We start from the raw sequence: 71,564 nt of genomic DNA on the forward strand, positions 1-71,564 counted from the left end.
ACTGGGGACTGAGTAGTTGAACATATTGGACTGGCTGTACCACTATACCACTGGGGCCTGAGCAGTAGGACATTTTGGACTGGCTGTACCACTATACCACTGGGAACTGAGCAGTAGGACATCTTGGACTGACTGTACCACCGGGGACTGAGCAGTAGGACATATTGGATTGACTGTACAACTATACCACTGAGGACTGAGCAGTTGAACATCTTGGACTGGCTGTACCACTATACCACTGGGGACTGAGCAGTTGAACAACTTGGACTGGCTGTACCACTATACCACCGTGGACTGAGCAGTAGGACATATTGGACTGACTGTACCACTACACCACCGGGGACTGAGCAGTAGGACATATTGGACTGACTGTACCACTACACCACCGGAGACTGAGCAGTAGGACATATTGGACTGACTGTACCACTATACCACCGGGGACCGAGCAGTAGGACATATAGGACTTGGACTGACTGTACCACTACACCACCGGGGACTGAGCAGTAGAACATATTGGACTGACTGTACCACTATACCACCGGGAACTGAGCAGTAGGACATCTTGGACTGACTGTATCACTATATAACTGGGGACTGAGTAGTTGAACATATTGGACTGGCTGTACCACTATACCACTGGGGACTGAGCAGTAGGACATTTTGGACTGGCTGTACCACTATACCACTGGGAACTGAGCAGTAGGACATCTTGGACTGACTGTACCACCGGGGACTGAGCAGTAGGACATATTGGATTGACTGTACAACTATACCACTGAGGACTGAGCAGTTGAACATCTTGGACTGGCTGTACCACTATACCACTGGGGACTGAGCAGTTGAACATCTTGGACTGGCTGTACCACTATACCACCGGGGACTGAGCAATAGGACATATTGGACTGACTGTACCACTATATCACCAGGGACTGAGCAGTTGAACATCTTGGACTGACTGTACCACTGGGGACTGAGCAGTTGAACATCTTGGACTGGCTGTACCACTATACCACTGAGGACTGAGCAGTAGGACATATTGGACTGACTGTACCACTACACCACCGGGGACTGAGCAGTAGGACATATTCGACTGACTGTACCACTATACCACCGGGGACTGAGCAGTAGGACATATTGGACTGACTGTACCACTATATCACCGGGGACTGAGCAGTAGGACATATTGGACTGACTGTACCACTATACCACCAAGGAATGAGCAGTAGGACATATTGTACTGACTGTACCACTACACCACCGGGGTCTGAGCAGTAGGACATATTGGACTGACTGTATCACTATACCACCGGGGACTGAGCAGTAGGACATAATAGACTGACTGTACCACTATACCACCGGGGACCGAGCAGTAGGATATAATAGACTGACTGTACCACTATACCACCGGGGACTGAGCAGTAGGACATATTGGACTGACTGTACCACTACACCACCGGGGACTGAGCAGCAGGACATATTGGACTGACTGTACCACTACACCACCGGGGACTGAGCAGTAGAACATATGGACTGGCTGTACCACTATACCACTAGAGACAGAGCAGTAGGACATATGGACTGACTGTACCACTATACCACCGGGGACTGAGCAGTAGGACATATTGGACTGACTGTACCACTATACCACCGGGGACTGAGCAGCAGGACATATTGGACTGACTGTACCACTATACCACCGGGGACTGAGCAGTAGGACATATTGGACTGACTGTACCACTACACCGGGGACTGAGCAGCAGGACATATTGGACTGACTGTACCACTACACCACCGGGGACTGAGCAGTAGAACATATGGACTGGCTGTACCACTATATCACCGGGGACTGAGCAGTAGGACATAATAGACTGACTGTACCACTATACCACCGGGGACTGAGCAGTAGGACATATTGGACTGACTGTACCACTATACCACCGGGGACTGAGCAGTAGGACATATGGACTGACTGTACCACTACACCACCGGGGACTGAGCAGTAGGACATAATAGACTGACTGTACCACTATACTACCGGGGACTGAGCAGCAGGACATATTGGACTGACTGTACCACTACACCACCGGGGACTGAGCAGTAGAACATATGGACTGGCTGTACCACTTTACCACCAGGGACAGAGCAGTAGGACACATGGACTGACTGTACCACTATATCACCGGGGACTGAGCAGTAGGACATATTGGACTGACTGTACCACCTGGTAGTGAGCTGTAGGACATATTGGATGGACCACATCGGAGAGATGGCACTGGTTGTACCACTATATCACCAGGTATAAAATTGGCATATACCATTGGCGTTGTATATGCCAGTAACTTACATCCCACCTGATGCTTTGTGGACTCGATCTTGTGTATAAAATGCGAGGAGGCAGTGACTATTAAATGATACTTATGACACCATTTTTTTCTGGGCCACTTGCCCACCAGGAGACATTAGCTACCTCTGTTTTTTTACAGACTACTAGTGATGAGCGAATATACTTGTTACTCGAGATTTCTCGAGCACGCTCGGGGGTCCTCCGAGTATTTTTTAGTACTCGGAGTTTTAGTTTTTCTTGCCGCAGCTGAATGATTTACATCTGTTTGCCAGCATAAGTACATGTGGGGGTTGCCTGGTTGCTAGGGAATCCCCACATGTACTTATGCTGGCTAATAGATGTAAATCATTCAGCTGCGGCACTGAAAACTAAATCTCTGAGCACTAAAAAATACTCGGAGGACCCCCGAGCATGCTCGAGAAATCTCGAGTATCGAGTATATTCACTCATCACTACAGACTAGGTGAGAAGCCATGGCCCCAACGCTTCCAATTTCTGGACGTATGGTCCAGTGGGGCTGGGATATCTAAGCCTATTTTATTTGTGATACTGCCTTCTGAGGCAAGGTATCTAAGCTTTGTGGCAGCAGGGACGTGGTTAATAATCCGTTGGTAGCGATTGCTTCATGGCTGTAATTAAAGGGCCGGAGATCTGCTTTACCTGTTAGTCCTGAAAGGTGACACCTAACCAAATACAGAACGCCCACTGAGTCACTGCGCCTCACCGCGCTCCACCTGTCTGCCGGAAGTGCCGCAGGTATGCGAGGAATCCCCTCCGCCACCTGCAGATCAGCCAGGGGCTTCGGTTACTAGGACCACACCGCACCGCCAAGGGTGCAGAACCGCTACCAGGAGGGCGACACGGGCAGCTGATGCTCAGGACCAGCCATGAAATCTGAAGAGGATGAATATAACTTTGTGTTCAAAGGTGAGTCAGTCCGCCCGTCCCTGCACCCAACACCCCTGCTGCCACCCACCACCATAAACGTACCGTGCCTGGTGCCCGAGCAAAGTCCCGCAATCTCACCTTATCATTAGAGCAGTTCCCTTTTCAGAAAAATACGTTCTGGGCATACAGACGGTGCTGGTATCACCTAGACACTATAAGGCGGCTTTATTTATGCATGGCGGTATTATATCGGTGCTAGTTTGCATTTTCTGGCCTTTTCTTTGGTGCTTCACACATGTGGCACTATATGGTGTGATTATTGGAGCTCGGTATAGCACTATTTAGGGACTATATGGCGGTATAATAAAGTATAGCATGCACTATTGTTTGGGAAAAGTGAGGCGATATTTAGGTATTAGGGGCATCCACTTTGACCATGGCATGGCACCATATGGTGACATTATTTCAGCACTATATGGCAGTATTATTTCACTACGCTCTGGTCACAATTATTTTAGCATGGCACAGCACAATTATTTGGTTATTACATGCTGTTGCGGGCCCTGTATTGTCCTAGTGTTTAGATATGTTATGGCGGTATTATATAAGCACTATATGACACTTATTTTACTGTTGTATGTTGCTGCAGCTCTTTTGTTGTTATTTTTATATGCCACTCTTAATTGGTCACTTTATGACAGTATAATTTTTACTGGCACTGTATGGCACTATTATTTGACCAATATTTTTTGCTGTGGGCCCCGTGTATATTTCTGCACTATATAGTGGTAATATTTTGGCACTATTATTTGATCGTTGTACGTTAGGATTATTTTTGCACTGTACGGTGTTAATAGACGCTGTAAAATGCTGTTATTTTGCTGTATGACAACATTATTTCTGCACTATTGTGCACTTTGATATTAGCATTACATGTTGCTGCGGGCCGTGTATGGAACTGTTATGTGACCGCAGTATGTTGCTGCAGCTCCTGTATATCGGTACTATTTCACTGTAAGGTGATATTTACATGTTACTGTATGACGGTATAATTAACGCGTTATATGGCACTATTATTTGACCATTTTCTGTTGCTTCAGGCCTGTATACTAGTGTCATTTGTATACTGTATTTTGTTAATACTTGGATACTGTATGGTACTCTTATTTGGTTACTATATAATAGCAGTATGATTTAAGCTCTCTATGGCACTATTATTTGACCATTTTATTTTGCCGCACACCATGTATTTTTGGATTATTTATGCTCTTTATGTTGGTATTATTTAGATTTTTTATGGTGGCAATACTTAGCACTGTATGGCACTACTTTTTGATCAGTATATATATTGTACTGTATATATGGTTTTAGGCACTGTATGGTGGTAATATTTAGATATATTTTGGTGGTTATATTTAGGCCCAGTCCGTGCTGATATTTAGTAATTCTACGCTGCTACAGGCGCTGTATGTTGACCTTCTTTATGCACTGTAAGGTGTTAATATTTGGATACCGTATGGCAGTATTACTTCAGCACTGTGTGGCGCATTTGTTTCATGTTATATGTTGTTGAGGTATTTTTTTCCACTCTGTATGGTGGTATTATTAATGCATATTTTTGATGACCGTGCCTTCGTCTCTACTCGCATCCAAAGCTAAATCCATAATTGTACCAGTTTCCTATCCCCCCCAGAGGAGTACGTTGGGGGCCCCACGATATCCTATCCCCCCGGAGGAGGACGTTGGGGGCCTCATGATATCCTATCCCCCCCAGAGGAGTACGTTGGGGGCCCCACGATATCCTATCCCCCCGGAGGAGGACGTTGGGGGCCTCATGATACCTCAACAGTCCTGCTGGGACTCTCGAGACCTATGCACCATGTGTACCCATGCCGTTCCTTCCTCTGGTCAGAGGCCTAACCTTTCCTCCCAGCACCATGGTTATCACACGGAGTATTTGCCTACAAACATGACCTGACCCATAAAACATGTCCTGATGATAAAACTCCAGATAAAAGTTTCTGCCGTCTAACGACCTCGTCCTGGAGAATAAAAGGTTGCGTAAAGGTGTGTAGCGCTGACTTGTACTGCTCATCCTGATCCTCCTGGTTCTTGAATGTAATGCTAGAATGTTGGTGAAGACTGACACACGTCTACAGATCCAGATTAAAAACTAGTTAATTTTCATTTATTATGCTGAGACTTGTAGTGCAATATCACAATCTTGTCCTTGTGATCAGCGACTAATAATAGCTAGAAATATCCCGCCATATATCAGAGTAATTGTCTCCATGAGGAGAAGGTGTCACGAGGAATCGTCTGCACGTGATCCATACAAGGTGATGAAAAAGCACCGCAGATAACCATACCACTGAGAAAAAATGCAGCTGTATCTAATCCTGTCGTATGGTACGACCTGCTGTATCTAAACAAATTTACCTGAAAGAAAAAGTTGTTGTTGCCTGATAGCAATCAATCACAGCACAGCTTTCATTTTTAAAGAGCAGAATTTCATATGAAAGCTGCGCTCTGATTGGTTGCTATAGGCATCAACAGTTTTGCTCAATGGCAGCTTCATAATTATCCCTCCATGTGTGCGATTCTGCCTGATAGGCTTAGATACACGTGATAGGCTTAGATACACAGCTCACCAGCCTGGCACACATAATGGGCTTAGATACACCGCTTATCAGACTCTCGCACACTATAAGCTTAGATACATTGTTATGAAAACTTTCATACATGATATTGTGCTGCTACACTACTGTATCTAAGCCTATCATTTGAGTTTGAACCAGTGTGTCTAAGCCTGTGATGTGACCCCAAACATGTAAAGTGGTATATACTGTGAATGTATACGTCTGACAGCCACCATCACACTGTGTGTACGAATCCCAGGCCTTTAATGTGTGATACCGTATATGACGACTCCATGATTGGCCGCATCTGGGCGTTACGGCTTGTGAAGCATGAGGCCGCCACTTTCATGACACATGGGAAATAGTCGGGTGTGTGATACAACAAGTCCCAACATAACTGATGAGTGGGAGAGGGCGAGACACCCTCACATCATCCACACCACACAGGACACCACTGACAGGATTCCCACACACTACTCAGCCGTGCATCTAATCTTCTACTGTGTGATACTGTCTGCTGAGCTGTGTATCTAATCTTATCCTGTGATACTGTCTGCTGAGCCGTGTATCTAATCCTATCCTGTGTGATACTGTCTGCTGAGCTGTGTATCTAATCCTATCCTGTGTGATACTGTCTGCTGAGCCATGTATCTAATCCTATCCTGTGTGATACTGTCTGCTGAGCCGTGTATCTAATCCTATCCTGTGTGATACTGTCTGCTGAGCCATGTATCTAATCCTATCCTGTGTGATACTGTCTGCTGAGCCGTGTATCTAATCCTATCCTGTGTGATACTGTCTGCTGAGCTGTGTATCTAATCCTATCCTGTGTGATACTGTCTGCTGAGCTGTGTATCTAATCTTATCCTGTGATACTGTCTGCTGAGCCGTGTATCTAATCCTATCCTGTGTGATACTGTCTGCTGAGCCGTGTATCTAATCCTATCCTGTGTGATACTGTCTGCTGAGCCATGTATCTAATCCTATCCTGTGTGATACTGTCTGCTGAGCCGTGTATCTAATCCTATCCTGTGTGATACTGTCTGCTGAGCCGTGTATCTAATCCTATCCTGTGTGATACTGACTGCTGAGCCCTGTATCTAATCCTATCCTGTGTGATACTGACTGCTGAGCCCTGTATCTAATCCTATCCTGTGTGATACTGACTGCTGAGCCGTGTATCTAATCCTATCCTGTGTGATACTGTCTGCTGAGCCGTGTATCTAATCCTATCCTGTGTGATACTGTCTGCTGAGCCGTGTGTCTAATCCTATCCTGTGTGATACTGTCTGCTGAGCCGTGTATCTAATCCTATCCAGTGTGATATTGTCTGCTGAGCCGTGTATCTAATCCTATCCTGTGTGATACTGCCTGCTGAGCCGTGTATCTAATCCTATCCTGTGTGATACTGCCTGCTGAGCCGTGTATCTAATCCTATCCTGTGTGATACTGCCTGCTGAGCCGTGTATCTAATCCTATCCTGTGATACTGTCTGCTGAGCCGTGTATCTAATCCTATCCTGTGTGATACTGTCTGCTGAGCCGTGTATCTAATCCTATCCTGTGTGATACTGTCTGCTGAGCCGTGTATCTAATCCTATCCAGTGTGATATTGTCTGCTGAGCCGTGTATCTAATCCTATCCTGTGTGATACTGCCTGCTGAGCCGTGTATCTAATCCTATCCTGTGTGATACTGCCTGCTGAGCCGTGTATCTAATCCTATCCTGTGTGATACTGCCTGCTGAGCCGTGTATCTAATCCTATCCTGTGATACTGTCTGCTGAGCCGTGTATCTAATCCTATCCTGTGTGATACTGTCTGCTGAGCCGTGTATCTAATCCTATTCTGTGTGATACTGTCTGCTGAGCCGTGTATCTAATCCTATCCAGTGTGATATTGTCTGCTGAGCCGTGTATCTAATCCTATCCTGTGTGATACTGCCTGCTGAGCCGTGTATCTAATCCAATCCTGTGTGATACTGCCTGCTGAGCCGTGTATCTAATCCTATCTTGTGTGATACTGCCTGCTGAGCCGTGTTTCTAATCCTATCCTGTGTGATACTGTCTGCTGAGCTGTGTATCTAATCCTATCCTGTGTGATACTGCCTGCTGAGCCGTGTATCTAATCCTATCCTGTGTGATACTGCCTGCTGAGCCGTGTATCTAATCCTATCCTGTGTGATACTGCCTGCTGAGCCGTGTATCTAATCCTATCCTGTGTGATACTGTCTGCTGAGCCGTGTATCTAATCCTATCCTGTGTGATACTGTCTGCTGAGCCGTGTATCTAATCCTATCCTGTGTGATACTGTCTGCTGAGCCGTGTATCTAATCCTATCCTGTGTGATACTGTCTGCTGAGCCGTGTATCTAGTCCTATCCTGTGTGATACTGTCTGCTGAGCCGTGTATCTAATCCTATCCTGTGTGATACTGTCTGCTGAGCCGTGTATCTAATCCTATCCTGTGTGATACTGTCTGCTGAGCCGTGTATCTAATCCTATCCTGTGTGATACTGTCTGCTGAGCCGTGTATCTAATCCTATCCTGTGTGATACTGTCTGCTGAGCCGTGTATCTAATCCTATCCTGTGTGATACTGTCTGCTGAGCCATGTATCTAATCCTATCCTGTGTGATACTGTCTGCTGAGCCGTGTATCTAATCCTATCCTGTGTGATACTGTCTGCTGAGCCGTGTATATAATCCTATCCTGTGTGATACTATCTGCTGAGCCATGTATCTAATCCTATCCTGTGTGATACTGTCTGCTGAGCTGTGTATATAATCCTATCCTGTGTGATACTGTCTGCTGAGCCGTGTATCTAATCCTATCCTGTGTGATACTGTCTGCGGAGCCGTGTATCTAATCCTATCCTGTGTGATACTGGTCTGAGCCGTGTATCAAATCCTATCCTGTGTGATACTCTCTACTGAGCCGTGTATCTAATCCTATCCTGTGTGATACTGTCTGCTGAGCTGTGTATCTAATCCTATCCTGTGTGATACTGTCTGCTGAGCCGTGTATCAAATCCTATTCTGTGTGATACTGTCTACTGAGCCGTGTATCTAATCCTATCCTGTGTGATACTGTCTGCTGAGCTGTGTATCTAATCCTATCCTGTGTGATACTGTCTGCTGAGCTGTGTATCTAATCCTATCCTGTGTGATACTGTCTGCTGAGCCGTGTATCTAATCCTATCCTGTGTAATACTGTCTGCTCAGCTGTGTATCTAATCCTATCCTGTGTGATACTGTCTGCTGAGCCGTGTATCTAATCCTATCCAGTGTGATACCGTCTGCTCAGCTGTGTATCTAATCCTCTCCTGTGTGTCGCCCCCTGCTGGCCTGACCCATCACTTTTTCTCCGCAGTGGTCCTGATTGGAGAGTCCGGGGTGGGTAAGACCAATCTCCTGTCCAGATTCACCAGGAATGAGTTTAACCACGACAGCCGCACCACGATCGGCGTGGAGTTCTCCACCCGGACGCTGACGCTGGACGGTCATCTGGTGAAGGCTCAGATCTGGGACACAGCAGGACTGGAGCGTTATAGAGCCATTACATCTGCGTAAGTTACATAGCCCCTCCCCTCTCTGAGCAAGGAACGCCCCCAATGATGTAAACGCCCATTTTCATGTAAATTTAAAGGGTTTGTTCCACAATCTACTTCTCACCTACCCACTGGTGGGCTCATTTCCTCCTCTTCCAGTTATTACCGGGGGGCTGTTGGGGCTCTCCTGGTGTATGACATCACCAAGCATCAGTCGTACGAAAGTGTGGACCGGTGGCTCAAGGAACTGTATGACCACGCGGACGCCAGTATCCTTGTGATGCTGGTCGGAAACAAGTGTGACCTGGCAAATGAGTCCCGGGAGGTGCCGGTAGAGGAAGCCAAGATGTATGCAGGTAATGTGAACCAATGGGGGGGCTTTTGTGTATGGGTACGGGTGGTCAGGAGAATTACTGTGGGGCGTCTATTTCCAAACTACAAAAACTCTCCTCACTGTCCTGTACCTGCATGGAGGAGCAGGGACCCCAGTACTTCACAAGCTGTCATTACTATGATTACTCAACCCCTAGGACTGCTACACAGACTGTGTGCCAGATATAGGGTGACTCATATATAGTATGATGTCCCTCACAGCCCCCTATGTACAATAAGATGTCTCTCACAGCCCCCTATGTACAGTAGAATGTCCCTCACAGCCCCCTATGTACAGTAGGATGTCCCTCACAGCCCCCTATGTACAGTAGAATGTCCCTCACAGCCCCCTATGTACAGTAGGATGCCCCCCTATGTACAGTAGGATGTCCTCACAGCCCCCTATGTACAGTAGGATGTCCTCACAGCCCCCTATGTACAGTAGGATGTCTCTCACAGCCCCCCTATGTACAGTAGGATGTCTCTCACAGCCCCCTATGTACAGTAGGATGTCTCTCACAGCCCCCTATGTACAGTAGGATGTCCCTCACAGCCCCCCCTATGTACAGTAGGATGTCTTTCACAGCCCCCTATGTACAGTAGGATGTCTCTCACAGCCCCCTATGTACAATAAGATGTCTCTCACAGCCCCCTATGTACAGTAGGATGTCTCTCACAGCCCCCTATGTACAATAAGATGTCTCTCACAGCCCCCTATGTACAGTAGGATGTCTCTCACAGCTCCCTATGTACAGTAGGATCTCTCACAGCCCCCTATGTACAGTAGGATGTCTCTCATAGCCACCTATGTACAGTAGGATGTCTCTCACAGCCCCCTATGTGCAGTAGGATGTCTCTCACAGCCCCTATGTACAGTAGGATGTCTCTCACAGCCCCCTATGTACAGTAGGATGTCTCTCACAGCCCCCTATGTACAGTAGGATGTCTCTCATAGCCCCCTATGTACAGTAGGATGTCTCTCACAGCCCCCTATGTACAGTAGGATGTCCCTCACAGCCCCCCCTATGTACAGCAGGATGTCTTTCACAGCCCCCTATGTATAGTAGGATGTCTCTCACAGCCCCCTATGTACAATAAGATGTCTCTCACAGCCCCCTATGTACAGTAGGATGTCTCTCACAGCCCCCTATGTACAATAAGATGTCTCTCACAGCCCCCTATGTACAGTAGGATGTCTCTCACAGCCCCCTATATACAGTAGTATGTCCCTCACAGCCCCTATGTACAGTAGGATGTCTCTCACAGCCCCCCTATGTACAGTAGGATGCCCCTCACAGCCCCGCTATGTACAATAGGATGCCCCCTCACAGCTCCCCTATGTAGAGTAGGATGCCCCTCACAGCCCCCCTATGTACAGTAGGATGCCCCCTATGTACAGTAGGATGCCCCTCACAGCCCCCCTATGTACAGTAGGATGCCCCTCACAGCCCCCCTATGTACAGTAGGATGCCCCCTATGTACTTCACAAGCTGTCATTACTATGATTACTCAACCCCTACGACTGCTACACAGACTGTGTGCCAGATATAGGGTGACTCATATATAGTATGATGTCCCTCACAGCCCCCTATGTACAATAAGATGTCTCTCACAGCCCCCTATGTACAGTAGAATGTCCCTCACAGCCCCCTATGTACAATAAGATGTCTCTCACAGCCCCCTATGTACAGTAGAATGTCCCTCACAGCCCCCTATGTACAGTAGGATGTCCCTCACAGCTCCCTATGTACAGTAGAATGTCCCTCACAGCCCCCTATGTACAGTAGGATGCCCCCCTATGTACAGTAGGATGTCCTCACAGCCCTCTATGTACAGTAGGATGTCTCTCACAGCCCCCCTATGTACAGTAGGATGTCTCTCACAGCCCCCCTATGTACAGTAGGATGTCTCTCACAGCCCCCTATGTACAGTAGGATGTCTCTCACAGCCCCCTATGTACAGTAGGATGTCCCTCACAGCCCCCCCATGTACAGTAGGATGTCTTTCACAGCCCCCTATGTACAGTAGGATGTCTCTCACAGCCCCCTATGTACAATAAGATGTCTCTCACAGTCCCCTATGTACAGTAGGATGTCTCTCACAGCTCCCTATGTACAGTAGGATCTCTCACAGCCCCCTATGTACAGTAGGATGTCTCTCATAGCCACCTATGTACAGTAGGATGTCTCTCACAGCCCCCTATGTGCAGTAGGATGTCTCTCACAGCCCCTATGTACAGTAGGATGTCTCTCACAGCCCCCTATGTACAGTAGGATGTCTCTCACAGCCCCCTATGTACAGTAGGATGTCTCTCATAGCCCCCTATGTACAGTAGGATGTCTCTCACAGCCCCCTATGTACAGTAGGATGTCCCTCACAGCCCCCCCTATGTACAGTAGGATGTCTTTCACAGCCCCCTATGTATAGTAGGATGTCTCTCACAGCCCCCTATGTACAATAAGATGTCTCTCACAGCCCCCTATGTACAGTAGGATGTCTCTCACAGCCCCCTATGTACAATAAGATGTCTCTCACAGCCCCCTATGTACAGTAGGATGTCTCTCACAGCCCCCCTATATACAGTAGGATGTCCCTCACAGCCCCTATGTACAGTAGGATTTCTCTCACAGCCCCCCTATGTACAGTAGGATGCCCCTCACAGCCCCGCTATGTACAATAGGATGCCCCTCACAGCTCCCCTATGTAGAGTAGGATGCCCCTCACAGCCCTCCTATGTACAGTAGGATGCCCCTCACAGCCCCCCTATGTACAGTAGGATGCCCCTCACAGCCCCCCTATGTACAGTAGGATGCCCCCTATGTATAGTAGGATGCATCTCACAGCCCCCCTATGTACAGTAGGATGCCCCTCACAGCCCCCCTATGTACAGTAGGATGCCCCTCACAGCCCCCCTATGTACAGTAGGATGCCTCTCACAGCCCCCCTATGTACAGTAGGATGCCCCCTATGTATAGTAGGATGCATCTCACAGCCCCCTATGTACAGTAGGATGCCCCTCACAGCCCCCTATGTACAGTAGGATTCCCCTCACAGCCCCCCTATGTACAATAGGAAGCCCCTCACAGCCCCCCTATGTACAGTAGGATGTCCCTCACAGCCCCCTATTTACCATATAGTGTTCCCTTATATATAGTATGATGGCCCCACAACCCTATACCCGGCAGCGCATCTCCATCTCCTCTTCTAACGTCTACAATGAGCCTGCAGAGGCAGTGCGATGCAATGACCTCATTGCGCTTCCTACATGGGTACGCTAGGGTCCCGAAAGCTGCAGGCCTAACAGCGGTTTGCGATTTACAAGACGGACAGTGATAGAGCCTGGAGCCAGAACTCCCCGCTATATCAGATTGAACTGCCGACTTCCTTCACCTGGGTGGTGCTTCCTACTCCTGGGTGGTGCTTCCTTCTCCAGGATGGAGTCTGGATAGAATATTTGCATAAAGTCTAATATACATATAATTAAAGGGTTATCCAGTAAAAAAACAATGCTCAAATGACAAACGATGGTGTCCTATGGCCTCTGCTGATCCCACCACCAGGTTTCCGTCAATGTCCCTCACCCCATCTCTGGTTCTTGTTCCCTATAGGCAGTAATGGCTTGTCATTTATGGAAACGTCAGCGCTTGACTCTACCAACGTTGAACCAGCCTTCGAAACCATCCTTAGGGGTAAGTGTCCCATCCTCCTATTTTACAGGGTCTGAGGACAGTCTAGATATAACTGTACACATTTGACCGTCTTGTCTTCTAGAGATCTACAAGAGGGTCCTGAAGAGCAAAGGAGAAGCGCCCAAAGAAAACATTGTGGTCTTATCTAACGACACTTCCACCACCCAGGGTCAAGATGCCGAAACCAAGAAGGCTTGTTGCAGAAACATCTAGGCATGACCAGTCCATCCCAAATCGTAGGAGAAGCTCCAGAGCCTTCCGGGTCACCTGGAAGGAAGACTGAAGAAGGAGAACTTGCGGAGGTGACTGATCCAGAAACATGGAGGACTGGCCTGATGGACCTTTGTCCAGACTCAGTCCTCACCACCTAAGAGCTGCAAGAACTTTGTAAAGTTTGATCTTTGGTCACAAGTTTGGTTTTGATCTCTTCCAAGATGTTCCAGAATTTTATTCTTGAAGCTTCCAAATTCACTCTCCTCCAGAAGGAAGAAAACTGTCTGTAGCGCCACCTAGAGGAAAAAAATATCTGGTGCCACCTATAGGAAAAAAAACTGTCTCTGGTACAACCCACAGGTGGCGCTGGAGAAAAGGTTTCCCCTATCTGGAGGTGAGCTGATTTTTCCCAGGAGCGTTGCTTGGAAGACCCCAGCCCCAGATTGATCTCCTCTAGGAGAATCGCCCCCCCCTAGAGCTGCAAAAGCAATTTATGGTGGATATTAGCAAAGTTTGGAGATCCGGGCCCCATTGTGTAACATGTACCATTCCAATCTCCCTGTGGCCACGAGTTTAATCTGGTTTTATCAATAAGCAGTTTGGAAAATATATGAAAAATGATTTATAAGTGAAAATCGGCTATTCACTGCTTACTATTTGTAAATGCATCTTTTTTTTCCTTAATATTCGTATTGGAGTGATTAATTATATAGAAAAAGAAAACCTATAAATGTTGTCTAGAAAGTGCTTGTACCAGTGACTAACGGGGAGGTTTTCAGGAAATTTTTACCAAAAATGTTATTTAAATGCAATTCACTGTATGTCCAGTAGATGTCACTGTATCATTTAGTTTAGAAGCAGAGCTCTAGCCAGGATTTCTATAGTAAACAGTGACATCTACTGATGAAATGTGGATATTGCAGATTTACCAGTAATATTTTGTAAATATTTCTAAAATGGAGTCACAACCACTCCAGAAAGGTGTCAGGGTGCACAAAGCACCGCCAGAAAGGTGTCAGGGCATGCAAAGCACTGCCAGAAAGGTGTTGGGGAATGTGGAGCATCGGGGTTGTGCCAGAAAGATGTCAAGGCATGCAGGGCGTCTCCAGAAAGGTGTCAGAGATTGGGGAGCGTCGGGGATGTGCCAGAAAAGGGTCAGGGCACGCAGAGCAGACCAGAAAGGTGACAAAGCACGCAGAACGTTATCAGAAAGGTGTAAGGGCAGGCAGAGCATAGCCATAAAGGTGTCAGGGCATACAGGGAGACTCCATTAAGGTGCCAGGGCACACAGGGCAGCGCCATAAAGGTATCAGGGACTGCAGAGCATTTCCCTAAAGGTGTCAGGACACGCAGCGCATTGCCATAATGGTGTCAGGGCATGCAGAGCGTTGCCATAATGGTGTCAGGGCATGCAGAGCGTTGCCATAATGGTGTCAGGGCATGCAGAGCGTTGCCATAATGGTGTCAGGGCATGCAGAGCGTTGCCATAATGGTGTCAGGGCATGCAGAGCGTTGCCATAATGGTGTCAGGGCATGCAGAGCGTTGCCATAATGGTGTCCGAGCATGCAGAGCGTTGCCCTAAAGGTGTCAGGGCACAGAGAGCATTGACATAAAAGGTTTCGGCATGGAGAGCATTTCCAGAAAGGTTATTACCTTATTAGACTAGGGTGCCCTGGGGTATGACTGCTCTGCACTCACATGGCTCAGGAAGATAAACCACAGGGCACTGTCTCCAAGCCTCAGCTCCACCCCCCGCAATCATTGCCTTATGAACTGGCTGTCAGCACGTTGAGAGGCGGCACTTCAGAAAGCGTGTAACCACAGGAGCGGCGGGGGTGTCTGGAGCCCACAGGAGGCACTGACTCTAAGGGCTCATACTCACCTGCGTGAAACTCGGATGAGTCTTGCATGTTAATACCTGGCACTCCGATCGGAGCGTGCGGCCGCATAGCAATACATGCAGCCGCACGCTCCGCTCCTCTGTACCAGGTGCAGTGCCGGGTATTGCCATGCAAGCCGCAATGATCGGAAGAATGGGAAACCTTTATCCCTAACAGGACACTTTTTCCCCATTTTAAAATGCAGCAGCAGGTCGGATGTCTGACCGCAGCTCTAGTTATCCTCTTTTGAGCTGTTAGAAAAAGCCAAGTGCTGCACTTGGTGGCCACTAGGAAATTAATGGATCAGTAGTCAAGTCAGGTATGTCGCTCCATTCTAATGTTTGTAAAGGAGATCTACCCGGCAACAGGCTGCAGGGAGAGATATAGTTAAGTGTTAGGACTAGTGATGAGTGAATATACTCGTTACTCGAGATTTCCCGAGCACGCTCGGGGGTCCTCCGAGTATTTTTTAGTGCTCGAAGATTTAGTTTTCCTCACCTCAGCTGAATGATTTACATCTCTTTGCCAGCTTGATTACATGTGGGGATTCCCTAGCAACCAGGCAACCCCCACATGTACTTATGCTGGCTAACAGATGTAAATCATTCAGCTGAGGCGATGAAAACTAAATCTGTGAGCACTAAAAAATACTCAGAGGTCACACGAGCATGCTCGGGAAATCTCGAGTAACGAGTATATTCACTCATCATTAGTTAGGACTAGTACAGGGAGGAAGAGCTTAGTGCTAGGGACAGGACTATGCATCCTGGATAGAGTTAGTTTGAGTTCATTCGTTACTGTGACAAAGTCAAGTTCAAGGTGCAGTGGGCCTATAGCAAAAGTGAGCACATCAACCAAAAAAGAAGCAGAGCCGCACAGATGTGAACCCGGAGTTAGCCGCAGCCCATATGGGGTGAAGAACCTGGCAGCATCACTGGGGTGCTCGCATTAGAAAAAAACAAAATGAAACAAGCACTGGAACACAGAAAAAATGCGGCAGCACTCATCAGTCCTGGAGTGATCTGAGTCCTTTATTGAGACATCATTAAAATAACATCTTCACGGCTCGGGGGTGTGCAGATGAAAAGGAGGTGTGCAGGGGATGACAACGGCCGTTTCGCGCTAACGGCAGCGCTTCCACGGGTCGATAGAAGATGTTATTTTAACAATGTCTCAATAAAGGACTCAGATCACTCCAGGACTGGTGAGTGCTGCCACATTTTTTCTGTGTTAAAGTGAGCACATATTGTTCCGGTCGGTATGAGGCCCTACAGAATTCCCTGCGGATATTCCTGCACTGTCCGGAGCTCAAGGTTCGAGACAGGAGCTTTGGAGAGCACCTCAACCCCTTCCTCAACAGAGGAAGAAGGACGTGGAACCTTGTGTGGAAAAAGTTAGTGACCTCGGTAATGACCCAGAACTGAACGGGAAATTCCTGGGGCTGACAGGATTAGTGAGCATAGGGATAGTCCAGGAAGAACGGATAGCAGTGCTGGAAACGTGCTGTACTAAGGAAACAAAAACCGGAGGGTGCTGTGCACAATGCTGCGGGTTATAATCTGATGAACCTGAACTGTCAAGTAAACTGTTGTGTTAAAACTGTCTAGGTGTCCCCTGATATGTGTTTGACGGCTCCTTAAAGGGAACCTGTCACCCCCAAAATCGATGGTGAGGTAAGCTCACCGTCATCAGGGGCTTATCTACAGCATGCTGTAGATAAGACGCCGATGTATATAGGAGTACTACGTGTCCTGTGGTATATACCATGTGGGTGCTATATACATATACATACATACATATTGTAGAATACCCGATGCGTTAATATAGGCCACGCAGTAAATAACACAGCTCACGTAGTATATAACACAGCCCACACAGTATATAGCAGCCACACAGTATATAACACTGGCCACGTAATATATAACACAGCCCACGTAATATATGGCACAGCCCACATAATATCTAACAGTGGACACGTAGTATATAGCACGCAGTATAGAACACAGCCACGTAGTATATAACACTGCCCACGTAGTATATAGCAGCCATGTAATATATAACACCGCCCACACAGTATATAACACTGGCCACGTAATATATAGCACAGCCCATGCAGTATAGAACACAGCCCACATAGTATATAACACTGCCCACGTAGTATATGGCAGCCATGTAATATATAACACCGCCCACGCATTATATAACACTGGCCACGTAATATATAGCACAGCCCACGCAGTATAGAACACAGACCACATAGTATCTAACACTGGCCAGGTAGTATATAGCAGCCACGCGGTATCTAACACAGCCCATGTAGTACTTAGCAGTGTGGGCACCATATCCCTGTTAAAAAAAAAAATTAAAATAAAAAATAGTTATATACTCACCCGGCGGGATCCAGCGTAGATACAGCGTACCTCTGGCGATGCACGCGGTTGGCGCTAAGTCTGCATAGGCAGCATCAATAGTAAAAACTTGGTCACACAGGGTTAATAGCAGCGGATACGGAGTGCGTTACCCACGGCATAATGGGGTCCGTTACCGCTGGCATTAACCCTGTGTGAGCGGTGACCGGAGGGGAGTATGGAGCGGGCGCCGGGCACTGACTACGGGGAGTATGGAGCAGGCGCCGGGCACTGACTGCGGGGAGTATGGAGCTGGCGACGGGCACTGACTGCGGGGAGTATGGAGCGGGCGCCGGGCACTGACTGTGGGGAGTATGGAGCGGGCGCCGGGAACTGACTGCGGGGAGTATGGAGCGGGCGTCGGGCACTGACTGCGGGGAGTATGGAGCGGGCGCCGGGCACTGACTGCAGGGAAGTATGGAGCGGGCGCCGGGCACTGACTGCAGGGAAGTATGGAGCGGGCGCCGGGCACTGACTGCAGGGGAGGGACTAATCGGACTGTGGCCATTGCTGATTGGTCGCAGCAGCCATGACAGGCAGCAGGCGAGACCAATCAGCGTCTTAGATTTCCATCACAGACAGAGGCCGCGACCAATGAATATCCGGGACAGACAGACAGACGGAATTGACCCATAGACAATTATATAGTAGATGCGCTTTTCTAATAGACTTTCTAACATGGAATCAGATCAATCCCACTGCAGGAAACGTCTGCCCCTCGTGACGTTATCCTTACAGCTCCAGTACAGGATGGTAGCAGTAGACAATGACCATGAAGTGTGAGCGGCACCCGAGGAAAACACCGGAGAGATGCCATGATTTGCTGACAAGACAGCAGCTCCGTGGTTTTATCAGTGAGCAGGATCTGGCTCATGGGTTTTCATATTACCTCACGTTTTTGGACATTACTACTTAGCTCTTCCCATGAGTTTTTTAAGCTTTTTTTTTTTTATTTTTTTTTTAGCTGTAGGTAATTTTTTTTAAGTGCAGGATCTTTCTTTGAAGCAGATCCTAAAGGAAACATCTCCAAACAAAAAAAAAATAAAACACTTTTTTTTTGTTATAACCAAAACATCTATAAGCAGGAACTGTAAGGCTATGTACACATGTTGCAGATGTGCCTGTGGAATTTTCTGTGCGGATTCTGCATCTCTTGGCAGAAAACGCAGGTAAAAATCTGCACGTTTTTTATGCGGATTTTGTGCGGTTTTCCTGCGGATTTCATGCGTTTTTACCCCTGCGTTTTCCTATTATGGAATGGGTGCAGAAACGCTGCAGAAACACACCAAGAATTGACATGCTCCTTTTTTTAATTCCATGCGGAATTTTCAGCACCATCTGCACAGCTTTTTTTTCCCCATAGATTTACATTGTACTGTAAATCACATGCGGTTCTGCAGCGTTTCTGAGTGGAAAAAACGCAGGAAATCCGCAACGTGTGAACATAGCCTAATGTGTAAGCAGGCTTGGACTGGCCCACAGGAAAACGGGAGAATCCTCTGGTGGGCCGCCACCCTCTGACATGATCAGTACTTGGCACCATATGATTAAATCACTACAGATGGTATCTTTTTCATGTGACAATCTACCCCGCTCATTGTTATATAAATCTGTGACCGAGGATAATGTCACATTTCATGTAGCTGAAAAGTGGGGCCCTGGCGTTAGTTCCTGAGGGGCCCCTGGCTCTCCAGTCAGACACTGGGCGTAATATTGATTTTGATGAAATATGGCTCATGTTTATGTAAATTTGAGGTTTTCACCTCTTGTTCTTCCTCATTTTCATGAGCAGTGATAATTTGTCACTTCGATTGTACCACGTTCTCCATCATTGGCGAGTTTGGTCCTGCACACAAGTCTCGGCCTCCCAGAGAGCACACGCTGGCTGCCGGTGCAGGACACAGTAGGTTGGGAGTTCGGCTTTGGATGCGGCAGGGATGGGATTTTTTTTAATTTTATTTTGCTCATTTTGTAAGTTGTGAAAAAAGACCAACTCTGCATGGCGCAGCTCTGCTTTATGCTGGGAGGGTTTTTGTTTCCAGTTGCTCAACCTGGGAAGTGATCTGTGTCCACACGTGAGGAAAAGGAAAATCTCCATACTCCAAATCTGCTTCTCAAACTGCCTACTGCCCCCTGGTGGATTGTGACGGGATAACAAGGGCTGCCTCACTACTGCCCCCATATACTACCAGGTGTAACATGAGATGTACCCCAGTATCAGTACCAACCCTCACTCCTTGTTCCAAAGATATAAGACAATGGAAGAACCACAAACAAAAACCTTCAGTCATTTTATTGGATTTTTTTGTCATAGCCAAAGTTCCTACCACCTAGATGGCTGAAGAAAAATGTCTATAATTGGGATTATATACCCATCACTAGGGGACTTAAAGAGGTCCAGGGGGTATTCCCTGACTGTAAACCAGAGCAGGTGGGCGCATAGTGAAGGGGCATTTACACTGCAAGATAATCGTGATTGTTAAAACCGCTGCCAACGAATGACCAAAATGCAGCGTAAAAAAAAACCAAAAGAAAACCCATCGTTCCTGGTGTTTCAACGTCCCGTGTAAACAGGTTTCGTGCTGCAGAGACCATGGCCGCCTGTGTGCACTGAGCGATCAGGTATACAGCGATCAGTGCACATCGTTTGCTTTGGTCTGTTTGTGTAAACAGGCTTTCAGTCCCTGGCCTAGTGGTAAAAGTTTATCGATTGGTGGTCGTATGTTTAAGCAGCATATGGGATGTGACTTTCTATAATACATAGGGAGGGGGATGGGAAAGGAGAGTGGATACACCTGTTTGTGTGTGAAATGGATTTTCTCACATACACCTGCTGCCTCACCGGATTTCACCCCTCTGTTTTCTATACTACTGGGGACTTTAAATGATGTGTAGAACAGCGGTGGGACAATGACAGCCTTCACGTAGACTGGCGGCCACATTATTGGAAACACCTCTTTCGCTTCCTTGTGTCGTAATCCCACATTAGAGCGCAGCCTGACCTCACGCCATCGACTACGGGACTTCGAGAAAGGCTTTGTCATTGGCTCTAGTCTAGGCCAGGGTCCGTATTGCAGAAACTGCCAACGTTGTGGGGTTTTATTATGTAACAGTGTGTAGTATACGGAGGATGGTGCGACCGAGGGAAAATATCCTGCAGAAGAGGAGCCCGTGGGCTGAATTCCTCTACAAAAGCAGCACAAGAAGGAGCCAAGAATTTGTTGGGGAGCACCAAGCGTCACAGCAACGATAGCAAGGTGGTGCAGAGCGTCACTGCAAGGTGATGGGGCGGAGAGCATCACAGCAATGATAGCAAGGTGACAGGGTGCACAGAGCGTCACAGCAACAATAGCAAGGTGACAGGGCGTGCAGAGTCACAGCAACGATTGCAAGGTGGCAGGGGGTGCAGAGCGTCACTGCAAGGTGACGGGGCGGAGAGCATCAAAGCAATGATAGCAAGGTGACAGGGCATGCAGAGCATCACAGCAATGATAGCAAGGTGACAGGGTGCACAGAGCGTCACAGCAACAATAGCAAGGTGACAGGGCGTGCAGAGTCACAGCAACGATTGCAAGGTGGCAGGGGGTGCAGAGCGTCACTGCAAGGTGACGGGGCGGAGAGCATCAAAGCAATGATAGCAAGGTGACAGGGCATGCAGAGCGTCACAGCAAAGATAGCAAGGTGACAGGGTGCGCAGAGCGTCAGGAGCAACGATAGCAAGGTGATGGTGCGCAGAGCGTCACAGCAACAATAGCAAGGTGATGGTGCGCAGAGCGTCACAGCAACAATAGCAAGGTGGCAGGGGTGCAGAGCGTCACAGCAAAGATAGCAAGGTGACAGGGTGCGCAGAGCGTCACAGCAACGATAGCAAGGTGATGGTGCGCAGAGCGTCACAGCAACAATAGCAAGGTGATGGTGCGCAGAGCGTCACAGCAACAATAGCAAGGTGGCAGGGGTGCAGAGCGTCACAGCAAAGATAGCAAGGTGACAGGGTGCGCAGAGCGTCACAGCAACGATAGCAAGGTGATGGTGCGCAGAGCGTCACAGCAACAATAGCAAGGTGATGGTGCGCAGAGCGTCACAGCAACAATAGCAAGGTGGCAGGGCTGCAGATCATCACAGCAACGATAGCAAGGTCACAGGGCATCATAGGAGCGAAAGCAAGGTGACAGGGTATGCAGAGCATCACAGCAACTAAAGCAAGGTGACAGGGTGTGCAGAGCATCACCAGAAAGGTGTCTGTGCATGCAGAGCATTGCAGCCATGATACAAAGGTGTTGGTGCATCTCGGCAACAATAGGTGTCAGGATACTAGAACATATGTATCTGGTGCCACCCATTGGAGGACAACTGTATCTCACACAACCTATAGGTGGTGCTAGAGAAAAAGTTTTTGATCTCTTCTAGAACGAAGACATCCTAGGACTGAAAATACAATTGGATGTGGATAAGGAGGAGGTTCAGAAATCTGGCCCCCCCCATTGGTTAATATATACCATCCTATTGTGCAGCCAGGTGTTGTATCAATAAGCATTTTGGAAAATATGAAAAACTATTTATAAGTCAAGGTTGGACAGTCCTTCATTTAGTGCTTAGTTTTTTCCCCTTAATGCTCATATTAGAGTGTTTAATTATGTAGCAAAACCTTGTAAATTTTGTCCATAAAGTACTTGTACCATTGACCACAGTATAAATATATTACGGGGAGGTTGAGACAAGTTAACATTTTTTATTTTTTTACTTGAATGCAATGTCCAGTAGAAGTCATAGTTGCCATTGGATTATAAGTAAAGATTCAGGATTTAAAAGGGAACCTGTCACCCCCAAAATCGAAGATGAGCTAAGGCCACCAGCATCAGGGGCTTATCTACAGCATTCTGTAATGCATTCTGTAATGCTGTAGATAAGCCCCCGATGTATCCTGAAAGATGAGAAAAAGAGCTTATATTATACTCACCCAGGGGCAATGTATTTCAACTAGTGAAAACTGCCTGCAGATTTACAGGTTTTATTCTGAAAATATTTGCAATACAGAGTCGACGTCACGATAAAGAGGTGTCATGGTGCACAGAATGTGGCCAGAAAGGTGTCAGGAGGAGCATCACAGCAATGATAGGAAGATGTCAGGGCGCGGAGAGCATTGCAGCTACGCAAGAAAAGTGTTGGGGATTGGAAAGCAAGGAGGCAAGGAAGAAAAATAAAAAAAAGGTGTCGGGGGTGAGCAGAGCATCACAGCCACAATAGGTGTCAGGACAAATGTAATGCATCTGGCACCACCCATAGGTGGCAAAACTCTCTCCCACAACCTTTTTGATCTCCAATAGGAGAACCAGGAGCCCTAGAGCTGAAGAAAGAATAGGAGGTGGATAAAGGCAAAGTTAGGAGATCTGGCCCCCATCGTTTAATATGTACCATCCCAATGTAGTTGCAGTCATGTGTTTTATCATTAAGTATTTTCGAAAATGTGGAAAACTATTTCTAAGTGAAAACTGGCTATTTAGTGCTTTTTTTCCCCTTCAATACTCGCATTAGAATAGTCAATTAAGTAGAAAGACCTTGGAAATTTTATCCAGAGTGCTTCTACAAGTGACCGCAGTGAAAATATAGAACAGGGAGGTTTTGAGGACATTTTCGTTTCCCTTTATGTCCAGTAGATGTCACTGTGTCCATTGCTTTATAAACAGATCTAACCTGGCTTCCTAACCAATGACATCTGCTGGTGGAATGTGGGTATTGCACAGTGAAAACTGCATGCAGATCTTCAGGTTTTATTCTGTAAGTATTTCCAAAACAAGGTATCACTGCCACACCAGCAAGGTGTCAGGACATGCGGAGTGTCGCGGCTATGATAGGTGTCAGGACACAGCTACGATAGAGGGGTGCGAGGACACGCAGAGCATCACTGCCACGCCAGAAAGGGGTCAAGACAATTTGGTGTGTAGCCACAGACCAGTGACTGCCTCCATCATGTGCCCGGCCAGTGCACAACCATCACTCACCTGAGGCAGAGATGGCACCATGGTGCAGTACGGGCAGACGATTAGCCGTGATGGAGAATGTCCAGCTGGGAAACCTGTCCTGGTGTAATGCACCTCCCCTTACCACACTACACCTGCCCAGGGGCAGTGTGTGGCTTCCGCTGCACACTGGTACCTGTAGTTCGCTGCCCCTCCATTGTTCCTACCTGGTTATGCCCGGAGGCCATTCCTGTTCTCCTGCGCTCACATGGCTCATTAGGTACAGCGCAGGGCACGGTCGCCACGCCTCAGCTCCACCCGCAGTCATTGCTTTATGTTCTGGCTGCCAGCACGTGTAGAGGCAGCACCACAGAAACAAGGCGCCGTATACTAGCACGTAACCACCGGGGCGGCCACTGTCTCCTAAGTCCAAGACGAAGACAGTCATAATCCACCATCTCATGCTCCAGAATGGCAAGGTCTCTGCTTGCTGCAATTTAACATCCTGAAGCTGGAGACTGACAGTTTGGTACAGTGTGCCAGTCCCAGTAGAAATAAAACACAGACACAATTTACATACAAAACTTAGTTTAATGTTAAAAAATAATAAAACAAAAAACAAACAAAAAAAACCCAAAACAAAACAGCGTGATCTTTGTCTCCAGTCCTCGCCATGTGGAGAGACTGGGCATTATGCCCCTAAAACACTCAGTGCTGCTGTGAGACCCCCCTCCTCCTATACTACAGCCCTGTCCCCATTAAAATCACCCCATAAATGTACCGCTGCCTCTCACAGGGCAGGCGAACACTTCCCTCCTGAAATACTCTGTACTGCTGTGGCGGAGGCGATATTACCAGGCTGCCTCCGCGGTGCATAGTACATAGCTGGAATTCTGCATAGACCGTCTTAGTGCATAGAGGTACTCGCTCCCCCCATGAAAATAAATACTTGTGCAATCATGTTTGCTGCTTTGTGTCAGAGGCAAAGCTGTGGGAGTTTCTCCGGTTTCTTACAGTGTCACCGAATAGGAGCGGGGGATAATACTCATTCACAGACGTTGGCACTGTGCGGAGAGAGGCGAGTGGCTACCGTCACATGGCGCCACCACCACTCAGGGCCACGCTAGTTGTCAGATTTTTACTGGAGGATCCCTTTAAGGTTACGGATTACTCTCCACATTTGGGCTTGCAGTGTCAGAGCCAAAAACAATCGTTATTTCTCCCCTTTTTAGAATTTTTGTCCTTGAATGCATTTAAAGGGGCAGGCCTCTAGTTATTAAAGGGATGTCACAATAGGGTTGTGGGTCCAGTAGGTGGTGCCAAGTCCACAAAGTGCTCAGGTTGCCCCCTTACTTTGGTTTTGTCCGACTGATCTAGCATTCATGATGAAATATTGCACATGCGCCACAGACTACAAGGATAGCACATGTGCAGAAGACTCCAAACTCCGCCCAACACCATTTTCTAGGGGAACAGCCAAAGGATGTGAGCGAAGGCAGATAGACCTGCGCATGTGACATGACAAAAAAAAAAAAATCCCATGGGGCATGTGGAGCAACACTAGAGGGGCCAATCAAAGCCAAGACAGGTAGGCTTGTGCCCGCCCATGAGGAGCAGTCAGTGTCCTTTTCAGGGAGTGTGTATATATACGCATGATCCCAGAGGCTAGGACAACTTTTTGAACATGCGCCTCTCACGCACAGTGGGGCAGATGTAGCAGACCCACATCCTCGGATTCTTTGTAAAAATTTTGGACCCATCTTACATGAGGGTGTGGAAATATTGCTGTTTGCCTGAAATACGCCTTTCATCAGTCTTTGGATCCAGCTCTCCATCATGATGAATAAAATTCCTCAAAAGTTAAATTAAGAAAAAACACGACACATCCGACTCCCCCCTCCATCTTGAAGCATGGTGGTGGTTGGGGGTCATTCATTAGACCCAAGACCAGGTGGTTTGGATCACATAGGCGAAGAGCGTTCTTGTAGACCTTACGGGGTCTAAGTATTCTCTCCATCAGGTCTACGAGCGGGAAGTAGTGGGAGGGAATGAGAATGGGGCTTGGAAGCGTCCAGACTCTGTGTGCCGCCATGTTGGGCGAGGGCCGGAGCACTTTGGCAGCGGACTGAAAGCTCTTCTGGGTTCTCTTGGAGGCTGGCAAGAGGAGAGATGGGTTTTTCTACCTCAGCTACAGTGATTGGATGAACCGGCGACAATGGCTGACTGTTCTGGACAAAGAAAATGACGCCACAACCGGGGGCGTTGGGTCCGAACAAGTCCTGGCCCAGGGTGCGGTTGAGATGATGCAGGTCGGCCTGGCTGAGCGGAGGATTACAGATGGGAGCGGTGTGCATCCACGTCATGTTCATATTGGGCCACTGAGCCAAGACCTGAGCCCTTTCCCTACAGCAGGCGCAGTCGGAGTGCAGCGGGGCCGGAGCGGCATGGTCGGGGGGACTCGGCATGGACTCTCTGCTGGACCTCAGGACCCTGCTCTTCTCTGGAGAGGAGTTGTCTGGTGGCTGCACAGGAGAGGAGGAAATGCAATTAGAGGGAGATCAGGAGTGAGCAGCAGCCGGCGGTGGGAGCGCAAATTACCTTGGACATTTTATATCGGGGTTCTTCCATATCATAGTCTGAGGATGATGACGAAAAAGAGGAATGGGAGCTGGCGACATCAGGGAACCAAACCTTCAACATCATCTCCACCTGCAGAAGAGTCCCCAGGTACCGCTCACTGTGAGGAAACATGGAGGGAAAGTCAGAGCCACGGAGGAATGGGAGCATGGAGGAGAGTAGGTGGGGCGCACACAGTGTAGGGGCTATATAACTGGGCGCATACAGTATAGGGGCTATATAACAGGGTGTATACAGTGTAGAGGAGACGAGTAATATATAATGCGTATAGGTGACATCAGGAGATGTAGTACAGGCGGCTACTACTACTCACCCAAACTCCGGCTTCTGAAGGACGCCCACGATCCTCTGTATACGGTCCATGGCGACGCTCTGCTGGAAGCTGCTTAATCCTGGGGAGAGAAGTGATTGAGGATGAGACACGGCCGCAGTCAGAGCCGCCAGGACGGCACTGGAGAATATCCGGGTGAATAATAGGCATCTACCTGGCTTCACTCTCTGCCATTAGTGGCACTGGGGTTTGAGGGTCCATCAGCATGCTCGCTAATACCCCCAGGTAGACAACTTAGGCTGGTTTCACACTTGATTTTGACAGAGCTGCGGAGGGCTGCGTAGTTCCTCTGTTAAGCTCCGCCCACTGATGCACCTCTTCCATTAAGCTCCACCTACGTCGGCATGCGTCCTGCGTACCCATCTTTAACATTGGGTACACAGGCCACGCGAATGTATGCGGATGCACCGACCGCAACAAAATGCAACATGTTGCGTTCGGCGCACCATCAAAACGACGCATGCGGAGGAACTACTCAGCCCTCCACAGCTTTGCCCAACGCATGCGTGAAACCAGCCGTACAAGGCCGAATGCCGCCTTGAGGTGCCTTGTGAGTTCATAGACAGAGACCCCCTATGTCGTTGACAAGCCTCAGTTTTAGCCCCTTTAACCAGGCACTGAGCTTATTCCAGTCTCCGCTGTCGCCCGCATCCCCGTGGGAGCCCTCGCACAGAACAACGTGACCTTCATTCGCTACAAACCCGGAAGAGACAGAGATGCATGCGAGAAACGGGTCAAGTATCGGAGCAGAGTCTTGGGCAGTCATGTCCTGTACACGTGGGACCCCAATAATAAACCTCACTGGGGGGCATTACATAAACGATGACACTGCCCTCACTATGATCCCCATACAAGTAAGCTGCCACTGGCCCTTCTAAGATCAGCACACTCCTGAAGCGCTCTGTGCTGCTGTGGCCTTGGTCACCTATCTACCAGGCCTTTCTGTAACTGCACGTTCCTTCCCTTGCCGATCCTCCGCCCCTGCTGCTCGGTTTTCTTTGATCCGACCTGCGCTGAGTCATTCGTCTGTAAGAAACACTGCAGACAACCCCCGGAGCAGCGCTCCGATCGATGCCTCCCATGAGAGTTTCAATCAGGTAAATCCCTGCACGGCGGGCTATTCCCGGGGCGAAGAATCACAGGCGAGAAACGCGAACTAGTGAGATTTCTAAAACCATGTCATAAGAGAATATTTGAAGGGAAATGTCCACTCAGTGTATAGATTTTTTAAAGGGATAACATCAGCATGCAGGCGTAGGTATAGAAGAAGACAAGGGCTGCACACAGCGGAACGACAAATCATTGTGCCGCCTCAGACAGCTGAGCGAATGGCGCCGCTGTCTGCAGCTCTGTGTGCAGGAACACCGCTGCGTCCCGTTATGTAATCCACCAACAATGAGAAGTGCAGGTGTCCTCAGCTAGAAAACACCGCCACTCACCACCTCCTAACCCCGCAACTCAGCATCTGCACAGAAATGTACGAGAAATGGGCATACTAAAGGGAAACTCCTCCCACCACGAGCACAAATCATACAGTAAATGCTCTGATATGGAACAGTGGGGGGGGATACAAGTACTGCCCCCTATGTACAAGTATCTAATTACTATAATACTGCTCCCTGTGTAGAAGAATATAACTACTATAACACTGCTCCCTATGTACAAGAGTATAACTACTATGATGCTGCATTACACATTTTAGGGTCACCCACCTCTTTCATATCTCCCACGCTTCAGTCCATTTAGAAGATTCGTTAGCGGCTTTATAAAACCTTGAAGTTCACGGCACTAAAAAGGTAAAAAAAAGAAAAAAAAAGTGAGCGATATTAGTTTTGTACCCCAAATGGCAGACTGTTATAGTCCTGTACACACCAGATGGCGGCATTACTGGGAATTACCACCATGAGCAAAGCAGTACCTTCTGGGCGAAGATCCGGTCTCCTTCTGTCACTTGTAAACTCGACTCCTTCTCCCTCCACCAACTTGAGGTCAGCTCAGTCTCCGGTTTTCGCTGCCTCTTGAGTCCTTGAGGGGATTCCAACTTTTCCTCATCTTGTAAGACTAAGTGCTTGAGTTGCTTGTCGGGTTTCTCCAGGGCCGTCCCTTCGTTAGTTAGGCTGCCCTGATCGTTACAAGAACTTGCCCTCCCGTCCGCCTCTCCCGGGTACAGGAGGTACTGCCCCGATCGTCGGAGCCACAAGGATCTCCTAGCTTGATACTCGTTCTCTAGGCGGATTAGGACTGGGTGGTCCGCACTCGTCAGCCGGGAATTTGGGATCATATGTGAGGTTTCAAAATCCCCTTCTGTTTTGTTGCTGCTTTCCTCCATGGAATCAGTGAGGAAGACGTCGAAGTCCACATACTTGTGCCCGTCTGGGTTGGTGGTGGTGGAATTACTAGCAGAACACAAGGAGTCAAAAGATGACAAGAAGTCGGAGGACTCGTTATCTTCCATGGAGTATTCAGAGGTCTGGAGGGGGAACAAAGAAGACAGTCAGATCTCAACATAGTGGGGGGGGAAGGAACAGCCGACAGCTCTTCCAGGTCCCCTATGCGCTTGCTTCATTTGACAGCTCTCTTCACCCCCCTGCCAGCACACAGATGGCTCTCTCCGGACCCTCCACACAAGTACTAGCTGTTAGGTTTGTCTTGACCGGCTCCCACACATATGCACATGGACTGCCATCTCCCGACCCCCCAATACACACTTCGTTCGACCAATTCCGTTCCGAGCCCCCATACACGTGCACTCGCTTTGGATGACAACACCCTCTCCCGATCCTGCAGCACAGGACGGCTGAGTCGTCACCGATTTCCCACCAGTCTGTTAATTTGGTGGTGGGAGGGGGAAGAAGGACGGGGCATGTTCAATTTCAACATGCCTGATCCTTGGTTCTCCATGTACATCAGCCGCTCCCTGACTTATCTGCCAGCTGCTTTTTATCTTAGCTCAACAAGCAAGTGCACAGGGCTGTGGGGGAGGGGATGTAAGGGATTAACAGGGCAGGTGGATAGCCACCTTACCGTTTTTTTCCCCCAGGTCTTTGATCCTAAAAGGGTACTGCAAGCACTTCTTCCCCATTGTAGTAAACTATCCCTACAAGCAGCAAACCAATATGGAGTTCCCCTTTAAGTCTCCTAGCCTTATGTTGTTATACAGCTCAGGTCTGTTTATATAATCTGTAATTCCCTTGTCATTAGTCCTGTCGAAAAGAAAAAAAAAAAAAAAATTGTTGACTCATTTCGCAACTCCTGAAGCAAAGGGCACGGCCCTCTGCTGGGACATGTGTGACTGCAGCTGCCAAGGCGAGGCGAGCCATCATGACACCACAGCGAGGCAATGTACGGCGCGTCGACACGTGTCAGCGTTATGCAACAGCGATCGCGTTACAAAAGTGGAAAGTGACTGGGGCGGAGGGTCCGTGATCAGATCCCGACAGGAGGGGGGCGGTGTTGGGGCAGAGGGACAACGGCAAGAATGGAAATAGGGGGGGAGGGAAGACATTACAAGCTGGAAACCCTACTCCAATCAGCCAACGGCGGAGCACGGGACAACTGCTGAGACTGTGCCGCCAGCCGGCCTTGCTCTGCGCCGACATGTGCGCGGCGGAAAACAGATTATCAAACTGGCACATGCTGTGCCCTGAGTGTATGCCAAGAGGAGCAGAGAGAAAACAAAGACCCGCCATCAACGGCGACATATACAAGCTCAGGGGAACACCACCAAAACAATCAGGTCAACCTGTGCGAGGTTACATTGTAGGTACTCCTTCCTGTAAAATGTCGTGGTCCAGAGGCCTGCAGGACTATAGGGGGCGGTCCTGTGCACATGAGCTCCTCCATGATGGCACAAACCAACCTTATGGACAGGAGCTGGTCTGAGTAGGTAATCCCCTTTTAAAAGTGGTCCCATCTTGACAAAGGGGCTTTGAAACAATCCGTCAATCAATTGGTGGCGGCGCATGTTAACTACCACATGCACAGACCCAGCCACTAGATTCGGTGGCCTTAGGGAAAGGTGGGTCTGAAAGGCTTTGCAAGAAAAAGGTAGAGGGCGAGCAGCACGTGACCATGTGCACATGTCTGATTGTCAATGGAGATGTCCCAACTAGAGGACAAAGCAGTGAAATGCTCTGCCGGAGTAATGGATGGCCGCGCATGCGCACCGCCACTGTATTAGCAGCCACAATAATCTATGGAGATGGCCCAACTAAAGGTGTCTAAAAGGTTCAAAGGTTTGAACTCTGCACATGAGCACTGCTATGTATGCATGTGCACCGCTATGTCCAACAGCCATATTCATCGTCTATGGGACTGTCCAAACTAGAGTACAGTGTTCTGAATTAGTCCAATGGGTTAGAATGGTGGGCCCGCAATGCCCACCATCATGTAAACAAGCCCACCGCCATGAAGGCCCTTTTGCACCAGGTGAGACTGGTGGGCCCACATGCACCATGTAAACATGCTCACCGACATGTAGGCCCTAGCGTATCGGGCGAGAATGGCATGCCCGCATGTGCACCGCCATTTAGGCCCTAGGGTACTGGGTGAGAATGGTGGGACCGCATGCGCACCGCAATGTAGGCCCTAGCATACTGGGTGAGAATGGTGGGCCTGTATGCACACCGCCATGTAAACATGCACACCAACATGTAGGCCCTGGCGTATCAGGTGAGAATGGTGTACCTGCATGTGCACCGCCATTTAGGCCTTAGTATACTGGGTGACAATGGTGGGCCCGCTACTAAACATGCGCTATGTAGGCCCTAGCATACTGGATGAGAATGGTAGGCCCGCATGCAAACCACAATGTAAGCCCTGGCGTACTGAGTGAGAATGTTGGGCCCGCATGTGCACCACCATTTAGGCCCTAGTGTACTGGGTGAGAATGGTAGGCCCATATGTGCATCACCATTTAGGCTCTAGCGTACTGGGCGAGAATGGTGGGCCCGCATGTGCACCGCCAGGTAGGCACTTAAGGTGGATTTTGCTAAAGACTGGTCCTGGTATAATCATTCTTTGATTGGGATGGAAGTTACAGATAATGAAGACCAAATGTGCCCCTTCCCTGGCGGTCCATCATAAGTTGGTCACCGGCCGCCATAAATTACAATGTCTGCCTCCTAAAAGAGTCAGGACATTACTTCATAATTAACCGAGTGTCCATAAGCATGGCCGCTCTAGTCTATGCCAATGAGGTCTCCACATTGTGCTTTCATGAAGCGCTTTGGACAAACTTTTGGGGACTTAGGGGAACTCCACCTTCAGTCATCTACATATCAGGAGACAAAGTGACTACTGATCCTCAGTGTGAAGGAGAAGCTGAGATACAATCGATATGTGGTGGAGTGCCCCTTTTGGAAACCGTGATTTCTGGGCTGGGGCAAATTCCCCTTGTGACTGTGCCATCTTTATTATTGCTCTGGGTTCGACCATAGTGTCTATACAAAACAAACAAGTCCTTGCCCATAGCAACCAATCAGGTCACTGAATTTCATTTTCAAATCTGCCTCAGAAAAATGAGAGCTGACTGTTGATTGGTCGCCAAGGACAACACCTATGCTGAGGTAATATGGCTGTCTAATAAGGGCAAAAATGGCTGTAAACGGGAAAAAGTCAATCATGATGCGGAATAAACAGTGTGACACAGGTGTGACGCTCGCAGAAAGGTTTATACAGCTCGACGGCTCATTATAACAGCGGCAGAAGGCTCCCCTGCCAGCCAGGGCTTTATAATGAGGCGACCGGCACCAAGGCCTGTGGGAGACGCCATGTATATAGAAAGCAGCAGCCAATCACATCGCAGGAAGGGACAGAAAAAAGCAACACTGTCTGGTAGCCACCAATGCCGGCCTGTGGAGCGGAGCAGGAGGCAGCAACATGGGGAATACGTGGCAGAGCAACAACAAACTGCCATTTCATACACCCTTAAAGGAGTGCTTCAGAAATAGAAAAAAGATGGCTCCTTCTTCCAAAATCAGAGCCACACAAGGTTGTGACTGGTAATGTGACTCAGCAATGAAGAGGTGCAATACAGCGAGCAACCTGCAGACAAATAAGGCGCTGTTTGTGGAAGAAAGCTGCTAGTGGGACAGTAAGACCCAGACCCCCAATTGCTACCGTGTGTGTGTACTTACACACTGCTCCCTAGAAACCGTCAGCATGCTGATCTTGGCCTACACACTGCTCCCTAGAAACCGTCAGCATGCTGATCTTGGCCTACACACTGCTCCCTAGAAACCGTCAGCATGCTGATCTTGGCCTACACACTGCTCCCTAGAAACCGTCAGCATGCTGATCTTGGCAGTAGGCACTTTGAACACTGCAGGGATTTGCTTCTTTGCCATAAATTACTAGACAGGTGAGATCTGCCCAATATTAACCCCAGATGGGTTGATGCAGCCTCTCCCCTTTATGTGCTAACCCTTACATCAGCAGACTGTGCACCCATCACACATACACACTCTCTCCAGCACTGTGGCGCTGCGGCCGATCAGTTGCCTTCTCCCCTCACGGATCACACAGACACTTGCTCTCCAGCACTGCGGCCGATCAGTTGCCTTCTCCCCTCAGGGATCACACAGACACTTGCTCTCCAGCACTGCGGCCGATCAGTTGCCGTCTCCCCTCACGGATCACACAGACACTTGCTCTCCAGCACTGCGGCCGATCAGTTGCCTTCTCCCCTCACGGATCACACAGACACTTGCTCTCCAGCACTGCGGCCGATCAGTTGCCGTCTCCCCTCAGGGATCACACAGACACTTGCTCTCCAGCACTGCGGCCGATCAGTTGCAGTCTCCCCTCAGGGATCACACAGACACTTGCTCTCCAGCACTGCGGCCGATCAGTTGCCGTCTCCCCTCAGGGATCACACAGACACTTGCTCTCCAGCACTGCGGCCGATCAGTTGCCGTCTCCCCTCAGGGATCACACAGACACTTGCTCTCCAGCACTGCCGCCGATCAGTTGCAGTCTCCCCTCAGGGATCACACAGACACTTGCTCTCCAGCACTGCGGCCGATCAGTTGCAGTCTCCCCTCAGGGATCACACAGACACTTGCTCTCCAGCACTGCGGCCGATCAGTTGCCTTCTCCCCTCACGGATCACACAGACACTTGCTCTCCAGCACTGCGGCCGATCAGTTGCAGTCTCCCCTCAGGGATCACACAGACACTTGCTCTCCAGCACTGCGGCCGATCAGTTGCAGTCTCCCCTCAGGGATCACACAGACACTTGCTCTCCAGCACTGCGGCCGATCAGTTGCAGTCTCCCCTCAGGGATCACACAGACACTTGCTCTCCAGCACTGCGGCCGATCAGTTGCAGTCTCCCCTCAGGGATCACACAGACACTTGCTCTCCAGCACTGCGGCCGATCAGTTGCCGTCTCCCCTCAGGGATCACACAGACACTTGCTCTCCAGCACTGCGGCCGATCAGTTGCCTTCTCCCCTCAGGGATCACACAGACACTTGCTCTCCAGCACTGCGGCCGATCAGTTGCCGTCTCCCCTCAGGGATCACACAGACACTTGCTCTCCAGCACTGCGGCCGATCAGTTGCCTTCTCCCCTCAGGGATCACACAGACACTTGCTCTCCAGCACTGCGGCCGATCAGTTGCCTTCTCCCCTCACGGATCACACAGACACTTGCTCTCCAGCACTGCGGCCGATCAGTTGCCTTCTCCCCTCAGGGATCACACAGACACTTGCTCTCCAGCACTGCGGCCGATCAGTTGCCTTCTCCCCTCAGGGATCACACAGACACTTGCTCTCCAGCACTGCGGCCGATCAGTTGCCTTCTCCCCTCACGGATCACACAGACACTTGCTCTCCAGCACTGTGGCGCTGCGGCCGATCCCCCTCTGCCCCGCACTCACCTGTCTGCGCGCTTTGTGCTGTCTCTGGGTGGTGTCGGCTCGTGACGCTCACTGCCCACCAACAAACAATAACGGTCCCTTTAGCCCACTGCGGTGTCTCCGGTCCTAGCAGGGGCGACGTCTCCTGGTGGCGGACTCCTCGGTGCCGAGCTCTCCTTGCTGGGCGCTGTCAGTGACAGCGGAGGTCTCTACAGCGCAAGCTGTCTCTGCACATGTGCCATATATATGGGGGTCTCCAACTGTCAGGTCAGGGGTCTCTGATGCTCGCAGCTCTGCAGGCAGCAACCGTCTCTCTCCGTCCCCGGATGTCTCTGCAGATCCCTGGGCTGTCTCACACCAGCGAACACTAAAGAAACACGTGCGCCCCATCACGTGTATCCCCCTGTGCGACCGAGTCTCCTCTCCTGTTGGTCAGAGAGGACACTCCCACCTCAGCCGGAACACACTCTTGTCAGCGATCGGATTGGCTAAAGGTAGAGGAGGCGGAAACAAAAGAGGCGTGGATATGTTTTGATTGGTCAGCGGGTGGTGCGCACGCACTCGCCCATTACATGTGGACTTGGGAAACAGTAGTAGGTGCAATGTGATGGGCGGGGAGCAGAGGGCGGAGACCTGCACGGTGATTGGAGGAATAGAAATAGTAGCGGGCGGGCACTGCTGGTGGTGAGGGGTTACGGCGTGCTCATTGATGGAGCGGCGGGGTAGTGTGGGAGCTGGGACTGCTCTATGTAAAGTATGGGGGAGGAGGGGGATGGTGGTGAATGATCAATAATCGCACTAGTATCCAGTTATGACGTTATCAGGATTATTAGCCGAGACCTAAACCAGTGGGATACAATTAGATTGCGGGCCTGTATATACCGAGGGGTCTGGTGTCTGTATATAGGGGGGGGGGGGGGGTCTGGTGTCTGTATATAGGGGGGGGGGGGTCTGGTGTCTGTATATAGAGGGGGGGGGTCTGGTGTCTGTATATAGAGGGGGGTCTGGTGTCTGTATATAGAGGGGGGGGGTCTGGTGTCTATATAGAGGGGGGGGGTCTGGTGTCTGTATATAGAGGGGGGGGGGGTCTGGTGTCTGTATATAGAGGGGGGGGGTCTGGTGTCTGTATATAGAGGGGGGTCTGGTGTCTGTATATAGAGGGGGGTCTGGTGTCTGTATATAGAGGGGGGGGGTCTGGTGTCTATATAGAGGGGGGGGGTCTGGTGTCTGTATATAGAGGGGGGTCTGGTGTCTGTATATAGGGGGGGGGGGGGTCTGGTGTCTGTATATAGGGGGGGGGGGTCTGGTGTCTGTATATAGAGGGGGGGGGTCTGGTGTCTGTATATAGAGGGGGGTCTGGTGTCTGTATATAGAGGGGGGGGGTCTGGTGTCTATATAGAGGGGGGGGGTCTGGTGTCTGTATATAGAGGGGGGGGGGGTCTGGTGTCTGTATATAGAGGGGGGGGTCTGGTGTCTGTATATAGAGGGGGGTCTGGTGTCTGTATATAGAGGGGGGTCTGGTGTCTGTATATAGAGGGGGGGGGTCTGGTGTCTATATAGAGGGGGGGGGTCTGGTGTCTGTATATAGAGGGGGGTCTGGTGTCTGTATATAGAGGGGGGGGTCTGGTGTCTGTATATAGAGGGGGGGGTCTGGTGTCTGTATATAGAGGGGGGGGGGTCTGGTGTCTATATAGAGGGGGGGGTCTGGTGTCTGTATATAGGGGGGGGGGTCTGGTGTCTGTATATAGAGGGGGGGGTCTGGTGTCTGTATATAGAGGGGGGGGGGGTCTGGGGTCTATATACCGAGGGGTCTGGTGTCTGTATATAGGGGGGGGGGTCTGGTGTCTGTATATAGAGGGGGGGATCTGGTGTCTATATAGAGGGGGGGGTCTGGTGTCTATATAGAGGGGGGGGTCTGGTGTCTATATAGAGGGGGGGGTCTGGTGTCTGTATATAGGGGGGGGGTCTGGTGTCTGTATATAGAGGGGGGGGGTCTGGTGTCTGTATATAGGGGGGGGGGTCTGGTGTCTGTATATAGAGGGGGGGGGTCTGGTGTCTATATAGAGGGGGGGGTCTGGTGTCTGTATATAGGGGGGGGGGTCTGGTGTCTGTATATAGAGGGGGGGGTCTGGTGTCTGTATATAGAGGGGGGGGGGGTCTGGGGTCTATATACCGAGGGGTCTGGTGTCTGTATATAGGGGGGGGGTCTGGTGTCTGTATATAGAGGGGGGGATCTGGTGTCTATATAGAGGGGGGGGTCTGGTGTCTATATAGAGGGGGGGGTCTGGTGTCTATATAGAGGGGGGGGTCTGGTGTCTGTATATAGGGGGGGGGTCTGGTGTCTGTATATAGAGGGGGGGGTCTGGTGTCTGTATATAGGGGGGGGGGTCTGGTGTCTGTATATAGAGGGGGGGGGTCTGGTGTCTGTATATAGAGGGGGGTCTAGTGTCTGTATATAGGGGGGGGTCTGGTGTCTGTATATAGAGGGGGGGGTCTGGTGTCTGTATATAGGGGGGGGGGTCTGGTGTCTGTATATAGAGGGGGGGGGTCTGGTGTCTGTATATAGAGGGGGGGGTCTGGTGTCTGTATATAGAGGGGGGGTCTGGTGTCTATATAGAGGGGGGGGTCTGGTGTCTGTATATAGAGGGGGGGGTCTGGTGTCTGTATATAGAGGGGGGGTCTGGTGTCTGTATATAGAGGGGGGGGTCTGGTGTCTGTATATAGAGGGGGGGGTCTGGTGTCTGTATATAGAGGGGGGGGGTCTGGTGTCTATATAGAGGGGGGGGTCTGGTGTCTGTATATAGGGGGGGGTCTGGTGTCTGTATATAGAGGGGGGGGTCTGGTGTCTGTATATAGAGGGGGGGGGGGTCTGGGGTCTATATACCGAGGGGTCTGGTGTCTGTATATAGGGGGGGGGTCTGGTGTCTGTATATAGAGGGGGGGTCTGGTGTCTATATAGAGGGGGGGGTCTGGTGTCTATATAGAGGGGGGGGTCTGGTGTCTGTATATAGGGGGGGGGTCTGGTGTCTGTATATAGAGGGGGGGGGTCTGGTGTCTGTATATAGGGGGGGGGTCTGGTGTCTGTATATAGAGGGGGGGGGTCTGGTGTCTGTATATAGAGGGGGGTCTGGTGTCTGTATATAGGGGGGGGGTCTGGTGTCTGTATATAGAGGGGGGGGTCTGGTGTCTGTATATAGGGGGGGGGGTCTGGTGTCTGTATATAGAGGGGGGGGTCTGGTGTCTGTATATAGAGGGGGGGGTCTGGTGTCTGTATATAGAGGGGGGGGTCTGGTGTCTATATAGAGGGGGGGGTCTGGTGTCTGTATATAGAGGGGGGGGGGTCTGGTGTCTGTATATAGGGGGGGGTCTGGTGTCTGTATATAGAGGGGGGGGTCTGGTGTCTGTATATAGAGGGGGGGGTCTGGTGTCTATATAGAGGGGGGGGGGTCTGGTGTCTGTATATAGAGGGGGGGGTCTGGTGTCTGTATATAGGGGGGGGGTCTGGTGTCTGTATATAGAGGGGGGGGGTCTGGTGTCTATATAGAGGGGGGGGTCTGGTGTCTATATAGAGGGGGGGGTCTGGTGTCTATATAGAGGGGGGGGTCTGGTGTCTGTATATAGGGGGGGGGTCTGGTGTCTGTATATAGAGGGGGGGGGTCTGGTGTCTGTATATAGGGGGGGGGTCTGGTGTCTGTATATAGAGGGGGGGGGTCTGGTGTCTGTATATAGAGGGGGTCTGGTGTCTGTATATAGGGGGGGGGTCTGGTGTCTGTATATAGAGGGGGGGGTCTGGTGTCTGTATATAGGGGGGGGGGTCTGGTGTCTGTATATAGAGGGGGGGGTCTGGTGTCTGTATATAGAGGGGGGGGTCTGGTGTCTATATAGAGGGGGGGGTCTGGTGTCTGTATATAGAGGGGGGGGGGTCTGGTGTCTGTATATAGGGGGGGGGTCTGGTGTCTGTATATAGAGGGGGGGGTCTGGTGTCTGTATATAGAGGGGGGGGGGTCTGGTGTCTATATAGAGGGGGGGGGTCTGGTGTCTGTATATAGAGGGGGGGGGTCTGGTATCTGTATATAAAGGGGGGTCTGGTGTCTGTATATAGAGGGGGGGGGGTCTGGTGTCTATATAAAGGGGGGTCTGGTGTCTGTATATAGAGGGGGGGGGTCTGGTGTCTGTATATAAAGGGGGGTCTGGTGTCTGTATATAGAGGGGGGGGGGTCTGGTGTCTGTATATAGAGGGGGGGGTCTGGTGTCTGTATATAGAGGGGGGGGTCTGGTGTCTGTATATAGAGGGGGGGGTCTGGTGTCTGTATATAGAGGGGTGGGGGTCTGGTGTCTGTATATAAAGGGGGGGTCTGGTGTCTGTATATAGAGGGGGGGGGGGTCTGGTGTCTGTATATAGAGGGGGGGGGTCTGGTGTCTGTATATAAAGGGGGGTCTGGTGTCTGTATATAGAGGGGGGGTCTGGTGTCTGTATATAGAGGGGGGGTCTGGTGTCTGTATATAGAGGGGGGGGGTCTGGTGTCTATATAGAGGGGGGGGGTCTGGTGTCTGTAAATAGAGGGGGGGGTCTGGTGTCTGTATATAAAGGGGGGTCTGGTGTCTATATAGAGGGGGGGGTCTGGTGTCTGTATATAGAGGGGGGGGTCTGGTGTCTGTATATAAAGGGGGGTCTGGTGTCTGTATATAGAGGGGGGGGGTCTGGTGTCTGTATATAGAGGGGGGGGGTCTGGTGTCTGTATATAAAGGGGGGTCTGGTGTCTGTATATAGAGGGGGGGGTCTGGTGTCTGTATATAGAGGGGGGGGGTCTGGTGTCTGTATATAAAGGGGGGTCTGGTGTCTGTATATAGAGGGGGGGGTCTGGTGTCTGTATATAGAGGGGGGGGGTCTGGTGTCTGTATATAGAGGGGGGGGGTCTGGTGTCTATATAGAGGGGGGGGTCTGGTGTCTGTATATAGAGGGGGGGGTCTGGTGTCTGTATATAAAGGGGGGTCTGGTGTCTGTATATAGAGGGGGGGGTCTGGTGTCTGTATATAGAGGGGGGGGTCTGGTGTCTGTATATAGAGGGGGGGGGTCTGGTGTCTGTATATAGAGGGGGGGGTCTGGTGTCTGTATATAGAGGGGGGGGTCTGGTGTCTATATAGAGGGGGGGGTCTGGTGTCTGTATATAGAGGGGGGGGTCTGGTGTCTGTATATAGAGGGGGGGGTCTGGTGTCTGTATATAGAGGGGGGTCTGGTGTCTGTATATAGAGGGGGGGGTCTGGTGTCTGTATATAGAGGGGGGGGTCTGGTGTCTGTATATAGAGGGGGGGGGTCTGGTGTCTGTATATAGAGGGGGGGTCTGGTGTCTGTATATAGAGGGGGGGTCTGGTGTCTGTATATAGAGGGGGTGGGTCTGGTGTCTGTATATAGAGGGGGGGGGTCTGGTGTCTGTATATAGAGGGGGGGGTCTGGTGTCTGTATATTGAGGGGGGGGTCTGGTGTCTGTATATAGAGGGGGGGGTCTGGTGTCTGTATATAGAGGGGGGGGTCTGGTGTCTGTATATAGGGGGGGGGTCTGGTGTCTGTATATAGGGGGGGTCTGGTGTCTGTATATAGAGGGGGGGGTCTGGTGTCTGTATATAGGGGGGGTCTGGTGTCTGTATATAGAGGGGGGGTCTGGTGTCTGTATATAGAGGGGGGGTCTGGTGTCTGTATATAGGGGGGGGTCTGGTGTCTGTATATAGGGGGGGGTCTGGTGTCTGTATATAGGGGGGGGTCTGGTGTCTGTATATAGGGGGGGGTCTGGTGTCTGTATATAGGGGGGGTCTGGTGTCTGTATATAGGGGGGGGTCTGGTGTCTGTATATAGGGGGGGTCTGGTGTCTGTATATAGCGGGGGGGTCTGGTGTCTGTATATAGAGGGGGGGGTCTGGTGTCTGTATATAGAGGGGGGGGTCTGGTGTCTGTATATAGAGGGGGGGGTCTGGTGTCTGTATATAGAGGGGGGGTCTGGTGTCTGTATATAGGGGGGGTCTGGTGTCTATATAGAGGGGGGGGTCTGGTGTCTGTATATAGAGGGGGGGGGTCTGGTGTCTGTATATAGAGGGGGGGGGGTCTGGGGTCTATATACCGAGGGGTCTGTATATACCGAGGGGTCTGGTGTCTGTATATAGAGGGGGGTCTGGTGTCTGTATATAGAGGGGGGGGTCTGGTGTCTGTATATAGAGGGGGGGGTCTGATGTCTGTATATAGAGGGGGGGGTCTGGTGTCTGTATATAGAGGGGGGGTCTGGTGTCTGTATATAGGGGGGGGTCTGGTGTCGGTATATAGAGGGGGGGTCTGGTGTCTGTATATAGAGGGGGGGGTCTGGTGTCTGTATATAGAGGGGGGGGTCTGGTGTCTGTATATAGAGAGGGGGGTCTGGTGTCTGTATATAGAGGGGGGTCTGGTGTCTGTATATAGAGGGGGGGTCTGGTGTCTGTATATAGAGGGGGGGTCTGGTGTCTGTATATAGAGGGGGGGGTCTGGTGTCTATATAGAGGGGGGGGGTCTGGTGTCTGTATATAGAGGGGGGGGTCTGGTGTCTGTATATAAAGGGGGGTCTGGTGTCTATATAGAGGGGGGGTCTGGTGTCTGTATATAGAGGGGGGGGTCTGGTGTCTGTATATAAAGGGGGGTCTGGTGTCTGTATATAGAGGGGGGGGGTCTGGTGTCTGTATATAGAGGGGGGGGGTCTGGTGTCTGTATATAAAGGGGGGTCTGGTGTCTGTATATAGAGGGGGGGGGTCTGGTGTCTGTATATAGAGGGGGGGGGTCTGGTGTCTGTATATAAAGGGGGGTCTGGTGTCTGTATATAGAGGGGGGGGGGTCTGGTGTCTGTATATAGAGGGGGGGGGTCTGGTGTCTGTATATAGAGGGGGGGGTCTGGTGTCTATATAGAGGGGGGGGGTCTGGTGTCTGTATATAGAGGGGGGGGTCTGGTGTCTGTATATAAAGGGGGGGTCTGGTGTCTGTATATAGAGGGGGGGGTCTGGTGTCTGTATATAGAGGGGGGGGGTCTGGTGTCTGTATATAGAGGGGGGGTCTGGTGTCTGTATATAGAGGGGGGGGTCTGGTGTCTATATAGAGGGGGGGGTCTGGTGTCTGTATATAGAGGGGGGGGTCTGGTGTCTGTATATAGAGGGGGGGGTCTGGTGTCTGTATATAGAGGGGGGTCTGGTGTCTGTATATAGAGGGGGGGTCTGGTGTCTGTATATAGAGGGGGGGGGGGTCTGGTGTCTGTATATAGAGGGGGGGGTCTGGTGTCTGTATATAGAGGGGGGGGGTCTGGTGTCTGTATATAGAGGGGGGGTCTGGTGTCTGTATATAGAGGGGGTGGGTCTGGTGTCTGTATATAGAGGGGGGGGGTCTGGTGTCTGTATATAGAGGGGGGGGTCTGGTGTCTGTATATTGAGGGGGGGGTCTGGTGTCTGTATATAGAGGGGGGGGTCTGGTGTCTGTATATAGAGGGGGGGGTCTGGTGTCTGTATATAGGGGGGGGGTCTGGTGTCTGTATATAGGGGGGGTCTGGTGTCTGTATATAGAGGGGGGGGGGTCTGGTGTCTGTATATAGGGGGGGTCTGGTGTCTGTATATAGAGGGGGGTCTGGTGTCTGTATATAGAGGGGGGGTCTGGTGTCTGTATATAGGGGGGGTCTGGTGTCTGTATATAGGGGGGGGGTCTGGTGTCTGTATATAGGGGGGGGTCTGGTGTCTGTATATAGGGGGGGGTCTGGTGTCTGTATATAGGGGGGGGGGTCTGGTGTCTGTATATAGGGGGGGTCTGGTGTCTGTATATAGGGGGGGGTCTGGTGTCTGTATATAGCGGGGGGGTCTGGTGTCTGTATATAGAGGGGGGGGGGTCTGGTGTCTGTATATAGAGGGGGGGGTCTGGTGTCTGTATATAGAGGGGGGGGTCTGGTGTCTGTATATAGAGGGGGGGGGTCTGGGGTCTATATACCGAGGGGTCTGTATATACCGAGGGGTCTGGTGTCTATATAGAGGGCGGGGGGGTCTGGTGTCTGTATATAGAGGGGGGGGTCTGGTGTCTGTATATAGAGGGGGGGGGTCTGGGGTCTATATACCGAGGGGTCTGTATATACCGAGGGGTCTGGTGTCTATATAGAGGGGGGGGGTCTGTATATACCGAGGGGTCTGGTGTCTATATAGAGGGGGGGGTCTGTATATACCGAGGGGTCTGGTGTCTATATAGAGGGGGGGGGGGGTCTGTATATACCGAGGGGTCTGGTGTCTATATAGAGGGGGGGGGTCTGGTGTCTGTATATAGAGGGGGGTCTGGTGTCTGTATATAGAGGGGGGTCTGGTGTCTGTATATAGAGGGGGGTCTGGTGTCTGTATATAGAGGGGGGGGTCTGGTGTCTGTATATAGAGGGGGGGGTCTGGTGTCTGTATATAGAGGGGGGGGGGGTCTGGTGTCTGTATATAGAGGGGGGGGTCTGGTGTCTGTATATAGAGGGGGGGGTCTGGTGTCTGTATATAGAGGGGGGGGTCTGGTGTCTGTATATAGAGGGGGGGGTCTGGGGTCTATATACCGAGGGGTCTGTATATACCGAGGGGTCTGGTGTCTATATAGAGGGGGGGAGGTCTGGTGTCTGTATATAGAGGGGGGGGGGTCTGGTATCTGTATATAGAGGGGGGGGGTCTGGGGTCTATATACCGAGGGGTCTGTATATACCGAGGGGTCTGGTGTCTATATAGAGGGGGGGGTCTGGGGTCTATATACCGAGGGGTCTGTATATACCGAGGGGTCTGGTGTCTATATAGAGGGGGGGGGGTCTGTATATACCGAGGGGTCTGGTGTCTATATAGAGGGGGGGGGTCTGTATATACCGAGCGGTCTGGTGTCTATATAGAGGGGGGTCTGGTGTCTGTATATAGAGGGGGGTCTGGTGTCTGTATATAGAGGGGGGTCTGGTGTCTGTATATAGAGGGGGGTCTGGTGTCTGTATATAGAGGGGGGTCTGGTGTCTGTATATAGAGGGGGGTCTGGTGTCTGTATATAGAGGGGGGGGTCTGGTGTCTGTATATAGAGGGGGGGGTCTGGTGTCTGTATATAGAGGGGGGGTCTGGTGTCTGTATATAGAGGGGGGGGTCTGGTGTCTGTATATAGAGGGGGGGTCTGGTGTCTGTATATAGAGGGGGGGGTCTGGTGTCTGTATATAGAGGGGGGGGGTCTGGTGTCTGTATATAGAGGGGGGGTCTGGTGTCTGTATATAGAGGGGGGGGGTCTGGTGTCTGTATATAGAGGGGGGGGTCTGGGGTCTGTATATACCGAGGGGTCTGGTGTCTATATAGAGGGGGGGGGGTCTGGTGTCTGTATATAGAGGGGGGGGGGGTCTGGGGTCTATATACCGAGGGGTCTGTATATACCGAGGGGTCTGTATATACCGAGGGGTCTGGTGTCTATATAGAGGGGGGGGGGTCTGTATATACCGAGGGGTCTGGCGTCTGTATATAGAGGGGGGTCTGGCGTCTGTATATAGAGGGGAGTCTGGTGTCTGTATATAGAGGGGGGTCTGGTGTCTGTATATAGAGGGGAGTCTGGTGTCTGTATATAGGGGGGGTCTTGTGTCTGTATATAGAGGGGGGGGGTCTGGTGTCTGTATATAGAGGGGGGGTCTGGTGTCTGTTTATAGAGGGGGGGGTCTGGTGTCTGTATATAGAGGGGGGGGGGGTCTGGTGTCTGTATATAGAGGGGGGGGGTCTGGTGTCTGTATATAGAGGGGGGGGTCTGGTGTCTGTATATAGAGGGGGGGGTGTCTGGGGTCTGTATATACCGAGGGGTCTGGTGTCTATATAGAGGGGGGGGGGGGTCTGGTGTCTGTATATAGAGGGGGGGTCTGGTGTCTGTATATAGAGGGGGGGGGGTCTGGGGTCTATATACCGAGGGGTCTGTATATACCGAGGGGTCTGGTGTCTATATAGAGGGGGGGGGGGTCTGTATATACCGAGGGGTCTGGTGTCTATATAGAGGGGGGGTCTGTATATACCGAGGGGTCTGGTGTCTATATAGAGGGGGGGTCTGGGGTCTATATACCGAGGGGTCTGGTGTCTGTATATAGAGGGGGGTCTGGTGTCTGTATATAGAGGGGGGGGGGGTCTGGTGTCTGTATATAGAGGGGGGGTCTGGTGTCTGTATATAGAGGGGGGGTCTGGTGTCTGTATATAGAGGGGGGGGGTCTGGTGTCTGTATATAGAGGGGGGGGGGTCTGGTGTCTGTATATAGAGGGGGGGGGGGTCTGGGGTCTATATACCGAGGGGTCTGTATATACCGAGGGGTCTGTATATACCGAGGGGTCTGGTGTCTATATAGAGGGGGGGGGGGTCTGTATATACCGAGGGGTCTGGCGTCTGTATATAGAGGGGGGTCTGGCGTCTGTATATAGAGGGGAGTCTGGTGTCTGTATATAGAGGGGGGTCTGGTGTCTGTATATAGAGGGGAGTCTGGTGTCTGTATATAGGGGGGGTCTTGTGTCTGTATATAGAGGGGGGGGGTCTGGTGTCTGTATATAGAGGGGGGGTCTGGTGTCTGTTTATAGAGGGGGGGGTCTGGTGTCTGTATATAGAGGGGGGGGGGTCTGGGGTCTGTATATACCGAGGGGTCTGGTGTCTGTATATAGAGGGGGGGGGTCTGGTGTCTGTATATAGAGGGGGGGGGTCTGGTGTCTGTATATAGAGGGGGGGGTCTGGTGTCTGTATATAGAGGGGGGGGGGTCTGGGGTCTGTATATACCGAGGGGTCTGGTGTCTATATAGAGGGGGGGGGTCTGGTGTCTGTATATAGAGGGGGGGTCTGGTGCCTGTATATAGAGGGGGGGGGGTCTGGGGTCTATATACCGAGGGGTCTGTATATACCGAGGGGTCTGGTGTCTATATAGAGGGGGGGGGGTCTGTATATACCGAGGGGTCTGGTGTCTATATAGAGGGGGGGTCTGTATATACCGAGGGGTCTGGTGTCTATATAGAGGGGGGGTCTGGGGTCTATATACCGAGGGGTCTGGTGTCTGTATATAGAGGGGGGTCTGGTGTCTGTATATAGAGGGGGGGGGGTCTGGTGTCTGTATATAGAGGGGGGGGTCTGGTGTCTGTATATAGAGGGGGGGTCTGGTGTCTGTATATAGAGGGGGGGGGTCTGGTGTCTGTATATAGAGGGGGGGGTCTGTATATACCGAGGGGTCTGGTGTCTATATAGAGGGGGGGGGGTCTGGTGTCTGTATATAGAGGGGGCGGGGGGGTCTGGGGTCTATATACCGAGGGGTCTGTATATACCGAGGCGTCTGGTGTCTATATATAGAGGGGGGGGTCTGTATATACCGAGGGGTCTGGTGTCTATATAGAGGGGGGGGGGTCTGGGGTCTATATACCGAGGGGTCTGGTGTCTGTATATAAAGGGGGCTCTGGTGTCTGTATATAGGGGGGGGGGGTCTGGTGTCTGTATATAAAGGGGGGTCTGGTGTCTGTATATAGAGGGGGGGGTCTGGTGTCTGTATATAGAGGGGGGGGTCTGGTGTCTGTATATAGAGGGGGGGGGGGTCTGGTGTCTGTATATAGAGGGGGGGGGTCTGGTGTCTGTATATAGAGGGGGGGGTCTGGTGTCTGTATATAGAGGGGGGGGTCTGGTGTCTGTATATAGAGGGGGGGGGGTCTGGTGTCTGTATATAGAGGGGGGGGTCTGGGGTCTATATACCGAGGGGTCTGTATATATCGAGGGGTTTGGTGTCTATATAGAGGGGGGGGTCTGGTGTCTGTATATAGAGGGGGGGGGGGGTCTGGGGTCTATATACCGAGGGGTCTGTATATACCGAGGCGTCTGGTGTCTATATAGAGGGGGGGGGGTCTGTATATACCGAGGGGTCTGGTGTCTATATAGAGGGCGGGGGGTCTGGGGTCTATATACCCAGGGGTCTGGTGTCTGTATATAAAGGGGGCTCTGGTGTCTGTATATAGGGGGGGGGGGGTCTGGTGTCTGTATATAAAGGGGGGTCTGGTGTCTGTATATAGAGGGGGGGGTCTGGTGTCTGTATATAGAGGGGGGGGTCTGGTGTCTGTATATAGAGGGGGGGGGTCTGGTGTCTGTATATAGAGGGGGGGGTCTGGTGTCTGTATATAGAGGGGGGGGTCTGGTGTCTGTATATAGAGGGGGGGTCTGGTGTCTGTATATAGAGGGGGGGGTCTGGTGTCTGTATATAGAGGGGGGGGTCTGGTGTCTGTATATAGAGGGGGGGGGGTCTGGGGTCTATATACCGAGGGGTCTGTATATACCGAGGGGTCTGGTGTCTATATAGAGGGGGGGGGGGGTCTGGTGTCTATATAGACGGGGGGGGGGGGTCTGGGGTCTATATACCGAGGGGTCTGTATATACCGAGGGGTCTGGTGTCTATATAGAGGGGGGGGGTCTGGGGTCTATATACCGAGGTGTCTGTATATACCGAGGGGTCTGGTGTCTGTATATAGAGGGGGTCTGGTGTCTGTATATAGAGGGGGGTCTGGTGTCTGTATATAGAGGGGGTCTGGTGTCTGTATATAGAGGGGGGTCTGGTGTCTGTATATAGAGGGGGGTCTGGTGTCTGTATATAGAGGGGGGGGTCTGGTGTCTGTATATAGAGGGGGGGGGGTCTGGTGTCTGTATATAGAGGGGGGGTCTGGTGTCTGTATATAGAGGGGGGGGTCTGGTGTCTGTATATAAAGGGGGGGTCTGGTGTCTGTATATAGAGGGGGGGGGTCTGGGGTCTGTATATACCGAGGGGTCTGGTGTCTATATAGAGGGGGGGGGTCTGGTGTCTGTATATAGAGGGGGGGGGTCTGGGGTCTATATACCGAGGGGTCTGTATATACCGAGGGGTCTGTATATACCGAGGGGTCTGGTGTCTATATAGAGGGGGGGGGGGTCTGGTGTCTGTATATAGAGGGGGGGGGGTCTGGTGTCTGTATATAGAGGGGGGGGGTCTGGTGTCTGTATATAGAGGGGGGGGGGTCTGGTGTCTGTATATAGAGGGGGGGGTCTGGTGTCTGTATATAGAGGGGGGGTCTGGTGTCTGTATATAGAGGGGGGGGGGTCTGGGGTCTATATACCGAGGGGTCTGGTGTCTGTATATAGAGGGGGGTCTGGTGTCTGTATATAGAGGGGAGTCTGGTGTCTGTATATAGAGGGGAGTCTGGTGTCTGTATATAGAGGGGGGGGTCTGGTGTCTGTATATAGAGGGGGGGGTCTGGTGTCTGTATATAGAGGGGGGGGTCTGGTGTCTGTATATAGAGGGGGGGGTCTGGGGTCTGTATATACCGAGGGGTCTGGTGTCTATATAGAGGGGGGGGGTCTGGTGTCTGTATATAGAGGGGGGGTCTGGTGTCTGTATATAGAGGGGGGGGGGGTCTGGGGTCTATATACCGAGGGGTCTGTATATACCGAGGGGTCTGGTGTCTATATAGAGGGGGGGGTCTGTATATACCGAGGGGTCTGGTGTCTATATAGAGGGGGGGTCTGTATATACCGAGGGGTCTGGTGTCTATATAGAGGGGGGGGGGTCTGGGGTCTATATACCGAGGGGTCTGGTGTCTGTATATAGAGGGGGGTCTGGTGTCTGTATATAGAGGGGGGGGGGTCTGGTGTCTGTATATAGAGGGGGGGGGGTCTGGTGTCTGTATATAGAGGGGGGGTCTGGTGTCTGTATATAGAGGGGGGGGTCTGGTGTCTGTATATAGAGGGGGGGGGTCTGGTGTCTGTATATAGAGGGGGGGGTCTGGTGTCTGTATATAGAGGGGGGGTCTGGTCTCTGTATATAGAGGGGGGGGGGTCTTGGGTCTGTATATACCGAGGGGTCTGGTGTCTATATAGAGGGGGGGGGTCTGGTGTCTGTATATAGAGGGGGGGGGGGTCTGGGGTCTATATACCGAGGGGTCTGTGTATACCGAGGCGTCTGGTGTCTATATAGAGGGGGGGGGGTCTGTATATACCGAGGGGTCTGGTGTCTATATAGAGGGGGGGGGTCTGGGGTCTATATACCGAGGGGTCTGGTGTCTGTATATAAAGGGGGCTCTGGTGTCTGTATATAGGGGGGGGGGTCTGGTGTCTGTATATAAAGGGGGGTCTGGTGTCTGTATATAGAGGGGGGGGTCTGGTGTCTGTATATAGAGGGGGGGAGGGTCTGGTGTCTGTATATAGAGGGGGGGGTCTGGTGTCTGTATATAGAGGGGGGGGGGTCTGGTGTCTGTATATAGAGGGGGGGGTCTGGTGTCTGTATATAGAGGGGGGGGTCTGGTGTCTGTATATAGAGGGGGGTCTGGTGTCTGTATATAGAGGGGGGGTCTGGTGTCTGTATATAGAGGGGGGGGTCTGGTGTCTGTATATAGAGGGGGGGGTCTGGTGTCTGTATATAGAGGGGGGGTCTGGTGTCTGTATATAGAGGGGGGTCTGGTGTCTGTATATAGAGGGGGGGGGGTCTGTATATACCGAGGGGTCTGGTGTCTATATAGAGGGGGGGGGGGGGTCTGTATATACCGACGGGTCTGGTGTCTATATAGAGGGGGGGGGTCTGGGGTCTATATACCGAGGGGTCTGGTGTCTGTATATAGAGGGGGGTCTGGTGTCTGTATATAGAGGGGGGGGTCTGGTGTCTGTATATAGAGGGGGTCTGGTGTCTGTATATAGAGGGGGGGGGTCTGGTGTCTATATAGAAGGGGGTCTGGTGTCTGTATATAGAGGGGGGGTCTGGTGTCTGTATATAGAGGGGGGCTCTGGTGTCTGTATATAGAGGGGGGGGTCTGGTGTCTGTATATAGAGGGGGGTCTGGGGTCTGTATATAGAGGCGGGGGTCTGGTGTCTGTATATAGAGGGGGGGTCTGGTGTCTGTATATAGAGGGGGGGTCTGGTGTCTGTATATAGAGGGGGGGTCTGGTGTCTGTATATAGAGGGGGGGTCTGGTGTCTGTATATAGAGGGGGGGTCTGGTGTCTGTATATAGAGAGGGGGTCTGGTGTCTGTATATAGAGGGGGGGGTCTGGTGTCTGTATATAGAGGGGGGGTCTGGTGTCTGTATATAGAGGGGGGGGTCTGGTGTCTGTATATAGAGGGGGGGGTCTGGTGTCTGTATATAGAGGGGGGGTCTGGTGTCTGTTTATAGAGAGGGGGTCTGTATATAGAGGGGGGTCTGTATATACCGAGGAGTCTGGCATCTGTATATAGAGGGGGGGATCTGAGGTCTGTATATACCGAGGGGTCTGGTGTCTGTATATAGGGGGGGGGGTGTCCGAGGTCTGTATATACCGAGGGGTCTGGTGTCTGTATATAGAGGGGGGGTCTGGGGTCTGTATATACCGAGCGGTCTGGTGTCTGTATATAGAGGGGGGGTCTGGGGTCTGTATATAGGGGGGGGGGGGTCTGGGGTCTGTATATACCGAGGGGTCTGGTGTCTGTATATAGAGGGGGGGTCTGTATATACCGAGGGGTCTGTATATACCGAGGGGTCTGGTGTCTGTATATAGAGGGGGGGATCTGAGGTCTGTATATACCGAGGGGTCTGGTGTCTGTATATAGAGGGGGGTCTGTATATTCAAGATTCAAAGAAGCTTTATTGGCAGGACCAAATACACATCAGTTTTGCCAAAGCAAGTGTATAGAGGCAATAGGGATAGGGACTGTGGGGATGTTGGGTAGGAGCTGTGGGGGAGGTGGATGGGGCAGATCCAGGTTGGGGGCTATAGTCCATGGCATAGGGGAGGTGGATGGGGCAGATCCAGGTTGGGGGCTATAGTCCATGGCATAGGGGAGGTGGATGGGGCAGGTTCAGGTTGGGGGCTATAGTCCATGGCATAGGGGAGGTGGATGGGGCAGGTTCAGGTTGGGGGCTATAGTCCATGGCATAGGGGAGGTGGATGGGGCAGGTCCATTGTGGGGGCTATAGTCCATGGCATAGGGGAGGTGGATGGGGCAGATCCAGGTTGGGGGCTATAGTCCATGGCATCATAGTTCTCTTTCTCGCAGTCTATGACATTCGCTCACATACCGCGCTGCTATCTCCACTGCTCTCTCTTCTTCTCCCAGCAAGATATATGTTTTCTCTTCCTCCTTCATGGTGATGAAGTCTGGGAAGAGATGTGAGAGTCTCCTGAAGTGAGTGTCCCTCACTGCTGAGTATTTGGAGCAGTGTAGCAGGAAGTGGGTTTCGTCCTCTATGGCCTCCTGATCACAGTGTTGGCACAGTCTTTACTCCCTGGGCTTGTAGCTCTGCCTGTGTTGGCCACATTCGATGGCCAGACTGTGGACACTGAGTCTATATCGGCTCAGGATCTGGCGGTCTCTGGGGTCCGGGAGTTTCTCCAGATATAGGGCCAGTCTGTAGTCTCTCTGTAGGCTCCGGTACATGGTCAGTTTCTGTGAGCTGATGATATCATTCTTCCAGTCACTGACATACCTCTCCTGGCCTTCATCTGCCATCTTCCTAAGACTGCAGAGACCCGTGTGTCGTAACCAGTGCCTTCCCCCGTCCCACCACTCCGTAATAAAAGATACCAACAATCCTGGATGGGTTGAACAGGTCGGTCACAGTTTTATTAATTGCAAAGTAGAGAAGGGCAATTACACATCGCGACGCACTCATTGCTGAAGGCCCCAGCCGACGACCGCTGGGCCAGCAAGCCGATGAGAGGTTACGAACCTTTGCCCCCCTCTACCTACCGCCACTGTGACGTATATAAAAGAACATCAAAATCTTTTTTTTTTTTTTTTTTTTTTTAATTTAAAATTCAAAACATTTTAACAGTAATTGCACAGCACATTTATCAATTTATAAGGGAGGGAGGGTGGGACAACAGCTTCCAAGGGTCAACCGGGGAGAAAGAGGGAGAACCTGGCCCGGTCACTGGAATTTAACCCCTGAGGGTGTGGCCTGACTCACCTCCTCTCCCCGGTTGGTCCGCTGGGCGTCCCAATCATGACCTCACCTGGGGAGGTAGTGGGAGGGGGGAATTGGGCACTGCACTGATTTCCCCTCTAGCTATCCCTTAGGGGCTCTGCAGTCAGAGGCACGTTCCTTATACAGTGCCGTGCCTACCAGACTGCAGAGACCCGTGTGTCGTAACCAGTGCCTTCCCCCGTCCCACCACTCCGTAATAAAAGATACCAACAATCCTGGATGGGTTGAACAAGTCGGTCACAGTTTTATTAATTGCAAAGTAGAGAAGGGCAATTACACATCGCGACGCACTCATTGCTGAAGGCCCCAGCCGACGACCGCTGGGCCAGCAAGCCGATGAGAGGTTACGAACCTTTGCCCCCCTCTACCTACCGCCACGGAGGATCATGTGTATGACCTACACAAGACTCCGACCCCCACACAACATCATTAGAGCCTGTTCAACACCATCCCGCAAACCCTCCAAGAATATGTCCAGTCCGATGTCCGTGAGGTGGATGCCATCTGGTCTCAGCAAAGCAAAATTGTTCTCTTCTAACTCCTGGTGTCGAACCACAATGTCGTAATTTTCTCTCACAAACTTCGACATCTTTGTGTTAATCCTTTTTCTTGCGTTTTCGATGGCTTTTACGTCCTTAGCTCCGTGCCAGACCGCTCGAGGTATTATCTCTGACCACACCACCACCATATCTGGTAATAAACAGACAAACCGCTCGATGTCCGTTGACATTACTGTGTACAGCTCGGCCTCTTTCCGCTTGCCCAAATCATTGCCTCCGGCATGTAGCACCAGAACCACCGGACCCCTTGGCCTTCTTAGCGATGTCGACCAACTCCGGGAAGATCTGACGCCACCGAAGCCCTCTGACGCCTCTCCAGTTGACTTCCAAATTCGGGAAGCCAAAATTGGTTCCCCCCGTCCTGAGTTTGGCCCTTTTGCACGCCCAGTAGACAAAAGAATGCCCCACTACCCAAACTGTGGGCTTAAAGCTGCCTGGAAGAGACAAGAAGTGTTAGAGCAGGTCTGGTCTTATGTATCTTGCAAAGCATGCGGATTTCCAGCGGCCCATTCTCTGCACCTCGACTTCCGATACCCCCGCTCTAGCTGCTTCGGTCGCCGCCCCTATTCGGAATGAATGTGTCCCATATTCCTTTGGAGCCACGCCGAGTGCCTCTAGGCACTGTCTAAAAATCGCTTGAAATTGATATTTAGTAAGAGGGGACCCGTCGGTGTGTGAAAGGAGGAATCTACCCGGATGTCTTACTAGCGCATAGTTTTTAACTATTTTTACGGGGCATATAGGGCCGCCTGACGCCTTGACCAATACCCATGTCCCCCTCCCGGTGGGGTCGCACTTGGATCTCCGTACTCTAATGCGCAGAGCTTCGCTGCATATGACGAGGTCTTCATTGATTAAGCCGCCTATTGATGCTGTTTTTGACTGGGGCACTAATTCGCTGATGCGAAGTGCCCCGAAGAAGGCGATTGCGAACGCTGCGGATATCAGCGTTGCCTCGTATTGTGATTTGCACACCGATGAAGAAATTGCAATTATGTCGGCCAGCAGCCTTAAGGAAACTGGGCGTCGGCATTCCTGACTAGGTTGCAACCTTCTCCAGCCTTTAACGGCTTGTTTGATGAAAAAATATTTGGTTACGTCCACCCACCCCAGCAGCTGAAAGAAGAATGCTATTCCCGACAGATGACGTTGCGCTAATGTCCCTGACGCACCTCCCTGCCTGAGCTTTTCTAAAAGTTCTACTAGGACGTCGCATCTCGTCCGGTTGCACCTATCGACTGGTCTTCCTTGCGTTAGCGAGCACCACTCCTCCCACGCCTTACCGTAAACCTGCCAAGTCGCCGGTTTCACCGAAGCGCGGATCAAGGGCATCAATGATTGGCCACCATGTCCAAGAGAGAAGGAGGACACCGCAGGCCCGACGTTCGCGCCCTGGGGAGGAAGAGTTTGAATGCCTGCCAATCGGAAGATAACAAAGAGTTAACAATTTTATCATCGACAGTCGCCGTAAATCTGGCCCGGCACCAGATGTTGTGCTTCAGGCATAATAGTGCTAGGCGGCGCAACAGCGCGAGTACCGGCTGAGAAGAAGAGGACATGCTGTTTAGGGCTTTTGCTGTTCTCAGCTGTTTTGTTGTAAATCTGATGTTTGTATTTTCCAATTGGGCACCCCATAGCTCGACTGATGTTACTATTGCCAAAATTTCCACCAGTGCTGGGTCACGGCCCCATGCGGCCGTGGTCCATAGTTCAGGCCATTGGCCTTTGCACCACTGGTTTTTGTATATCGCCGCGAAACCATCAGTAATATTTCCACCAACCATCAAGTCTAAATCTTTGCTTGGCGTCTCCTGCGCCATAACGCATGTATGCCCATTGTAGGACTCCAGGAATGTCCTCCAGACCAGCAAGTCTGCCTTCAGGGAACGGTTTAGCCTAATTCTGTGGCTCGGCTGGGCTATGCCCTTGGTTGCCAGTGATAGTCGGCGTGAAAACGCTCTGCCCGCCGGCATTACACGACAGGCAAAGTTGAGCAATCCTAGCAGGGACTGCATCTGCTGCAGGGTAACTTTTTTTGCTTCGTAGCAATTTTTAACAATTTGCAGAGTTTTTTGCAGCTTATCAGCTGGTAATCGAAACACCATTGCATTGGTGTCTATTTCAATACCGAGGAAAGGCAAAACGTTACAAGGGCCGACTGTTTTATCCGGTGAAAGTGGTACCCCAAATTTTTTGGCTAAAAACTTAAACTTTTGGAGAAGAAAGGAGCAGAGTCTGGAGTCCCCGGGACCGACGAACAAAAAATCGTCGAGGTAGTGAATCGTTGAGTTGCTACCAGTTTCGTATCGTAATACCCAGTCTAGGAAGGTGCTGAAAAGCTCGAAGTAATGACAGGAAATGGAGCAGCCCATTGGTAGGCACATATCAAAGTAAAATAGCCTGTCCACCTCACAGCCTAATAAATGAAAACATTCCGGGTGAACGGGCAAAAGGCGGAAGGCTGACTCTATGTCGGATTTCGCCAGCAGGGCACCGAGCCCGGCTGCGCGCACGAGCTCGACCGCCCTGTCAAAAGAAGAGTAGGTTACGGAGGAGTCTTCCGCGGGTATTGCGTCGTTAACCGATGCGCCTTTTGGGTAGGAAAGGTGATGTATTAGCCGATATTTTCCTGGCTCCTTTTTGGGAACAATACCTAAAGGCGAGATTCTGAGATTTTTAAATGGCAACGAACTAAAAGGTCCCGCCATCCTGCCCAGCTCAACTTCTTTTTGGATTTTTTGCTGTAAAATATCAGGGAATTCGCGTGCCGATTTTAAATTATTTGCAATAGTTGGCGAGGGGCTGGGTTTGAAAGGGATATAAAAACCGTGTTTAAAACCGAAATATAGTTGTTCTGCCGCTTCTTTATTGGGATAACGGCTTAGCCATGGGCCCATTGCGGTTACGTTCACCGGGGTTAGACCTCGCAGGTGCTCTATTTGACTGGCGGGTACACCTGGCCGCAGGGTGTCCACCTCCGCAGGAGGAGCATTCGTGTCTATATTTGCAGGACCCTTGGAAACGGCAGTATCCATCGTTAAACAGTAAGCAGGCCCCAGGTCCGCGTGCGACCACTGTGTTCTGGCCTGCTGCTGTTGAGTGATAAGTGGTCGCTGCCGAAAAGGGGGGCTGCTTTTGGGACAACATCAGTCGTAACCAAACGTCCGTCGCTTTCACCCCCCAGCCCAAGTCTGGTTGCATGGCCAACCGCCTGCGGAACTCCTCGTCGTACCGTTTCCATGCCGCCCCGCTGTGACACTTATATGAATTATATATTAGATCTTGGTAAATAAATAATTCGGAACAACGCTCTGGGTGCTTTTGGCCCATTATACATCCGAGAACCGCGAAGGCCTGGAGCCAGTTATTCATTGTTTGAGCTATTTTTGGTTTGCTCCTATCTTGCAACCGCTCGCCAGTCCTCCTTTCCTTGTCTACGGACTGTTGGTCGGCCGATATCAGTGACCATATATCCACATAACCATTTTCCCAAATTTTTTGCTTTGTCTCCAAGTCAACATGCGCTCCCAGTGGGCTAACTCCACAGAAAAATGCATCCTTGTGCAGACTAGCTGCTTGGGTGGTGCTAGTATCAGTTGGTACGCCTGGGCGTGTCAACTGCTGAACTAGGGTCTTAATAGCGGCCGCCAGCTCGCTTTCTCCCACATTTTGCATTGTAGAATCTTCACCAACATCAAAGAACTCACCGCTGTCAGATGCCGGCCGAGTGTCTCCGGACGGAGGTACTCTGGCTCCTGCCGTGGCGCTGTCCTGGTGCTGGCCGCCCGCCCAGGAGGATGAAGATGGCAGGCCAGCGGCCAGCGCCGTGGCACGGGGATGTATTCTCGTCTGGTGCCGAGCGTCCCCTGGAGAGGGAGGTGCTCCGGCGTCAGTTGTCTCCATGGTTCGGTGCTGGCTGGTGGACCGGGGAGGTACGTATGGTGTGTCTCCCTGTGCGTCAGCCCAGGACGGAGCTCGGTGCTGGCTGGTGGACCGGGGAGGTACGTATGGCATGTCTCCCCGTGCGTCAGCCAATGAAGGAGCACGTGACGGATGAGATCTGTCATGTGCTCGATGATGAGAGGCTATTGGGGCTCCGATCTCTGCCTGGTCGGTAACGGGGGGTGTCAGTGTCTGTTCCCACCGGGTACCCGCTCTGGGTGTCCGGTGAGACCGCCGTCTTTCGGCGTGTGACCGGTACCGCCCGTTGTGACTCCCCGATGTTTCTGAACCGGTTGTGGATGGCGAACGCCATCTGGAGGAGCGGGATCTGTGGTGGCTCCTGCGTGAGTGGTGTCGGCGTCTGGAGTGGGAATGGCGACAGCTAGAGGGACAGCGGGAACGGTGGCGGGAATCTACTGATGAGGGTGAGGACGATCTGCGGCATCTATGTCTGCGATCGCCCTGTCTAGGGGTTGTGTTAGGTGCATGCACCTCGGGAGTAAGGGGGAAGTTATCTTGGCCACGGGGCGTGAGTGGCGGTGCAGGGGGTAGAGACGGGGAAGGTGCAGAGACTATTAGGCTGGAACCGCAGGGTGAGCGCAACAGGGCGGGGACTGATAGTAAACTGTCTGCAATTAGCGTTTGGGAGCATGGGGGTGTTGGCGGCGCGTAATTTATTGCAGCTGTGTTAGTGTTTGGTGCGACTGTGTGCGTGTTTGGTGCGTACATTCCTGGCCGCGGAGCGTGCTGGCTGGTCTGAATAGACCAGTCATCACGCTCCGCGGCCGTGTTCGTGGCTCTGGCCCCCGACCGCCGCCCGCCTCCCCGCACAGGCAACGCTGATGTGCCTGCTGGGGGGACGCGGTGGGCCAAGGGTGGGCTGGCCAGAGGTCGAAAGTGAGGGACCCGGCTCGGGGAGCTTGTGAGGGCCGTGTTTGAGGCGCCCCCCCGGCCAATTTGGCGGGTTGGGGCCCCGCCGCTGTTAGTGGGCGGTGCTTGGCAGTCCCAAGCCGGCATCAGGGAGAGGGGATTCCCTGACGCTGCCGGGGACCTGCGGTATGCCTGGGCCGGCTGCCCCCTGGTCCCCTTAAGCGGCTGGCGCGCCACCGAGGGGACCGAGGCGGCGGGCGGCCCCCTGGTTGCTCCTGCACTGGAGGAAGTGGGGCCGGAAGTGGGCGTGTCCTGCCCGGCCCGCACTGCACTATGGGAGGCAGGGCGGGCCTGCATAACATGGGAGGGCGGCGGATGATGTGCTAAGCGCGCCGGGCCCCGGGTTTCAGAGCGGGGACAGGAAGTGCCCGGGGCCCGGACGCGATCGGCGCATGGAGCCGGCACCCGGCACCGGCGGGCAGCGGCGCCAGAGGCAAGCGCCGAGACCTCCGCCGCGCATCCCGGCGCCACACGTGGGGCAGAAGCACGGCGACCTGGCAGCGCCGGCTCCCCCCCAACACGTAGGCGCACGGGAGGACCGCCCCGAACGTCTGCCCTGGGGCGCCGCTGCGGCCCGGTCAGCCGGAGCGCCAGGGGCTAGCAGCTGGAGCCCCGAAGGACCGGAGTCTGCAGCCACAATGAGCTGGTGAGTGGGGGTCAGCAGCGCCGGGGAGACAGGAGAGGACGGGGCCCCAGGAGGGGGGATAAGCCGGGACGGAGCCCTGGGGGAGGACGGAGAGGCCAGGGGGTGAGAAGAGGACGAGGCCCCAGGAGGGGGGATGTGCAGGGATGGAGCCCAGGGGGACGACGGGGAGGCCTGAGGGGATGCCAGGGGGTGAGGAGAGGGCACAGGAAGGTGAGCACCCAAACCAGGATTAGGGGATCGCGACCATTGCTCACCTTCCTGTGCAGCTCCTTGCTGTAGGGCCTCGGTCGTAGGGGCAGCCATGGTGGCCAGGAGATCAGGGACAACAACAGCTTCCAAGGGTCAACCGGGGAGAACGAGGGAGAACCTGGCCCGGTCACTGGAATTTAACCCCTGAGGGTGTGGCCTGACTCACCTCCTCTCCCCGGTTGGTCCGCTGGGCGTCCCAATCATGACCTCACCTGGGGAGGTAGTGGGAGGGGGGAATTGGGCACTGCACTGATTTCCCCTCTAGCTATCCCTTAGGGGCTCTGCAGTCAGAGGCACGTTCCTTATACAGTGCCGTGCCTACCATTCCGGCTTTTGTCAGGTTGTTGTGATTGGTGTTCTGCTCCGGTTGGGTTTGGCTGGGCTGTTCCGGGGGTTCTGGTTTTTCTGTTTCACCTTCATGTATCAGGGCTTTATGGTGATGGGAGCTTGGATTGCTCCTATGCAGGTGAGCCCGGAATGACAGCGCCCTCTTTAGAACTGTTAGGTGTAGAGGGAATCTGCCCAGCTCGGCCCGACAAGCACTGTTGGAGGTGCTCCGATGGACCTGGAGAAGGTGCTTGCAGAATTCCAGGTGGAATATTTCTGTTGGACTGGAGTCCCACTTTGACCAGTCTGGGTAGGTGTGAGGACCCCAGACTTCGCTGCCATACAGGAGGATTGGGGCGATGATGGAGTCGAAGATTTTTAGCCAGACCCTCACTGGTGGCTTCAGATGGTAGAGTGTCCTTCGGATGGCATAGAAGGTTTTGCAGGCCTTGTCTTTCAGGGTCTCTATGGCTTGTTTGAAGTTCCCTGACCGGTGAATCTCTAGGCCCAGGTAGGTATATTTGTCCATTCCTGTGAGGTCGCAGTTGTTGAGGATAAATGATGGGTGTTGGTCTGATCTTCTCTTTCTCCTCTGGAACACCATGGTGTTGGTTTTCTTTAGGTTGACCGGTAGGGCCCAGGTGGAGCTGAATTTCTCTAGGATTTTCAGGTTGTCCTGGAGGCCTTTCTCGGTTGGTGACAGCAGCAGCAGGTCATCTGCATACAGCAGGAATTTCACCTGGGCGTCGTGGAGGGTGAGACCTGGTGCTGAGGAGGATTCCAGGGCGGTAGCCAGCTCGTTGATGTAGATGTTGAAGAGCGTTGGGCTTAGGCTGCAGCCTTGTCTTACTCCGCGGCTCTGCTGGAAAAAAGCCGTTCTTTTGCCGCTCACACTCACGCTGCAGCTGTTCTCGGTGTAGGAGCTTTTGATGACATCGTAGGTCTTTCCTCCTATTCCACTCTCCAGCAGTTTCAGGAATAAGCCCGGGTGCCACACTGAATCAAAGGCCTTTTTAAAGTCCACAAAGCAGGCGTATATCTTCCCATTCTTTGTATTGTAGATGTGTCTCTGAATGAGGCTGTGCAGAGTATAGATGTGGTCAGTGGTGCCGTGGTTCGGCATGAACCCTGCTTGGCTCTTGCTGAGGACGTTGTGCTCGGTGAGGAAGGTGAGGATCCTCTTGTTCAGGATACTGTTGAACAGTTTTCCCAGGTTGCTGCTGACGCATATGCCTCTGTAGTTGGCTGGGTCATACCTGTCCCCACTCTTGTGGATGGGTGTGATGAGGCCTTGGTTCCAGGTACGAGGGAAGTAGCCGGCACTCAGTACAATATTGAAGAGTTTAACCATTGCAGCCTGTATTTCTGGTGGGCTGTACTTCAGCATTTCTGGTAGGATTCCATCTAGGCCACCGGCTTTTCTACATCTTATGGAGGAGAGTCTCTCGGTTACTTCCTGTAGTGTTATAGGTGTATCCACCGGGTTTTGGAAGTTTTTGATTTTTTCCTCCATTGCTTTTAGTTTCGCCATTATGTTTTCCTGTTCTTGGCTTAGTCCTTCCTTTGGAATGTCTTTATAGAGGTCTCTGAAGTATTGGAGCCAGAGGTTGCCATTTTGGATATGGTTGTTGTTTTTCTTGTCTTTGGTGCCCATGTGGTTCCATAGTTCCCAGAAGGAGTTGTCTTGGAGGGCGTCTTGGAGTTGATTGAGCTTGGTAGAGATGTAACTCTGCTTCTTCCTCCTGAGGATGGTTTTGTACTGCTTTTGTATGGAGTCATAGGCTTCCCTCAGACCCAGGTGGTTGGGGTATATACCGAGGAGTCTGGTGTCTGTATATAGAGGGGGGGTCTGGGGTCTGTATATATAGAGGGGGGGGGGTCTGGGGTCTATATACCAAGGGGTCTGTATATACCGAGGGGTCTGGTGTCTATATAGAGGGGGGGTCTGTATATACCGAGGGGTCTGGTTTCTATATAGAGGGGGGGGGGTCTGTATATACCGAGGGGTCTGGTGTCTATATAGAGGGGGGGGGGGTCTGGGGTCTATATACCGAGGGGTCTGGTGTCTGTATATAGAGGGGGGGTCTGGTGTCTGTATATAGAGGGGGGGGGGGTCTGGTGTCTGTATATAGAGGGGGGGTCTGGTGTCTGTATATAGAGGGGGGGGTCTGGTGTCTGTATATAGAGGGGGGGTCTGGTGTCTGTATATAGAGGGGGGGGTCTGGGGTCTGTATATACAGAGGGGTCTGGTGTCTATATAGAGGGGGGGGGGTCTGGGGTCTGTATATAGAGGGGGGGGGGTCTGGGGTCTATATACCGAGGGGTCTGTATATACCGAGGGGTCTGGTGTCTATATAGAGGGGGGGGGTCTGTATATACCGAGGGGTCTGGTGTCTATATAGAGGGGGGGGGGGTTGGGGTCTATATACCGAGGGGTCTAGTGTCTGTATATAGAGGGGGGGGGGGTCTGGTGTCTGTATATAGAGGGGGGGGGGTCTGGTGTCTGTATATAGAGGGGGGGGGTCTGGTGTCTGTATATAGAGGGGGGGGGGTCTGGGGTCTATATACCGAGGGGTCTGGTGTCTGTATATAGAGGGGGGTCTGGTGTCTGTATATAGAGGGGAGTCTGGTGTCTGTATATAGAGGGGGGGGGTATGGTGTCTGTATATAGGGGGGGGTCTGGTGTCTGTATATAGAGGGGGGGTCTGGTGTCTGTATATAGAGGGGGGGGGTCTGTATATACCGAGGGGTCTGGTGTCTGTATATAGAGGGGGGGGTCTGGTGTCTGTATATAGAGGGGGGGGGGGTCTGGTGTCTGTATATAGAGGGGGGGGGTCTGGTGTCTGTATATAGAGGGGGGGGGGTCTGGGGTCTATATACCGAGGGGTCTGGTGTCTATATAGAGGGGGGAGGTCTGTATATACCGAGGGGTCTGGTGTCTATATAGAGGGGGGGGTCTGTATATACCGAGGGGTCTGGTGTCTATATAGAGGGGGGGGGTCTGTATATACCGAGGGGTCTGGTGTCTATATAGAGGGGGGGGGTCTGGGGTCTATATACCGAGGGGTCTGGTGTCTGTATATAGAGGGGGGTCTGGTGTCTGTATATAGAGGGGGGGGGTCTGGTGTCTGTATATAGAGGGGGGGGGGGTCTGGTGTCTGTATATAGAGGGGGGGGTCTGGTGTCTGTATATAGAGGGGGGGGGTCTGGTGTCTGTATATAAAGGGGGGGGGTCTGGTGTCTGTATATAGAGGGGGGGGGTCTGGGGTCTGTATATACCGAGGGGTCTGGTGTCTATATAGAGGGGGGGGGTCTGGTGTCTGTATATAGAGGGGGGGTCTGGTGTCTGTATATAGAGGGGGGGTCTGGTGTCTGTATATAGAGGGGGGGTCTGGTGTCTGTATATAGAGGGGGGGTCTGGTGTCTGTATATAGAGGGGGGGGTCTGGTGTCTGTATATAGAGGGGGGTCTGGTGTCTGTATATAGAGAGGGGGGTCTGGTGTCTGTATATAGAGGGGGGGTCTGGTGTCTGTTTATAGAGAGGGGGTCTGGGGTCTGTATATAGAGGGGGGTCTGTATATACCGAGGAGTCTGGTGTCTGTATATAGAGGGGGGGGATCTGAGGTCTGTATATACCGAGGGGTCTGGTGTCTGTATATAGAGGGGGGGGGGGTCTGAGGTCTGTATATACCAAGGGGTCTGGTGTCTGTATAGAGGGGGGGTCTGGGGTCTGTATATAGAGGGGGCTCTGGTGTCTGTATATAGAGGGGGGGGGTCTGAGGTCTGTATATACCGAAGGGTCTGGTGTCTGTATATAGAGGGGGGGTCTGGTGTCTGTATATAGAGGGGGGTCTGGTGTCTGTATATAGAGGGGGGGTCTGGTGTCTGTATATAGAGGGGGGGTCTGGTGTCTGTATATAGAGGGGGGGTCTGGTGTCTGTATATAGAGGGGGGTCTGGTGTCTGTATATAGAGGGGGGGGTCTTGTGTCTGTATATAGAGGGGGGGGGTCTGGTGTCTGTATATAGAGGGGGGGGTCTGGTGTCTGTATATAGAGGGGGGGGGTCTGGTGTCTGTATATAGAGGGGGGTCTGGTGTCTGTATATAGAGGGGGGTCTGGTGTCTGTATATAGAGGAGGGGGGTCTGGTGTCTGTCTATAGAGGGGGGGGTCTGGTGTCTGTATATAGAGGGGGGGGTCTGGTGTCTGTATATAGAGGGGGGGGTCTGGTGTCTGTATATAGAGGGGGGGGTCTGGTGTCTGTATATAGAGGGGGGGGGTCTGGTGTCTGTATATAGAGGGGGGGTCTGTATATAGAGGGGGGTCTGTATATACCGAGGAGTCTAGTGTCTGTATATAGAGGGGGGGATCTGAGGTCTGTATATACCGAGGGGTCTGGTGTCTGTATATAGAGGGGGGGGGGGGTCTGAGGTCTGTATATACCGAGGGGTCTGGTGTCTGTATATAGAGGGGGGGTCTGGGGTCTGTATATACCGAGGGGTCTGGTGTCTGTATATAGAGGGGGGGTCTGGGGTCTGTTTATAGAGGGGGGGGTCTGGGGTCTGTATATACCGAGGGGTCTGTATATAGAGGGGGGGGGTCTGTATATACCGAGGGGTCTGGTGTCTGTATATAGAGGGGGGGTCTGTATATACCGAGGGGTCTGGTGTCTGTATATAGAGGGGGGGATCTGAGGTCTGTATATACCGAGGGGTCTGGTGTCTGTATATAGAGGGGGGGTCTGGTGTCTGTATATAGAGGGGGGGGGGTCTGTATATACCGAGGGGTCTGGTGTCTGTATATAGAGGGGGGGTCTGTATATACCGAGGAGTCTGGTGTCTGTATATAGAGGGGGGGGATCTGAGGTCTGTATATACCGAGGGGTCTGGTGTCTGTATATAGAGGGGGGGGGGGTCTGAGGTCTGTATATACCAAGGGGTCTGGTGTCTGTATAGAGGGGGGGTCTGGGGTCTGTATATAGAGGGGGCTCTGGTGTCTGTATATAGAGGGGGGGGGGTCTGAGGTCTGTATATACCGAAGGGTCTGGTGTCTGTATATAGAGGGGGGGTCTGGTGTCTGTATATAGAGGGGGGCTCTGGTGTCTGTATATAGAGGGGGGGGTCTGGTGTCTGTATATAGAGGGGGGGGTCTGGTGTCTGTATATAGAGGGGGGTCTGGTGTCTGTATATAGAGGGGGGGGTCTGGTGTCTGTATATAGAGGGGGGGGTCTGGTGTCTGTATATAGAGGGGGGGGTCTGGTGTCTGTATATAGAGGGGGGTCTGGTGTCTGTATATAGAGGAGGGGAGTCTGGTGTCTGTATATAGGGGGGGGGGGTCTGGTGTCTGTATATAGAGGGGGGGTCTGGTGTCTGTATATAGAGGGGGGGGTCTGGTGTCTGTATATAGAGGGGGGGGGGTCTGGTGTCTGTATATAGAGGGGGGGGGTCTGGTGTCTGTATATAGAGGGGGGGTCTGTATATAGAGGGAGGTCTGTATATACCGAGGAGTCTGGTGTCTGTATATAGAGGGGGGGATCTGAGGTCTGTATATACCGAGGGGTCTGGTGTCTGTATATAGAGGGGGGGGGGGGGTCTGAGGTCTGTATATACCGAGGGGTCTGGTGTCTGTATATAGAGGGGGGGTCTGGGGTCTGTATATACCGAGGGGTCTGGTGTCTGTATATAGAGGGGGGGTCTGGGGTCTGTTTATAGAGGGGGGGGTCTGGGGTCTGTATATACCGAGGGGTCTGGTGTCTGTATATAGAGGGGGGGTCTGGGGTCTGTTTATAGAGGGGGGGGGTCTGGGGTCTGTATATACCGAGGGGTCTGGGGTCTGTATATAGAGGGGGGGGGGTCTGTATATACCGAGGGGTCTGGTGTCTGTATATAGAGGGGGGGATCTGAGGTCTGTATATACCGAGGGGTCTGGTGTCTGTATATAGAGGGGGGGTCTGGTGTCTGTATATAGAGGCGGGGTCTGGGGTTTGTATATACCGAGGGGTCTGGTGTCTGTATATAGAGGGGGGTCTGGGGTCTGTATATAGGGGGGGGGGGGTCTGGGGTCTGTATATAGAGGGGGGGGTCTGTATATACCGAGGGGTCTGGTGTCTGTATATAGAGGGGGGGTTTGTATATACCGAGGGGTCTGGTGTCTGTATATAGAGGGGGGGATCTGAGGTCTGTATATACCGAGGGGTCTGGTGTCTGTATATAGAGGGGGGGTCTGTATATACCGAGGGGTCTGTATATACCGAGGAGTCTGGTGTCTGTATATAGAGGGGGGGATCTGAGGTCTGTATATACCGAGGGGTCTGGTGTCTGTATATAGAGGGGGGGGGGGGTCTGAGGTCTGTATATACCGAGGAGTCTGGTGTCTGTATATAGAGGGGGGGATCTGAGGTCTGTATATACCGAGGGGTCTGGTGTCTGTATATAGAGGGGGGGGGGTCTGGGGTCTGTATATAGAGGGGGGGGGGTCTGGGGTCTGTATATACCGAGGGGTCTGGTGTCTGTATATAGAGGGGGGGTCTGTATATACCGAGGGGTCTGTATATACCGAGGGGTCTGGTGTCTGTATATAGAGGGGGGGTCTGTATATACCGAGGGGTCTGTATATACCGAGGGGTCTGGTGTCTGTATATAGAGGGGGGGATCTGAGGTCTGTATATACCGAGGGGTCTGGTGTCTGTATATAGAGGGGGGGTCTGGGGTCTGTATATACCGAGGGGTCTGGTGTCTGTATATAGAGGGGGGGTCTGTATATACCGAGGGGTCTGTATATACCGAGGGGTCTGGTGTCTGTATATAGAGGGGGGGTCTGTATATACCGAGGGGTCTCTATATACTGAGGGGTCTGGTGTCTGTATATAGAGGGGGGGATCTGAGGTCTGTATATACCGAGGGGTCTGGTGTCTGTATATAGAGGGGGGGGGGGGGGTCTGAGGTCTGTATATACCGAGGGGTCTGGTGTCTGTATATAGAGGGGGGGGGGTCTGTATATACCGAGGGGTCTGGTGTCTGTATATAGAGGGGGGGGGGGGTCTGGGGTCTGTATATACCGAGGGGTCTGAATATACCGAGGGGTCTGGTGTCTGTATATAGAGGTGGGGGGGGGTCTGTATATACCGAGGGGTCTGGTGTCTGTATATATAGAGGGGGGGGTCTGTATATACCGAGGGGTCTGGTGTCTGTATATATAGAGGGGGGGGGGTCTGTATATACCGAGGGGTCCGGTGTCTGGTGTTAGATACACGGTTCAGTATCACACTCTTGGCTTGGATTTGCTCATGGCTGAGATACACGGTCGGGCGGATCTGTAGCGTCGTCTGTGATAACAATGGCCGCCTGTGGAGGCCCGCTCACATGTGTCTTAATCCCGCTGCGGTGAATGAGTCAGTAGGAGCAGTGCGAAGTCTGCGCCTCTCGTGACCTCGACCATCACCAACTGGTTTCTCCTATTGACGGGAAAAGTCCTATTAAGGACATTGTACAGTGCATCACAGCGCCCATGGCTGCAGAAACTCCTCAAAGGGACCACCCCTGGCAGAGGACTGCACCCTGGGCACTGCTGAGGGCAACATCCACGCCGCTGGTCAGTCCTCTGTGCTGACACCTAAGTGCAATGCAATCTGTGAAAAGTGTGCAACATGGTAGGAAAACCGTATACCGCAAACGCCCTTAAAGATCTGCCGTACACTGGGAACACCCCACAAGACCTGCCGTATACCGGGAACACCCCACAAGACCTGCCGTATACCGGGAACACCCCACAAGACCTGCCGTATACCGGGAACACCCCACAAGACCTGCCGTATACCGGGAACACCCCACAAGACCTGCCGTATACCGGGAACACCCCACAAGACCTGCCGTATACCGGGAACACCCCACAAGACTTGCCGTATACAGGGAACACCCCACAAGACTTGCCGTATACAGGAAACACCCCACAAGACTTGCCGTATACTGGAAACACCCCACAAGACCTGCCAGATACCGGGAACACCCCACAAGACCTGCCGTATACTGGGAGCATCCCACAAGACCTGCCGTATACTGGGAGCATCCCACAAGACCTGCCGTATACTGGGAACAGCCCACAAGACCTGCCGTATACTGGGAAAACCCCACAAGACCTGCCGTATACTGGGAACATCCCACAAGACCTGCCAGATACCGGGAACACCCCACAAGACCTGCCGTATATCGGGAACACCTCACAAGACCTGCCGTATACCGGCAACACCCCACAAGACCTGCCGTATACAAGGAACATCCCACAAGACCTGCCGTATATCGGGAACACCCCACAAGACCTGCCGTATACCGGGAACACCCCACAAGACCTGCCGTATACAAGGAACATCGCACAAGACCTGCCAGATACCAGGAACACCCCACAAGACCCGTTGTATACTGGGAACACCCCACAAGACTTGCCGTATACTGGGAACACCCCACAAGACCTGCTGTATATTGGGAACACCCCACAAGACCTGCCGTATACCGGGAACACCCCACAAGACCTGCCGTATACCGGGAACACCCCACAAGACCTGCTGTATACTGGGAACACCCCACAAGACCTGCTGTATGCTGGGAACACCCCACAAGACCCATTGTATACTGGGAACACCCCACAAGACCTGCCGTATACTGGGAACACCCCACAAGACCTACCATACACTGCGAACACCCCACAAGACCTGCCGAATACAGGGAGCACCCCACAACACCTGCCAGATACCGGGAGCACCCCACAAGACCTGCCGTATACTTGGAATACCCCACAAGACCTGCCGTATACTGGGAACACCCCACAAGACCTGCCGTATACTGGGAACACCCCACAAGACCTGCCATATACTGGGAACATCCCACAAAACCTGCCAGATACCGGGAACACCCCACGAGACCTGCCGTATACTGGGAACACCCCACAAGACCTGCCGTATACAAGGAACATCCCACAAGACCTGCCAGATACCGGGAACACCCCACAAGACCTGCCGTATACTGGGAACACCCCACAAGACCTACCGTATACAAGGAACATCCCACAAAACCTGCCAGATTCCGGGAACACCCCACAAGACCCGTTGTATACTGGGAACACCCCACAAGATCTGCCGTATACTGGGAACAGCCCACAAGAACTGCTGTATACTGGGAACACCCCACAAGACCTGCCGTATACCGGGAACACACAACAATCAATGTTGTTCCATCTCCATTACTTGTTTTAATGTTCTGGTTGATCATTCTGTATATCGCCATCCGATTCTCTAGAACGTCCTGTAATCCGGCACTTATTGTGAATAGTCTACAGCAGCAATGTGTGCGTGTAACAGAAATCCTCGGCTACGTTTCAGAATGACATGGGAGGAAGTAATCCTTCAGGCAAACACATGTCTAAACACAGGAGGAACAGATGAATGAGAAGGAGCGGCCCCTCCTCCGACCGCCGCTGCCAATCGCACCCATGGCTGCTGCACTGCACCCTGCCCACCGTGGCCACCGCCTGGCCAATGGGGCCACTGTATGCAGATCCCGGAGTGGTGCGCAATGCCGCTTACATAATGGTGTGTGTATAATGTCCCATGGCTCGTACACAGCTGCCGCGCGATGTGCTGATGAGACTGCAGATAGCTCAGCACCATGATACACAATAGCACCGTTATACAACCGGGGTACCTCTACAGGAGGGTCGCTGACGTATCCGGCCATACCATTACATCATGAAGGGGCGACTGGGGCCACCGGCAGGTAAATGGCACTACCAATGTATAACAACTGTCCGGCATTATTACATACTAGATGGTGGCCCGATTCTAACGCATCGGGTATTCTAGAATATGTACAGTGGGGCAAAAAAGTATTTAGTCAGTCAGCAATAGTGCAAGTTCCACCACTTAAAAAGATGAGAGGCGTCTGTAATTTACATCATAGGTAGACCTCATCTATGGGAGACAAACTGAGAAAAAAAAATCCAGAAAATCACATTGTCTGTTTTTTTAACAATTTATTTGCATATTATGGTGGAAAATAAGTATTTGGTCAGAAACAAAATTTAATCTCAATACTTTGTAATATATCCTTTGTTGGCAATGACAGAGGTCAAACGTTTTCTGTAAGTCTTCACAAGGTTGCCACACACTGTTGTTGGTATGTTGGCCCATTCCTCCATGCAGATCTCCTCTAGAGCAGTGATGTTTTTGGCTTTTCGCTTGGCAACACGGACTTTCAACTCCCTCCAAAGGTTTTCTATAGGGTTGAGATCTGGAGACTGGCTAGGCCACTCCAGGACCTTGAAATGCTTCTTACGAAGCCACTCCTTCGTTGCCCTGGCGGTGTGCTTTGGATCATTGTCATGTTGAAAGACCCAGCCACGTTTCATCTTCAAAGCCCTTGCTGATGGAAGGAGGTTTGCACTCAAAATCTCACGATACATGGCCCCATTCATTCTTTCATGTACCCGGATCAGTCGTCCTGGCCCCTTTGCAGAGAAACAGCCCCAAAGCATGATGTTTCCACCACCATGCTTTACAGTAGGTATGGTGTCTGATGGATGCAACTCAGTATTCTTTTTCCTCCAAACACGACAAGTTGTGTTTCTATCAAACAGTTCCAGTTTGGTTTCATCAGACCATAGGACATTCTCCCAAAACTCTGGATCATCCAGATGCTCTCTAGCAAACTTCAGACGGGCCCGGACATGTACTGGCTTAAGCAGTGGGACACGTCTGGCACTGCAGGATCTGAGTACATGGTGGCGTAGTGTGTTACTTATGGTAGGCCTTGTTACATTGGTCCCAGCTCTCTGCAGTTCATTCACTAGGTCCCCCCGTGTGGTTCTGGGATGTTTGCTCACCGTTCTTGTGATCATTCTGACCCCACGGGGTGGGATTTTGCGTGGAGCCCCAGATCGAGGGAGATTATCAGTGGTCTTGTATGTCTTCCATTTTCTAATTATTGCTCCCACTGTTGATTTCTTCACTCCAAGCTGGTTGGCTATTGCAGATTCAGTCTTCCCAGCCTGGTGCAGGGCTACAATTTTGTTTCTGGTGTCCTTTGACAGCTCTTTGGTCTTCACCATAGTGGAGTTTGGAGTCAGACTGTTTGAGGGTGTGCACATGTGTCTTTTTATACTGATAACAAGTTTAAACAGGTGCCATTACTACAGGTAATGAGTGGAGGAAAGAGGAGACTCTTAAAGAAGAAGTTACAGGTCTGTGAGAGCCAGAAATCTTGATTGTTTGTTTCTGACCAAATACTTATTTTCCACCATAATATGCAAATAAAATGTTAAAAAAACAGACAATGTGATTTTCTGGATTTTTTTTTCTCAGTTTGTCTCCCATAGTTGAGGTCTACCTATGATGTAAATTAGACGCCTCTCATCTTTTTAAGTGGTGGAACTTGCACTATTGCTGACTGACTAAATACTTTTTTGCCCCACTGTATGTATGTATATAGCAGCCACATAGTATATATCATAGGCCACAACATATTCTAGAATACCCGATGCGTTAATACAGCCCACGCAGTATATAACATTGGCCACATAGTAAATAACACAGCCCACGTAGTATATAACGCAGCGCACATAGTATATAACACTGCCCACGAAGTAAATAGCAGCCATATAACTCTGGGAGCACACATGACTTCTTACTCTCCATAGTATCTGGAAACCCCCAGAAATTAAATTAACCCCTTCATGACCAGGGGTATTTTATTTTTTCCGTTTTCATTTTTCGCTCCCCTCCTTCCCAGAGCCATAACTTTTTTATTTTTCCATCAATATGGCCATGTGAGGGCTTATTTTTTGCAGGACGAGTTGTACTTTTGAACGACACCATTGGTTTTAGCATGTTATGTACTAGAAAACGGGAAAAAAATTCCAAGTGTGGTGAAATTGCCAAAAAAGTGAAATCCCACACTGGGTTTTTGTTTGGCTTTTTTGCTAGGTTCACTAAATGCTAAAACTGAGCTGCCATTATGATTCTCCAGGACATTACGAGTTCATAGACAAATGAAAAAAAATTCCAACCTTTGCTAACAAAAAAAAAAAAAAAGTGCCATTTTCTGATATCCGTAGTGTCTCCACTTTTCGTGATCTGGGGTCAGGTGAGGGCTTATTTTTTGTGTGCCGAGCTGGCGTTTTTAATGATAGCATTTTGGTGCAGATACGTTCTTTTGATCGCCCGTTATTACATTTTAATGCAATGTTGCAGCAACCAATAAAACGTAATTCTAGCGTTTCGAATTTTTTTCTCGCTACGCCGTTTAGCGTTCCGGTTAATCCTTTTTTTTATAGATCGGGCGATTCTGAACGCAGCAATACCAAATATGTATAAGTTTGATTTTTTTTTTTTATTGTTTTATTTTGCATGGGGCCAAAGAGGGGGATTAAAACTTTTATATATTTTTTATTTTTTTTCATATTTTTTAAAACATTTTTTTAAACTTTTGCCATGCTTCAATAGCCTCCATGGGAGGCTAGAAGCTGGCACAACTCGATCGGCTCAGCTACAAAGGAGCGATCATCAGATCGCTCCTATGTAGTAGAATTGTTGCATTGCTATGAGCGCCGACCACAGGGTGGTGCTCACAGCAAGTTGGTATAAACAACCATAGAGGTCTTCAATAGACCTCTGCTTATCATGCCGACGCATCGCTGACCCCCTATCACGTGCCGCTGTCAGCATTTGACAGCGGCATTTAACTAGTTAATAGCAGCGGGTGGATCGCGATTTCACCCGTTGGTATTGCGGGCACGTCAGCTGTACAAAACAGCTGACATGTCCCAGCTCTGATGTGGGATCACCGCCGGAGCCCACATCAAAGCAGGGGATCTGACCTCAGAAGTACTATCCCATCCGAGGTCAGAAAAGGGTTAACCCCTTTCTGACATCTGACGTATTATCCCGTCGAGGTGGGCCCGAATGCCCACCGATGGGATAGTACGTCATATGCGATCGGCCGATTGCGTCCGGGTGTCAGCTGACATCCTGCAAAATGGCCGCGGGGCTGCTTCCGGGTCCTGCAGGGAGATGGCTTACAAGTAAGCCAGGAGCACTGCCTGTCAGATCGCTGATCTGATGCAGTGCTCTGCAAAGTGTCAGATCAGTGATCTGACACTGTAGTATGATGTCCGACCCCCTGGGACAATGTTAGAAAGTAAAAAAAAAAAAATATTTACA

General features: G+C 51.5%; 2 protein-coding genes across 2 annotated transcripts; one reads left to right on the forward strand and one right to left on the reverse strand.

Moving 5' to 3' along the window:
- Nucleotides 1–3,083: 3,083 nt before the first annotated feature.
- Nucleotides 3,084–14,373, forward strand: RAB25 (RAB25, member RAS oncogene family). Its single transcript, XM_069727964.1, has 5 exons — nucleotides 3,084–3,271; nucleotides 9,238–9,433; nucleotides 9,575–9,771; nucleotides 13,396–13,476; nucleotides 13,559–14,373. Exons 1-5 carry the CDS (start codon nucleotides 3,232–3,234, stop codon nucleotides 13,687–13,689), a joined length of 645 nt encoding a protein of 214 aa, XP_069584065.1. The 5' UTR covers nucleotides 3,084–3,231; the 3' UTR covers nucleotides 13,690–14,373.
- A 10,133-nt stretch (nucleotides 14,374–24,506) lies between these two features.
- Nucleotides 24,507–35,131, reverse strand: CIART (circadian associated repressor of transcription). Its single transcript, XM_069727988.1, has 6 exons — nucleotides 34,784–35,131; nucleotides 28,822–29,373; nucleotides 28,616–28,691; nucleotides 26,886–26,964; nucleotides 26,534–26,672; nucleotides 24,507–26,457 (listed from the first exon to the last, which is right to left on the reverse strand). Exons 2-6 carry the CDS (start codon nucleotides 29,356–29,358, stop codon nucleotides 25,936–25,938), a joined length of 1,353 nt encoding a protein of 450 aa, XP_069584089.1. The 5' UTR covers nucleotides 29,359–29,373; nucleotides 34,784–35,131; the 3' UTR covers nucleotides 24,507–25,935.
- Between the last annotated feature and the right edge of the window lie 36,433 nt (nucleotides 35,132–71,564).

The sequence above is a fragment of the Ranitomeya imitator genome, chromosome 1 (genome assembly GCF_032444005.1).
Source record: "Ranitomeya imitator isolate aRanImi1 chromosome 1, aRanImi1.pri, whole genome shotgun sequence".
Taxonomy (NCBI): Eukaryota; Metazoa; Chordata; class Amphibia; order Anura; family Dendrobatidae; genus Ranitomeya; species Ranitomeya imitator.

Excerpts from the sequence above, each read along its gene's own strand:
- RAB25 (XM_069727964.1), top strand. The coding sequence starts at position 3,232 with ATGAAATCTGAAGAGGATGAATATAACTTTGTGTTCAAAG. Across the intron at positions 9,434-9,574 it reads TATAGAGCCATTACATCTGC|TTATTACCGGGGGGCTGTTG; the intron begins GTAAGTTACATA and ends CTCCTCTTCCAG. Across the intron at positions 9,772-13,395 it reads GGAAGCCAAGATGTATGCAG|GCAGTAATGGCTTGTCATTT; the intron begins GTAATGTGAACC and ends TGTTCCCTATAG.
- CIART (XM_069727988.1), bottom strand. The coding sequence starts at position 29,358 with ATGGAAGATAACGAGTCCTCCGACTTCTTGTCATCTTTTGACTCCTTG. Across the intron at positions 28,692-28,821 it reads ACCGGATCTTCGCCCAGAAG|TGCCGTGAACTTCAAGGTTT; the intron begins GTACTGCTTTGC and ends TTACCTTTTTAG. Across the intron at positions 26,965-28,615 it reads GCGTGGGAGATATGAAAGAG|GATTAAGCAGCTTCCAGCAG; the intron begins GTGGGTGACCCT and ends TTCTCTCCCCAG.